At 59.6% G+C, this 70242-nt stretch overlaps 3 protein-coding genes across 3 annotated transcripts; all 3 read left to right on the top strand.

Annotated features, from left to right (window-relative positions):
* The first annotated feature begins 4911 nt into the window (after positions 1-4911).
* Positions 4912-9890, top strand: LOC124545555 (nucleolar protein dao-5-like). The gene is made up of 3 exons (XM_047124503.1): positions 4912-6050; positions 6576-6959; positions 9686-9890. The coding sequence occupies exons 1-3, from the start codon at positions 4912-4914 to the stop codon at positions 9888-9890; spliced, it is 1728 nt and encodes a 575-aa protein (XP_046980459.1).
* Positions 9891-50466: 40576 nt separating this feature from the next.
* LOC124545554 (nucleolar protein dao-5-like) lies at positions 50467-55445 on the top strand. Its single transcript, XM_047124502.1, has 3 exons — positions 50467-51605; positions 52131-52514; positions 55241-55445. Exons 1-3 carry the CDS (start codon positions 50467-50469, stop codon positions 55443-55445), a joined length of 1728 nt encoding a protein of 575 aa, XP_046980458.1.
* Positions 55446-55511: 66 nt separating this feature from the next.
* On the top strand, positions 55512-60490 carry LOC124545553 (nucleolar protein dao-5-like). The gene is made up of 3 exons (XM_047124501.1): positions 55512-56650; positions 57176-57559; positions 60286-60490. Exons 1-3 carry the CDS (start codon positions 55512-55514, stop codon positions 60488-60490), a joined length of 1728 nt encoding a protein of 575 aa, XP_046980457.1.
* Positions 60491-70242: the final 9752 nt, after the last annotated feature.

Below are 70242 nucleotides of genomic sequence, written 5' to 3'. Positions count from 1 at the left end.
AACCGCCACACCACACCGCCAGCCACTCGCAAATTGTGCACTGCCACCAGCCACACGTCCAACACGCCGCGCCGCCTCCGGCCACCCGCCAGGGGGCGCTCACGTCCGCGACAACAGCGCGGCCCGCCGGGCCGGGCCGAACCGAACCGAGCCGCCGCCGCCGCCGCTGCTCTGCACTCGGCACGGCCACACCCTGCTGCAGACCGGGCTCGTCTCTCTGTACGCGTCTGCCTGCGCATCAACACAACACGACCCTTTTTTTTTTTTCTCTCTCTCTACCGCCATCCCTTCTTCTCGCGTTTTACTCGTTGTTGCAGCAGCGGCGCACACCTACACATCCACAGCCCCAGCCCCAGCCGAGCCGGCCTCACCTCAGGGCCCGCCGCCAGCGTCTCCTCCTCGGGCACAGGTGCGGTGCTGTGGCCGCCCATCCAACCGCATTGCTGGCCGTCCAGCCGCCAGGCGTTCCCACTGCCGCGAGCCACGCCGCGCACCGACCCTGCTGCAGAAAACGAAGCATAGCCAGAGACCGACCGATACACAAAGCCAGCCGTCGCCTCGCCTCTTGTCCTTCCTGCCTTCCTTCCGCCCCCGCCCTTCTCACACCACCGCCTCTCCACTTTCGCCCGCCCCCCCCCCTCCTCCTTTTTTTTTTTTCTTCTTTCTTTCTTTCTTTCTTTCTTTCTTTCTTTCTTTCTTTCTTTCTTTCTTTCTTTCTTTCTTTCTTTGGCCCTCTCTCCTTCCCGCCATGGCGGTTACGGCACCGCCTGCAGCGGCAGATTTTTTGCGCCCACACGCCTACTCCTACCACCATTAACCTTGCCCTGCCCTGCCCTGCCCATCAACGTCGCGGTCGAACCGACGCTTGCCAACAACACACTGCCCACGTTCCTTTCTCTTTTCGGCCTACGCCCATTACGCGCCGCCGCCACAGCACCTTCCCTTCCCACAACACACCGACGTCATCACACGCACCCAAAACAGGGGCCACGACCGTGTTCCTCGCCCACTCCCATCCCGCACGGTACGCACGCACATTCCCAACTACTACCGCGCACCCTCCCTTTCCAATCTGTGTGTCTCTGTGTCTGTGTCCTGTCCGCGCGTGACGCCTCTCAACATCCGCCGTCCCCCGTCCCGTTTTCGCCCCCATGCCGTCGTCGCGCCGCCTCCTCCTCCCCGTCCACCGCCGCCCCTGTCCGCCCCGCACCACACCATACACCGCTGCTTGTCCCGGCCGTTGCCACCAAAGGCGCCAACCGCAAACGCGCCACGCCGCAGCCCCCGTGCGTCTCGCTCGCTTGCATCTCCGTGCCGACGCTGCCTCTCTTCCCGCACGCACTCGACCTCGACAACACAGTCTTTGGCTCCGCCACTGCGTGTTCCGGTGGTACGCACGCTGCAACACGTATGTACTCATTACCAGAGCGATGGCGAGGCATGACAGCATCTCTGTCTGACCAGAGAGTTATTTATCGTTGCTAGTCGGCGCTTGGACCGCGCCAGACGACAGTAGTGGCACGCAGCGAGTCGCCAGGAACAGTTGTTATATATATTGTAGCGCGAGTCGGGAGAGGTAGTAGTCGTCAGTCGACAGTCGACAGTCGTAGCGGGTGGACGGTTGTACTGAGCGGGCGTCGGCGGCGTGCTCTGCTCGTCTCGCGACTCTGGTCACGGTTCGGGACGATGTACAGTATATTGTGTTACAATAACAAGGTAGTGTGAAGCTGCATTGCGCAAATCTGATAACGTATGTTAATTGTACTTATTTTGTTCAACAACAAATGCCCCAATATTACTTTTTTTCTAAAGTAACTTTTTTTTTTTAAAGAAAAACATTCACTTTTTAAAGACTACTTCCTATGGCATTTCCCTCCAAGGAGTGCAAATTAATTACCAGCCAGCACTCATTCATTGCACACAGCTGTGTAAGGGGTATGTACAATTGAGGAGCAGATATAAATGCACTTTTTTTTTTTGTTTTTTTTGTGTGTGTGTGTGTGTGTGTCTCTTTTTCATTGGGGTAACGATCTTTGGCTCTTTTTATTCTGAATACAGGGCCAAAGGTCAACGCTGCTGCCCTCATACAATGTATCAGGTTTCATTATGTCTGTTGCACTGTTACTTATCGTTGGGTTTGTTTTGTAGGGACGTTAACATTCTGGCACATTTTTATTATCATCGGACTCTCTGCTATTTGTGCGGGGAGGTTATACCTGGGTCCATTTCCATTTACATTTTAATCTTGATAGACTTTTTGTTTTCTTTTTTGTTTCTTGTTGTTTTCCCTTCTTTTTTTTGTTGTTTTTTTTTGTTTTGTTTTTCCCGCTCTCACCACCACCGCCGCATCACGCCATGGCCTCCCCCTTACGTTTTTGGTTTCTTTTTCTGTTCTTCAACTGCTTCACCATCACCGCGCCCCATTTCCACACCACAGCCATCAGCCTCCAAGACGGGCAGGCGCAGTGTGCCATTTCCGGCGCACAAGCACACCCGTACGGTACTCTCCTCGCCCCCACGCCACCAACAACACAGCGACCACGCGGCTTTCAGGCATGGCACGGCACCGGCGAAATGCGCCGCCCCCGCCCCTCCGCGCATCCGTCCGTCTCGCCACGTTCACTGACAGCCGCGTCTGCGGCTACACCACGACAACCACAACACAACAACGCTCCCCTCCCTGGCACCTCATTGTTTTTCTCCTCCTCTTTTGCACAAACCACAACGCCGAGCACAGGCGCAAGCCACCCACACCGCGCCCCTCCCCGTCCCGTCTCTGGCCGCCGCTCCTCGTTTGCCCCCTCCCATCTCCCGAATGCCATGCCAGCAGCGTTACGCATGCCCCTCCCCTGTCCACACAACACTACCGCCAAACGAACAGCCTTCCGGGCCACATGCAGGGCACGCCCACCTCCAAACACTGCCAATTCACGGACGCAATTCGCTAAACACACACACACACTTTCTCGACACCTTTCTGTAGGGAGGGTGCGTCATCTCGACCGTGACAGAGTGACGCCAACTATCGACGATCCATTTCCCCCCACTGGTAAAACATGTCCACTAAACACCTACATACATCATTCAAGTACACAGACAATAGCATACACAACAATGGGAGGGCACACGAACATGGACGGCACGGCACTGTCATACACTCTTCCTCAGAACCATATCAACAAACGTTACGTACATCCGGGAAAGCGAAAGCAAAAAGCACAAGCAAAGGCAAAGCCCAATGCAGCCGTCAAAGGTAAGGTAACGTTCACCACGGCAGACACTTGCAGCCGCGCCGCCGTTAAACGCATTTCAGTGCGGCTCCAATACGCCTCCGACACGGGAACGTTCCGTTGCTCTACGAATGCGTTTCTCCCTTCCTCTCTCTTTTGCCCCCCCCCCCCCCCCCTCTGTCCTTTCCTCCTGCACTCTTGCCTCATTCCTCACGTTCTGCCCAGACATTCGACCGATCAAAGTCAACCTTTCGTTACCGTTCTCAGCGCGACGGTGTACAACAGTATGACGGGTGTGCCCAAAGACTTCGGTTCAGTTGCGTGACGCCGGTCTATCGCGCCGATCGACAGTTACACAAAACTATGTCAAACAAACAAATACATACCGGATGGACACAGACAAACACGTGTACAGACATTCGCCAAAAACGACCGCCGCCGCCGCCGCCGCCGCCGCCGCCGCCGTCGTCGTCGTCTAGCGTCGCGCTTACTGTACTGCACTGGACACGCGTGCATCTCGAATGACGACATCGGTGTGCGTGCGTCCTACGCAATCAGTCAGACACGGCTATCAAAAATCAGAGTCGAATGGTACATCATCGTGCGTGTCGCCGTACACGTACAGTACAATACAAAACAACAATGCGTCTCTTAATGGCACGTTCATTTCAACGTCACTCCACACACCTCCACGCTGCAGTTACGTCGCACCATTGTCAACTCGGCGTACTGCAAAGGGAATAGTGGGCGGCAAAACATTGCACATTTCACCCTCGCCATGTGTGATGTGCAAACCAAACCCGCAGACGGCCGTCGTTACGGTGACACACAACGCCAACGAGGCGTGCCACCATTCCACGCCACGGCGACCAACCTCGTGGCCGTACCCCGCAACAACGCTTTGACGCGGACCCCCACCCACCCACAATCAAAACGCACACATCACAGCCGTCCACAAAACAACAATTCCGCCCTTCCCGCAAAAGGCAAGTTGGTGGCCCTGAAAAGGGCCGTTTTGCCGCTCTCGCAACGGAGGAGCCTTCTCCATCCTTCCTTCCATTCCAGAGCCACCTCCTTACTTGGAGCTCGTGTACTTGGTCACCGCCTTCGTGCCCTCGCTCACGGCGTGCTTGGCCAGCTCGCCAGGCAGCAACAGCCGCACAGCGGTCTGGATCTCGCGGGACGTGATGGTCGAGCGCTTGTTGTAGTGCGCCAGGCGAGAAGCCTCGGCCGCAATGCGCTCGAAAATGTCGTTCACGAAGCTGTTCATGATGCTCATCGCCTTCGACGAGATGCCCGTGTCAGGGTGCACCTGCTTCAGCACCTTGTAGATGTAGATGGCATAGCTCTCCTTCCTCTTGCGCTTCTTCTTCTTGTCGCCCTTCGAAATGTTCTTCTGCGCCTTGCCAGCCTTCTTGGCGGCCTTCCCGCTAGTCTTGGGCGGCATCTCGAACCAACGTACGGCAGCAGCAACACCAGTAGCAAGCGCTCCGCTCTAGTCAGCGTCTCCCCACACAGTGGCACCCGCCGCCAGCCGCCGCCGCACCTTTACCAGCTCGCCCTGTTGCGGCCGCCGACCAATGGGGCGCGCGCGCAACCGGCCGCCGCACCCGAGCCCATAAAGCACCCCCACCCCGGCTGCGCCGGCACGCACGCGACGCACGCACGATTGCGGTTCGAGATGTCGATGAGAGAGGATGCTTTACTTGCGAAGGGTGTGGCGGATCGCCGTCCGTCGGGGCCAGCTCAGGCGACTGAGTTGATCCCGGTGGCGGCCCCATCCGGCCCCCCACTTATGACGAACCGGCTTTCGACAACTGACGCTGACGGGTTTGACTCATCGGATTTTGACGCGCACCCTCGTGATCGAGTGTTCATTCTCATGAACAAACTCGCCCACGGGGGCCCCTACCCTGGTCGAGAGGACGACGAGGCGGCTATTCTCGCCTTCTGCAACATTCAGAAGGCTGCCGCTCTACCGCACACGAGGCAGCATGTGTCGGGTGTGCCACCGAGAGCCCCGCCGGTCGCATCGCACGATTTTGCGGTCCCGGCGGTGGCGGCCTCGGCGGGAGTTGCGCCGCTGGCCTCGACCACTGAAGAGGTCGATGTGCCCCCGGTTGCCCCCCTGGCCCCGGAGACACGAGAAGAGCCCGTGGCTGCGCTAGCTGCAGCTACCGAGATGGCGGACATGGACCTGCCCGACGCAAATCTGGCTGAGGCGATTGCCGAGTCGGAGCGCCGTGACACCGACCTTGACGCTCCCCGCGCGCCCAGAAAGCGCCGGGCTGTGACGCATGACGACTCTGACACTCCCTCTCAGACATCTGAAGGAGCGAGGCCGCGGAAGAAGGCCACCAGGGCCTCCCGCACCTCCACCACCGAGTCTGGGCTGACTCTCGCGGGCTCCTCCCGGAGCACCGCCGCGCAGAAATCGACGAAGACCACGCGGCGGCCCACTCGTTCACCTGCTGCTTCCCGACAGCCGGACGAGGATGGTTTTGTCGCCCCGCCCCGGCGGCACACTGCCAGGGCCGCTGCGCTGCAGCTACCGACCCCGCTGCCGACCGCCAACACGTTTGCGGGCGTCAGCGACGATGCGATGGAGGATGGCGCCGCGCCTCCGGCGCCGGCCCAAAAGAAGCCGCCGCCTATAGTCATCCAGTGGGCTGGCGAATACAAGGAGTTCCAGCAAAAACTGGACAGGGTGGCCACGTCCGCCACTGTCAAGAACGCTGGCCGTGACCTTTACAAGGTCACAGTGTCGACCAACGAGGAGTACCGCGCGGTGATGGACGCCATCTGCAAAGATGGCCTCCCGTGCTACACGCACCCCTCCGAGCCGCTCAAACTTCTGAAGGTGGTATTCCGCCACCTTCCCCTCAAGTTTGGTGCGGACTACCTTCGCGAGGAGCTCGAGGACCTAGGCTTCGGCGTCCGGTCCACCGGACTAATGAAGTCTCCACGTACGCATCGCGACATGCCACTGTACCAGGTTGTCCTCGTTGACAACCTGGAAAATCGGAAGATTTTCCAGGTGCAGCGGGTCGGCCGTGTCAAGGTCGCAGTGGAACCTCTCCGGGCCAAAGGCAAGAGGGCCCAGTGCTTTTCCTGCCAAAGGCTCGACCATGTCTCCCGCTACTGCTCCATGTCGCCCCGCTGCGTTAAGTGCGCGGGCGGGCACGAGAGCAAGTCTTGCGGGCTTGCCAGGGAAGACAAACCGACGTGCTGCAATTGCGGCGGCACGCACGTTGCCAGCTATCGAGGCTGCTCGGCCTTCAAACGGGGCCGAAATCAACCGAGGGGAGGGACCGCTCCTTCTCGTAAGGTGCACCCGTCCACCAGCTTTGCTGCCGCCACCAAGGGAGGACCAGCTTCCGCCACCCGAAGTTCGGCGCAGGTGGAGCGTGAGCCGCGGCCACCGACCGCGCCGTCCACGGCTTCGCCCGTGGGGGTGGCAGCCCCCGCGACCACGCAGGGCGCGCGGGCTGCCGCCCCGCGCAGGCGTCGCCGGCGTGCGGGCCGGGCCACCCCTGCCGCTGCACGACGGACTGTCGAAGACACTCTGCCGCCGCAGAGGACGACGCCTCGTGCTGCGCCGCGACCGGCTGCCGATGCTCCGCGGCAGTCGCCTAGTACGGAGCAGCCGCCACCGGCCGCCCCAGTGGCGGAGGCCGCCCCAGCGGCCCCCACCGCCCCCATGGCCACCGACGCAGCTGAGCTCCGATCGCTCTTGCGGTCGTTGAGCCAGCTGCTCGAGCAGCTCCCGGTGCTCGTCACCGCGGTCACGTCGGCCCTTCAGGCCGGCGTTGCAACTCCGCCGTGCCATGGATAATCGCCATATCCATGGCCTCACCGTTTGCGCCTTCAACGCAAACAGCTTGGTCCCCCAACAAGGGGAATTCAGGGAGTTCTTGCGCGACGAGGCAATTGACATCTGCCTCGTGTGCGAGACCTTCCTGAAGCCGGGAATACACGTGAGGGTGGCCAACTATCGGTGCTACCGCACCGACAGGCTGACCCACGGCGGAGGGACGGCCATCTACATCAAGGCGTCCCTCAAACATCACGAAGTCCAGCTTCCGCCCCTCGCTGCAATGGAGGCCACTGGGGTGGCTGTCACCACGACGGCAGGGGTCATCACCTTCGTTGCGGCCTACAGGCCGCCGAGGGGACTGCTTCAGGAGGCTGACGTCGACGCCCTGCTGGCACTGCACGGGAAAGTCTTCATTGCGGGTGACTTGAACGCCAAGCACCCTCAGTGGAACTCCCGCATCACTAACGCCAGCGGCCGCCGCCTCCTTCGCGTCACGCAACGGCATGGTGCGATAGTACTGGGGCCTTATGAGCACACCGTCTTCCCCCATCGCGGCCAGTCTGACGTGCTCGACATCGCCGTGCTCAAAGGTGTTGGGCACTTCACGTCCGCCACCGTTAGATGTGCCATGTCGTCCGATCACCTCCCGGTGGTCTTCGACATGGACGTCATCGGTGCATCTATGCCGTCCGACCGACACAACTTCCGAGGCATAGATGAGGCGCGCTTTCGTGTCGAGGTCCTCGACCGCCTCGAGGGCGCGCCCGATCCCGCTGTGCAAGGGGCTGACGAAGCGTTGGCCTTCTTCACGCGGCACACACTGGCTGCAGCGGAGGCGGCCACCCCCAGGCGGCCAGGACGGCCGCGAGAGATGTCGCGCCAACTCCCGCCACACATCCTCGAGGCGATCACAAACAAGAATCGCCTCTTTCGGGAGTGGCAGCTCACACGGCTGCCTGACACGAAGCGCCGCCTCAACAGGGCGCGGCGCGAGATTCGGGCCGCCATCGACGACCATCGTCATCGGGACTGGGCGGGTCTTGTGGCCACTCTTACAACGACGGACGGCAGCGCTTGGCGGACCGCTAAGCGTTTCCTTCGTCGTCGTCAGCGAGTCCCACCTCTCCATGTGGGTGCGGACGTTGTCTGCGAACCAGATGCGAAAGCAGGCATCCTCGCGGACACGTTCGCAGAAAACTTTCAACCTGCTGATGGCGTGGTCGATCCCGATCACGTCCGTCTGGTGGCAGAGCGCCTGCCGGTTTTTCTCGCTGCGCGACAGGAAGACGACGTGATCGAGCAAATCACAGCCGAGGAAGTGGACCTGCAGCTCCGTCGTCTCAACCCGAAGAAGGCGGGTGGCACGGATGGTGTCACCAACTGCCTGTTGCGGATGCTTCCGCCGGAGGTACACCAATCTCTGGCGGACATCTTTAACAGTATCCTCCGCTCTGGGACCTTCCCTTCCGCGTGGAAACACGCGGAAGTGGTTGCCATCCCCAAGAGCGGCAAGGATCCACGTCAGGCCGCGAACTACCGGCCGATCAGTCTGCTCCCGTCCCTCTCAAAAGTGTTTGAGAGGTTGTACGCGGAGCGGCTGCTGCGCCACGTGACGGAACAGCAACTCATTCCCGAGGAGCAGTTTGGTTTCCGGTGCGGCCACTCTACCACGCAGCAGTTGCTGCGTCTCGTGGAGCAGGCGATGCGAGCGCTGGAGACGCGGGAGTACCTAGGGGCGGTGCTTCTCGACGTCTCCAAGGCCTTCGACTGCGTGTGGCACGACGGCCTCGTGTACAAACTTTTTGCGCACGGGGTACCGACGTCGCACGTAGTCCTGCTGCGCTCGTATCTCTCGGGACGCACTTTCCACGTCCGAGCAGATGGAGGCACTTCCACCGACCGGCGGATTCGAGCGGGGGTGCCGCAGGGGTCGGTCCTCGGCCCCCTGCTGTACTCCCTGTACACCGCCGACGCCCCGCGGGTGGCACGCGTGGAGTTGGCACTTTATGCCGACGACACGGCGTTGTTCACCCGCAGCATGAATGCGGCCGAGATGCGCCGTCGCCTCCAGCTCGGATGTGACGTCCTGGGCGCCTGGTCCACGAAATGGCGCTTGAAGTTCAACGCTGCGAAGAGTCAGGCTGTCATCTTCAGCAGAAAGAGGCTGCCACCGGACCTACCGCCGGTCACGATCATGGGGGGCCCCATCCCCTGGTCGCGGACCGGCAACTACCTCGGGGTGACGTTGGACAGACACCTGACGTGGCTGCCACACATCCGTGACGTCCGAGGGCGGGCAGTGGGGCGCCTTCGTGCGCTTTACCCACTGCTCAACCCGTCATCGACTCTCCCTCCACGCCATGGCCTCACCATGTACCTGTCCCTTGTTCGGCCGGTACTGGAATACGCGGCTGTGGTGTGGGGTAACGCGGCCGCGACGCACATTGCGACGCTCCAACGACTGCAAAACAGGGCGCTGCGACTAGCGCTACACAAGCCACCTCGCTATCCGACGAGGCTGCTCCATGAAGAAGCTGGGATCCCCTTCCTCCGGGATCGCTTCCGGCAAATCGCCCGGCAGTTCTACAGCAATGCAGAACGGTCTGGCAGCCGCTTGATTCGTGGTCTGGGCCGCCAGGTCCACCACAGGCCAACGACTCGTTGGCCAGATCTACTGCGAGAGTAATTATCTCTCGCCGCCCGATGTCGAAACAGAGGGCGTCACAATGAACGACGCCCAGCGAGGACAGCTCACCCTGTTAGGTCCACTGCACCCACTAACGAGGTCCCCGCAGGAACAGCAGCTCCGCTGCTTAGACTGCCTTTACACCTGGCTTATGTAGCCAGCGTTTTAATGCGAGTGCGAGTGCGCCGGCACGCACTCCGCTGCTCGACTCGCTGCCGCTCGCACCGGTCGTTTTCGTTTCCGTTTCGTGTGCACCGTCGCTAGCCCATCGCCATGTCCGGACGCGGAAAGGGAGGCAAAGTCAAGGGCAAGTCAAAGTCCCGCTCAAGCAGGGCTGGGCTCCAGTTCCCGGTCGGCAGAATCCACCGCCTCCTGCGCAAGGGAAACTACGCAGAGCGCGTCGGCGCCGGGGCGCCCGTCTACCTCGCCGCCGTCATGGAGTACCTCGCGGCTGAGGTGCTCGAGCTGGCCGGAAACGCGGCCCGCGACAACAAGAAGACGCGCATCATCCCGCGCCACCTGCAGCTTGCCATCCGCAACGACGAGGAGCTCAACAAGCTCCTGTCGGGCGTCACCATCGCACAGGGTGGTGTCCTGCCCAACATCCAGGCCGTCCTGCTGCCAAAGAAGACCGAGAAGAAGGCCTAAAGGAGGCCAGGCAGTCGCAGCGCCGCGTGCTCCCCTGCACGCAACGCGCTTTGCCGGCTCGGCCCACAACAATCGGCCCTTTTCAGGGCCACCACACAAACCTACGTCCAAAGCAAAATTTCAGTCGTCCTCGCCGCACCTTGCTTTGTTTTTTAACTTTGCACTTTCACAGCACAGCCGCCGCCGGCGCACGTCCGCCATCTTGTCGTCCACACAGCCCGTGTGGCCCAACACACACACACACACACACACACACACACACACACACACACACATTTTGCACGGTCGCAGTCGCCTTCCAAACGACAACGGCAGCAATAATGACCATTGTTAAAGGGAGGCGTGTCGACACACCGCCCTCCACTCCCGCGCGCAACGGCCGTCGACACGAACGAAACAAACAGCTGATCCGGCCGCCTATGCCCACACGCCTTGCCTCGGAAACCCCAACGCCGCCGCAAACACACAGAGCCAAACCACGCAAGCAAATAATCACCGCCTCTCGCACAACAACACACAGCCCGCCATCTCCATCGCGATCGATACAAAGACACACAATAACAAACACAAACGAAGCAGCTCCACACACAGCCAGCCACATGACACGTTTCCTTTCCTTCTCCCCTCCCAGTCACATCACGTCGCTCAAACGGAAAGAAAGAAACAAACAAACAACACAGCGCGCACACACGCAGCAACAACACAGACTCTTTCGCACTTTTCAACTTCCGAACAGTGTGGTGGCCCTGAAAAGGGCCGTTTTCTAGTCTCTCCCACCCACAAGCACGGCCGCGGGAAGGCCAGCGCCCGCTGCGACGCAGCCTAACCGCCGAAACCGTACAGGGTGCGCCCCTGCCTCTTCAGGGCGTACACCACGTCCATGGCCGTCACAGTCTTGCGCTTGGCGTGCTCAGTGTACGTCACCGCGTCGCGGATCACGTTCTCCAGGAACACCTTCAGCACCCCGCGGGTCTCCTCGTAGATCAGACCAGAGATGCGCTTCACGCCGCCCCTGCGAGCCAGGCGGCGGATGGCGGGCTTCGTGATGCCCTGGATGTTGTCGCGCAACACCTTGCGGTGCCGCTTGGCGCCACCCTTGCCGAGCCCCTTTCCTCCCTTGCCGCGGCCTGTCATCCTTCCTTCCTCGGGCAAAGCAAAACGTGCACAAACAGCAGCTGCAGCGGCTGGCGAGTCGGCTACGGTCTGCGCCCAGCGCGCCCGCCGCCCCCCTATATAGACTCTGGCCCGCCCTCCCCCCACCACGCGCAACCGAGGGCATATAAGCGCAGCACGGAGGCAGCACCGGACGCCGCGCCGCACCTAACCTCCACGCACGCCGCTCCGCTACCGCTACCGCCATGGCCCGCACAAAGCAAACGGCCCGCAAGTCCACCGGCGGAAAGGCGCCGCGCAAACAGCTCGCCACCAAGGCGGCGAGGAAGAGCGCGCCCGCCACCGGAGGCGTCAAGAAGCCCCACCGCTACAGGCCGGGCACCGCCGCCCTGCGAGAAATCAGGCGCTACCAGAAGAGCACAGAGCTGCTCATCCGCAAGCTGCCATTCCAGCGCCTAGTGCGCGAGATCGCCCAGGACTTCAAGACCGACCTGCGCTTCCAGAGCTCCGCAGTCATGGCCCTGCAGGAGGCCAGCGAGGCCTACCTCGTCGGCCTCTTCGAAGACACCAACCTGTGCGCAATCCACGCCAAGCGCGTCACCATCATGCCCAAGGACATCCAGCTCGCGCGCCGCATCCGCGGCGAGCGCGCCTAAACCGCGCCGCGGCACCGCACCGCACAAACAAAAACGGCCCTTTTCAGGGCCACTAACATCTCTCCGTCGCGAGCAAACTTTGTCGGTCGCCTGCCTCTCGCCCCACAACCACACAAACAAACAAAAAACAAACCACCACTTCCCGTCCGTCCGCCACACCCGCTCACTCTGCCTGCCTGCTAGCAGCGCGCAACAATCGCACATCATCCCTCCCCGGCCGCTCAAGGCGCACAATACCCAACGGCCGACGTCACACCGCACGGGTGGCTGGCCGGCCGCCGCTTTCGTTTCGAAAACAAAACCCGCACCGACGGCCAACGGCCAGGCACGCGCGCTCTACACGCCACCGAAATCCCCGCCGACTCCTTCCACATCTCAACGTGCCCCCCGTTGCAAAACATAACACACACAAAGAAACAAACAAAGACCGGACACGACGAGACAAGACATCCGAGAAGAACTGAACGCAGGCAAGCCAACCAACGTATTCAAAAACAACGTGACAGAAAACCAACCGTCGGCCGCCGCCAAAAAGCACGGCGACACTCAACCACGACAACAACACCACCGCTACCGCTACCGCTACCGCCGCCCACACCCGCCACCGACCCCCGCAATCCAACCACCACGGCACGCAAACAGCATCCCCACGGGCATACAGACAGACACCCACACCAAACGCAACACGACAATCAAAACCTTCCCCGACGTGCTTTGATGGCCCTGAGAAGGGCCGTTTTGGGCCGCGCGTCTCTTGCGCGCCACTAGACGACGACGGGGGGTGGGGACGACGGAGCCAAGCGCCAAACCCTTCCTTTCCCATCTCTTTCTCCTCTACTCTACTTCTTCTTCTTGGGCGAAGCCTTCGCCTTAGACGGCGTCGTCGCCTTCTTCGGGCGCGGCGCCTTCGGCTTCTTCGTCGGAACCTTGGCGGCCTTCTTCGCCTTCGACGGCGACTTGGCCTTGGCCGGCTTGGCCGCAGCCGCCTTCTTCGCACCCGCGGGAGCGGCCGACGCCGCAGACGCCTTCTTGGCGGCGCCCGCCTTCCGACCGGTCGCCGCCTTCACGCCACCAGCCTTCTTTGCGCCGGCCGCACGGGCGCCCTTCTTCTCCTTGCTGGCCGGAGCGGCGCGCTTCTTCTTGGCACCGCCAGCACGAGCCTTGCCGCCCTCGGCCGCCCCCCCGCCGCCGGCGCCGGCAAGCTTGAACGAGCCGGACGCGCCCTTCCCCTTCGTCTGCACCAGCTCGCCCGCCACGACGGCCGACTTGAGGTACTTCTTGATAAACGGCGCCAGCTTCTCCGCGTCCAGCTTGTAGTGCGCGGCAATGTACTTCTTGATCGCCTGCAGCGACGACCCGCCGCGCTCCTTCAGACTCTTGATGGCCGCCGTCACCATCTCAGAGGTGCGCGGGTGCGCAGGCTTGGCGCGCGGCTTCTTCGCAGACGACGCAGACTTGGCCTTCTTCGTAGTGCCGGTGGCGGCGGGTGCCGCAGCAGTCTCGTTCGTAGCCGCCTGATCTGCCATTTCGACGACGCGCGTAACACACAGCGAGAGCGAGAGCGAGAGCGAGCGGGACGGCAGGCACGCAAGCACAGCACAGCAGAGCAGAGAATCACAAGGGCCCAGCCAGTGTCGCGGGCGGGCGCGGACGGCCGAGAGAGCGGCCGCCACTCTGCGCGCCGCCGCGCCGCGCCTCCCGCGCTTGCTACCGCCCAACGTCCGACAGCCTGTGCGGAGCAGCCCCAAACCTGCGCCACAACCGCCCGCGCCTTTCAAACCACCGAGGATGGGGCTACACACAGCCACACCACAGTCGCCAACCAGTCGCCACGGCAGCGCCGCAAACCACGGCCAAACTGCAGCTACCGCGCGCTACAGCCTGGGTCGGCCCGCCGAGAATTGCCGCCCCCGCCCAAATGCCGCCCCCACAGCCCCAGCCGACGACCCGCCACAATGGCCAAACCTTCGGCAAAACTCCCACACCGTCGCCGCGGCAGCCCGGCCAGCGCGGCCGGCGCCACAGCCACACAAGCCGAGGCGTGCGGCGATGACGGCCGTGCAAACGCGCCTCCGCCGCCCCATCGCCTTCCGTCGCCCTCCCGCCGTTTCCCGATCGGCCCGCAGCCGTCGGGCCACATCGCGCGCCGTCCTCCTCCTCTCGCCCGCCAACATTCACAGCCGTTTCTCAACAATTGCCCGCCGCAAACGGACGCCGCCTGCGCAACAGGCGCCGCCGCCCCTCGCCGCTTCCGACCCAACCCCTCGACCGAGGCAAACCGCAATCCGAATCTACAGACCAACCCAATCTGCCGTCAGCACACACGACAGCCGACCTTACACGTTACGTGTTACACATTACGTTTACACGTCTAGGTTAGGTTAGGTTAGGTTAGGTGGACGTGGGTTACGTTAAGGGGACTTGGGTTAGGTTAAGCGTCAAACTTAGGTTAAGCATTCAAACACGTCAGGCGTCAGAGCTTAGGTTAGGTTAGGTTAGGTTAGGTTAGGTTAGGTTAGGTTACACGTTAGGTTAGGTTAAGGGGTCAGTGCTAGGTTAAGAAGCGTCAAACGTAGGTTAAAAAGCGTTCAAAAACGTGAGGCGTGAGCCGGACAGCTTACCTTACGTAGACGTTAGGGGCTCAGGCTGAGCTCACCTCACCACAGGTTAGGTTCGGTTCGGTTCGCTCAGCTCACCTCAGCTCAGCGTAAAGCGCCGAGGTCAGGCTACGTTCGTTCACCTTCGGGCGCCACACTTTCGGTTGAAAGGTCGCGACGGGACGACGTCGGCAGGCACGCCGCAAACAAACAAACAAACAAAACGTACAGACGACGTCGAAAAACCGCCGACAGACGGGGAGCAGCACGACCACGACCAGATACCGAGCGCGAACGAGACACACGCGAACCACCCCCACCGGCCAAAGGGCACCACACAACAACCCAGAGCACCACGTGTCGACACCAGAGCAACCCGCCGCTCACGCGACATGGCTGGCACCGAAGGGCAACCGCCCGCAACTGCGCTTTCCGCGCCGGCCCGGATGCACGTCGTGCTACAACTACACCACTACCGTACACAGCCGCTGTTCACAACATCACTATCATGCGCGCCCGCGGCTCGCCGCCGTCGCAGTCGCACCCCCAACGCCAGCACTTTTGCACCACCATTCACACGCACCGCAACACAGCTCGCCGACACAGCCGAACAAAACAAACACCACACAACAACAACAACAACAACAACGCCGCCGCCGCCGCCGCCGCCGCCTCTACTTGTGCCGGCGACCCACCCCGCCGATGGCGCACCTTTCGCCAGCCGGCAATCGACACGCACCCACCCACCCCCAGGGCCCAGTGCAAAAAAAACACACAAAAAAAAAAAAAACACACACACACAAACGACACGGGAGGCGCACGCCACCAACCAGTCGTCGTCTCAAAATAACAAACAAAAACCAAAAAACAAACAAAATAAACTAACAACTAGGGCAACACAAATCAAAACAAAAAACGCCTCGCACGAACCGCCGCCCACAAAACGAACAAGCACACGCACAGGCACAGCCTCTGCTGGCGACCACGACGCAGCGGCACGCTGCTCCTGTCCCGCGCCCCGCGCCCCACTCGATTCACAACTCACGCGACACCGTCAACGACGGGCTCGCTTCCCGCAACCTACCACCTTTCCGCCACCACGACGCACAGCCCCAGCCCCACCCGACGACGCCCGTGGCAACGACTGCACTTTCACCACCGCCTCCCCCTTCCCCCCCAACACACACACAGCCAGCCAAAAACGCACTCGCGACCCACACATGCACGTGCATCGGCACACGCCAACCAGTCAACGTCGACAACCACACGCAAGGCTCGAAACGAAACCGGCGTCCTTCCACGTTGCCATCAAGCTACACGACACAAGACACAAGGAACCAACACAACAGCCGGCCCCACTAATTCCCACTCTCACGCCGCAAAAAGCACACCGAAACCGCCAAACGCACGCACATTCCCCTTCGCACTGACACCGACCGGCTCGCTACCACACCTCCCGGCAGCCGTTTCACAAACATGACACGGCGTGACGCGACATCACGGGCCTACGCACACCGGACCCACTCACACTCTCTCCTTTCCTTCTGTTTTTCCCGACGCCTTCGGCCGGGCACACGCGGCACAACGCCGCCAATTCACCACACCGCCCACACAGTCGACAAGCGCCCGCCCTGTACGGCACACGCAACGACGCAGCGCAGCAAAGGGCGCCCGCAACACATACCTCTCCTCTCTCTCTCTCCGCCGCCCGACGCGCCAACCGCCACACCACACCGCCAGCCACTCGCAAATTGTGCACTGCCACCAGCCACACGTCCAACACGCCGCGCCGCCTCCGGCCACCCGCCAGGGGGCGCTCACGTCCGCGACAACAGCGCGGCCCGCCGGGCCGGGCCGAACCGAACCGAGCCGCCGCCGCCGCCGCTGCTCTGCACTCGGCACGGCCACACCCTGCTGCAGACCGGGCTCGTCTCTCTGCACGCGTCTGCCTGCGCATCAACACAACACGACCCTTTTTTTTTTTTTCTCTCTCTACCGCCATCCCTTCTTCTCGCGTTTTACTCGTTGTTGCAGCAGCGGCGCACACCTACACATCCACAGCCCCAGCCCCAGCCGAGCCGGCCTCACCTCAGGGCCCGCCGCCAGCGTCTCCTCCTCGGGCACAGGTGCGGTGCTGTGGCCGCCCATCCAACCGCATTGCTGGCCGTCCAGCCGCCAGGCGTTCCCACTGCCGCGAGCCACGCCGCGCACCGACCCTGCTGCAGAAAACGAAGCATAGCCAGAGACCGACCGATACACAAAGCCAGCCGTCGCCTCGCCTCTTGTCCTTCCTGCCTTCCTTCCGCCCCCGCCCTTCTCACACCACCGCCTCTCCACTTTCGCCCGCCCCCCCCCCCCTCCTCCTTTTTTTTTCTTCTTTCTTTCTTTCTTTCTTTCTTTCTTTCTTTCTTTGGCCCTCTCTCCTTCCCGCCATGGCGGTTACGGCACCGCCTGCAGCGGCAGATTTTTTGCGCCCACACGCCTACTCCTACCACCATTAACCTTGCCCTGCCCTGCCCTGCCCATCAACGTCGCGGTCGAACCGACGCTTGCCAACAACACACTGCCCACGTTCCTTTCTCTTTTCGGCCTACGCCCATTACGCGCCGCCGCCACAGCACCTTCCCTTCCCACAACACACCGACGTCATCACACGCACCCAAAACAGGGGCCACGACCGTGTTCCTCGCCCACTCCCATCCCGCACGGTACGCACGCACATTCCCAACTACTACCGCGCACCCTCCCTTTCCAATCTGTGTGTCTCTGTGTCTGTGTCCTGTCCGCGCGTGACGCCTCTCAACATCCGCCGTCCCCCGTCCCGTTTTCGCCCCCATGCCGTCGTCGCGCCGCCTCCTCCTCCCCGTCCACCGCCGCCCCTGTCCGCCCCGCACCACACCATACACCGCTGCTTGTCCCGGCCGTTGCCACCAAAGGCGCCAACCGCAAACGCGCCACGCCGCAGCCCCCGTGCGTCTCGCTCGCTTGCATCTCCGTGCCGACGCTGCCTCTCTTCCCGCACGCACTCGACCTCGACAACACAGTCTTTGGCTCCGCCACTGCGTGTTCCGGTGGTACGCACGCTGCAACACGTATGTACTCATTACCAGAGCGATGGCGAGGCATGACAGCATCTCTGTCTGACCAGAGAGTTATTTATCGTTGCTAGTCGGCGCTTGGACCGCGCCAGACGACAGTAGTGGCACGCAGCGAGTCGCCAGGAACAGTTGTTATATATATTGTAGCGCGAGTCGGGAGAGGTAGTAGTCGTCAGTCGACAGTCGACAGTCGTAGCGGGTGGACGGTTGTACTGAGCGGGCGTCGGCGGCGTGCTCTGCTCGTCTCGCGACTCTGGTCACGGTTCGGGACGATGTACAGTATATTGTGTTACAATAACAAGGTAGTGTGAAGCTGCATTGCGCAAATCTGATAACGTATGTTAATTGTACTTATTTTGTTCAACAACAAATGCCCCAATATTACTTTTTTTCTAAAGTAACTTTTTTTTTTTTAAAGAAAAACATTCACTTTTTAAAGACTACTTCCTATGGCATTTCCCTCCAAGGAGTGCAAATTAATTACCAGCCAGCACTCATTCATTGCACACAGCTGTGTAAGGGGTATCTACAATTGAGGAGCAGATATAAATGCACTTTTTTTTTTGTTTTTTTTGTGTGTGTGTGTGTGTGTCTCTTTTTCATTGGGGTAACGATCTTTGGCTCTTTTTATTCTGAATACAGGGCCAAAGGTCAACGCTGCTGCCCTCATACAATGTATCAGGTTTCATTATGTCTGTTGCACTGTTACTTATCGTTGGGTTTGTTTTGTAGGGACGTTAACATTCTGGCACATTTTTATTATCATCGGACTCTCTGCTATTTGTGCGGGGAGGTTATACCTGGGTCCATTTCCATTTACATTTTAATCTTGATAGACTTTTTGTTTTCTTTTTTGTTTCTTGTTGTTTTCCCTTCTTTTTTTTGTTGTTTTTTTTTGTTTTGTTTTTCCCGCTCTCACCACCACCGCCGCATCACGCCATGGCCTCCCCCTTACGTTTTTGGTTTCTTTTTCTGTTCTTCAACTGCTTCACCATCACCGCGCCCCATTTCCACACCACAGCCATCAGCCTCCAAGACGGGCAGGCGCAGTGTGCCATTTCCGGCGCACAAGCACACCCGTACGGTACTCTCCTCGCCCCCACGCCACCAACAACACAGCGACCACGCGGCTTTCAGGCATGGCACGGCACCGGCGAAATGCGCCGCCCCCGCCCCTCCGCGCATCCGTCCGTCTCGCCACGTTCACTGACAGCCGCGTCTGCGGCTACACCACGACAACCACAACACAACAACGCTCCCCTCCCTGGCACCTCATTGTTTTTCTCCTCCTCTTTTGCACAAACCACAACGCCGAGCACAGGCGCAAGCCACCCACACCGCGCCCCTCCCCGTCCCGTCTCTGGCCGCCGCTCCTCGTTTGCCCCCTCCCATCTCCCGAATGCCATGCCAGCAGCGTTACGCATGCCCCTCCCCTGTCCACACAACACTACCGCCAAACGAACAGCCTTCCGGGCCACATGCAGGGCACGCCCACCTCCAAACACTGCCAATTCACGGACGCAATTCGCTAAACACACACACACACTTTCTCGACACCTTTCTGTAGGGAGGGTGCGTCATCTCGACCGTGACAGAGTGACGCCAACTATCGACGATCCATTTCCCCCCACTGGTAAAACATGTCCACTAAACACCTACATACATCATTCAAGTACACAGACAATAGCATACACAACAATGGGAGGGCACACGAACATGGACGGCACGGCACTGTCATACACTCTTCCTCAGAACCATATCAACAAACGTTACGTACATCCGGGAAAGCGAAAGCAAAAAGCACAAGCAAAGGCAAAGCCCAATGCAGCCGTCAAAGGTAAGGTAACGTTCACCACGGCAGACACTTGCAGCCGCGCCGCCGTTAAACGCATTTCAGTGCGGCTCCAATACGCCTCCGACACGGGAACGTTCCGTTGCTCTACGAATGCGTTTCTCCCTTCCTCTCTCTTTTGCCCCCCCCCCCCCCCTCTGTCCTTTCCTCCTGCACTCTTGCCTCATTCCTCACGTTCTGCCCAGACATTCGACCGATCAAAGTCAACCTTTCGTTACCGTTCTCAGCGCGACGGTGTACAACAGTATGACGGGTGTGCCCAAAGACTTCGGTTCAGTTGCGTGACGCCGGTCTATCGCGCCGATCGACAGTTACACAAAACTATGTCAAACAAACAAATACATACCGGATGGACACAGACAAACACGTGTACAGACATTCGCCAAAAACGACCGCCGCCGCCGCCGCCGCCGCCGCCGCCGCCGCCGCCGCCGCCGCCGCCGCCGTCGTCGTCGTCTAGCGTCGCGCTTACTGTACTGCACTGGACACGCGTGCATCTCGAATGACGACATCGGTGTGCGTGCGTCCTACGCAATCAGTCAGACACGGCTATCAAAAATCAGAGTCGAATGGTACATCATCGTGCGTGTCGCCGTACACGTACAGTACAATACAAAACAACAATGCGTCTCTTAATGGCACGTTCATTTCAACGTCACTCCACACACCTCCACGCTGCAGTTACGTCGCACCATTGTCAACTCGGCGTACTGCAAAGGGAATAGTGGGCGGCAAAACATTGCACATTTCACCCTCGCCATGTGTGATGTGCAAACCAAACCCGCAGACGGCCGTCGTTACGGTGACACACAACGCCAACGAGGCGTGCCACCATTCCACGCCACGGCGACCAACCTCGTGGCCGTACCCCGCAACAACGCTTTGACGCGGACCCCCACCCACCCACAATCAAAACGCACACATCACAGCCGTCCACAAAACAACAACAACAATTCCGCCCTTCCCGCAAAAGGCAAGTTGGTGGCCCTGAAAAGGGCCGTTTTGCCGCTCTCGCAACGGAGGAGCCTTCTCCATCCTTCCTTCCATTCCAGAGCCACCTCCTTACTTGGAGCTCGTGTACTTGGTCACCGCCTTCGTGCCCTCGCTCACGGCGTGCTTGGCCAGCTCGCCAGGCAGCAACAGCCGCACAGCGGTCTGGATCTCGCGGGACGTGATGGTCGAGCGCTTGTTGTAGTGCGCCAGGCGAGAAGCCTCGGCCGCAATGCGCTCGAAAATGTCGTTCACGAAGCTGTTCATGATGCTCATCGCCTTCGACGAGATGCCCGTGTCAGGGTGCACCTGCTTCAGCACCTTGTAGATGTAGATGGCATAGCTCTCCTTCCTCTTGCGCTTCTTCTTCTTGTCGCCCTTCGAAATGTTCTTCTGCGCCTTGCCAGCCTTCTTGGCGGCCTTCCCGCTAGTCTTGGGCGGCATCTCGAACCAACGTACGGCAGCAGCAACACCAGTAGCAAGCGCTCCGCTCTAGTCAGCGTCTCCCCACACAGTGGCACCCGCCGCCAGCCGCCGCCGCACCTTTACCAGCTCGCCCTGTTGCGGCCGCCGACCAATGGGGCGCGCGCGCAACCGGCCGCCGCACCCGAGCCCATAAAGCACCCCCACCCCGGCTGCGCCGGCACGCACTCCGCTGCTCGACTCGCTGCCGCTCGCACCGGTCGTTTTCGTTTCCGTTTCGTGTGCACCGTCGCTAGCCCATCGCCATGTCCGGACGCGGAAAGGGAGGCAAAGTCAAGGGCAAGTCAAAGTCCCGCTCAAGCAGGGCTGGGCTCCAGTTCCCGGTCGGCAGAATCCACCGCCTCCTGCGCAAGGGAAACTACGCAGAGCGCGTCGGCGCCGGGGCGCCCGTCTACCTCGCCGCCGTCATGGAGTACCTCGCGGCTGAGGTGCTCGAGCTGGCCGGAAACGCGGCCCGCGACAACAAGAAGACGCGCATCATCCCGCGCCACCTGCAGCTTGCCATCCGCAACGACGAGGAGCTCAACAAGCTCCTGTCGGGCGTCACCATCGCACAGGGTGGTGTCCTGCCCAACATCCAGGCCGTCCTGCTGCCAAAGAAGACCGAGAAGAAGGCCTAAAGGAGGCCAGGCAGTCGCAGCGCCGCGTGCTCCCCTGCACGCAACGCGCTTTGCCGGCTCGGCCCACAACAATCGGCCCTTTTCAGGGCCACCACACAAACCTACGTCCAAAGCAAAATTTCAGTCGTCCTCGCCGCACCTTGCTTTGTTTTTTAACTTTGCACTTTCACAGCACAGCCGCCGCCGGCGCACGTCCGCCATCTTGTCGTCCACACAGCCCGTGTGGCCCAACACACACACACACACACACACACACACACACACACACACACACACACACATTTTGCACGGTCGCAGTCGCCTTCCAAACGACAACGGCAGCGATAATGACCATTGTTAAAGGGAGGCGTGTCGACACACCGCCCTCCACTCCCGCGCGCAACGGCCGTCGACACGAACGAAACAAACAGCTGATCCGGCCGCCTATGCCCACACGCCTTGCCTCGGAAACCCCAACGCCGCCGCAAACACACAGAGCCAAACCACGCAAGCAAATAATCACCGCCTCTCGCACAACAACACACAGCCCGCCATCTCCATCGCGATCGATACAAAGACACACAATAACAAACACAAACGAAGCAGCTCCACACACAGCCAGCCACATGACACGTTTCCTTTCCTTCTCCCCTCCCAGTCACATCACGTCGCTCAAACGGAAAGAAAGAAACAAACAAACAACACAGCGCGCACACACGCAGCAACAACACAGACTCTTTCGCACTTTTCAACTTCCGAACAGTGTGGTGGCCCTGAAAAGGGCCGTTTTCTAGTCTCTCCCACCCACAAGCACGGCCGCGGGAAGGCCAGCGCCCGCTGCGACGCAGCCTAACCGCCGAAACCGTACAGGGTGCGCCCCTGCCTCTTCAGGGCGTACACCACGTCCATGGCCGTCACAGTCTTGCGCTTGGCGTGCTCAGTGTACGTCACCGCGTCGCGGATCACGTTCTCCAGGAACACCTTCAGCACCCCGCGGGTCTCCTCGTAGATCAGACCAGAGATGCGCTTCACGCCGCCCCTGCGAGCCAGGCGGCGGATGGCGGGCTTCGTGATGCCCTGGATGTTGTCGCGCAACACCTTGCGGTGCCGCTTGGCGCCACCCTTGCCGAGCCCCTTTCCTCCCTTGCCGCGGCCTGTCATCCTTCCTTCCTCGGGCAAAGCAAAACGTGCACAAACAGCAGCTGCAGCGGCTGGCGAGTCGGCTACGGTCTGCGCCCAGCGCTTTTTTTTTTTTTTTTTTTTTTTATTTTTTTTTTTTATTTTTTTTTTTTTTTAGCACTTTTCATTCCTTCTCCTAAGGGGAGAAGGCGGGCTGTTTTAGGGCTTGTCTGTTTGCCCTTTATCAGCCATAGGGTACATTTTTATTTTATTTATTTCCATTTTTCTTGTATATCTGATTACATGCTATTATCTTATATTGAGAATCCTTAATTTTACGTTTTTTTTTTTTTTTTTTTTTAGAATATAGATTGATTTTGTTATGTATTAACTGAACATGTTTAGCAATATGCCTAACTTAATGAACTAATTGTTTACTTAATTTAATTTAGTTTATAATTGGATTAGTTTATATCTGGAAGTGACACATTATTCTAATGGGGGATTTATTTTTAACAGCGTTTACATTGTTTTTCCCTGTGTGATACTTCTTGGTGATGGAGTATGTTGTTTTAGATGATATATTCTAGCTTAGTCTATTCTTAATACTAATGTTTACATGTTCTCCTTTCCTGTTTTGTAGTACTTGGAGCTGGTTGCTACAATGTTTTTTGCCTTATTCTAGTTTTACATATTCTCCTTTCCCTTTGGTGGTACTTGGAGCTGTTTTTTTTTTTTTTTTTTTTTTTTTTTTTGTTAACAATAGTTCTTATCTTGTCTATGGTTTCCTTAATGTTATTGTGTTTTATTCTATGGGGTGTGTTGTGTGTTGAGTGTGAGGGGCTGTCGAGTGTGAGGGGCTGTCGTGGTGCACTGGGTCATTGTCGCTGTGCTATTGTCTTTTGTCTAGGTGGAGTGGGGTTGTTTCGCCTTCTGTCAGTTGTGTCATTGTGGGTGCTAAGTCGGGGAACTCAGTTGTTGTATTTTGTGCTACTGTACGCGCCGGGTAAATGTATTTCTTTTTTGGGCGTCTTGCTGTGCGTGGCTTGGTCGTCAGAATGTCTTCCATGTCGGGTCGTTTGTGTAGGATGTGTGAGCCGTATCTTGCTCTGAGTTTTGTCAGTCTTGTTTGTAGAGGGGTTATTTCTGTCGCCTCGTATACTTCGTCGCTAGGGGTGCGGCATGGTAGCTTTGCTATGCTGCGTAGTAGTCGGCGTTCTGTCGAGTACAGTCTGTTTGCTACTGTCTTTGGTATTCCGCCTAGTGGTGCAGCGGCGTATTCGTATATTGGTCGTATGTATGTCTTGTATGTGTGTATAGCTGTCCTGGTGGAGCAGCCATACAGTCGTCCTTGTACTTGTCGGATTAACTGTTGTCGTTTCCTCGTTTTGTTGAGCAGGTATTGCAGGTGGGCTTGGTAGTTGAGGTGTTTGTCTAGGTAGACACCGAGGTATCTCGCCTTGTCGGTCAGTTGTAGGGGTTCGTTCCATAGTCGGAGTGTTATGTCTTCTCGTTTTTGCTGTCGTTTTTTTGTCAGGTTGCGGTGTTGGAATAGGACTAGTTGTGTTTTAGTCGGGTTGGGTCGGATTCGCCATTTAGTCATCCATGTCTCTAGTTTGGTCAGGTATTTTGCTGCTTTTTTTTGTATTATGTCTGTCCTGAGTCCTGTGCACCAATATGCAGTGTCATCTGCATATAGGGCGATCTTTTCGTGTTGGTCTGTTGGGGTCGGTATGTCGTGTGTGTATAGCGCGTACAGTAGTGGGGACGATATTGCACCTTGTGGGACTCCCGCCTCTGGGGTGAATGGTTCAGAGGTGGCGTCTTGCACATGTACTCTGCTGTGTCGTCCGGTTATTTGAGTTTTTACTAGGCGTACGAATTTCGGTGGGATGCCGAGTTTGAGCAGTTTGAACAGGAGCCCATTGTGCCATAGACGGTCGAAGGCGCGCTCGATGTCGAGAAATATGGCTAGCGTACAGTGCGATCTGTTGAAGCCCTGGGTGATGTCGCATGTCAGTTTCAGAAGTGGGTCTGTGGTGGAGTGGTTGGGGCGGAAGCCGGCTTGGAGTAGGGGGAGTAGTTGTATGTTGTCCACATATTTTCTTAGTCTGTCGGTCAGTATACGTTCATAAGTTTTTCCTATAACGTCCAGTAGTGAGATAGGTCGGTAGGAGAGGGGGTCCGTTCGTGGCTTGTCGGGTTTGGGGATCATTATGGTCTTACTTGTCTTCCATGCAGTCGGGATTGTTTCTGTCGTTAGGCAGTAGTTGAACATCAGTGAGAGGATTGGGATTAAGGCAGGGAGGGGGGCGTTCTGCAGGTGGATACGTTTAATGTTGTTTTGTCCTGGGGCTGAGTTTCGTCCAGTCCGTATTGCGTTGGTGATTTCAGCGTCTGTTATAGGTTTGGTCAGTTCGGAGGTGTCTTCTGTTTCCGCTGTAGGACTTGTTAGTAGGTCGGGGAGTTGGTTCTCTACGTGTCGGTAGAAGTCGTTGTCGAACTTGGCGTCTGTTGGGAAGGAGTGGATGGTTCGGAGGGCGTTCTGGAATGTGTCTGCTTGTGTTTTAGGGTCTGTGATTGGTTCGTCGTCTACTATTAGTGTCTGGTTGGGGGGTTTCTTTTGTCCAGTCAGCGTCTTGAATTTGTTCCAGAATTTTCTGCCTTCTTTGTAGTTGAGTTGGCGGCAGGTGTCGTCCCACTCTTTTTGTTTGTGCTGGGAGATTATGCGTTTCGCTTGCGCGTTTAGTCGGTTCCACTGTCGTCTTAGGTCTGGGTTATTCGTGCGTCTAATTTCGCGCTGTAGTTGCCTTTTCCGCCTTAGGATCGCTAGCGCCTCCGCCGGAATGGTGGGCCTCCAGTTCTCTATTGTCTTTTGTGGGATTGCCTCGTCTATTGCTGTTGCGAAGGTGGTTTCTAGTCGTTCGTTTAGGTGTTCCAGGTCGGTGTTGTCTGTCAGGGTAGTTGGCAGTGCTAGTTCGTCTTGTATAATGGTTTGGAATTTCCTCCAGTCGGCTTTTGCGTATAGGCGGATGTTGCGTTGTGTGGGGTGAGGCGGTGGTGGGTTTATAGCAGTTGTGGCGAATATGATGGGGAGATGGTCGCTGGTTATGGGGTCACCTAGGAAGGGATTAGATAGGTTATTGGTTAGGATCGGGCTATGGAGGATATGGTCTGGGGTGGAGGAGCCGCGATGTCCGATGAAGGTTGGTTGGTCGAGTGCAAGTCTGGATATCGGGTCGGTTGTTAGTATGTCAAAGAGTGCTCGTCCATTGTCGTTCGTTGCTGTGCAGCCTAGCTGTGTGTGGCGTGCATTCAGGTCGGTCAGCAGGATGAATTTGTTGTAGGTCGTCATCAAGTACTGCAAGAAGTCTAGTGGGATGGGGTGTCCGGGTGGGTTGTACAAACATGCGACTGTCAGCTTGCATCTTTGTTGTGTCCTGATTTGCACCACGACAGCTTCTGTATCCTGTAATTGTTGCGGGAGGGGCATCTCTTTAACTGGGATGTTGCTTTCTGTGTATATTGCTACGCCCCCCCTGCCGTCGGGTCTGTTTTTGGAATGGCAGGTGTATCTGCTTAGTTTGCAGTGTTGTTGTGGGCGTAGCCATGTTTCGGCCACGCCAAGGATGTGTATGTTATGTTGATGCATGCTGTGCATAAGTGCATGTTTCCTATTGCGCAGCCCTTGGACATTCACAAACATGATGTTTGCGCTGTCATTCTCTGTCAGTCCCGCCATCGCGCTTTTGCTGTTGTAGCTGGGGGGGGGGGCAGTTGTTTACGTCGTGTCTGTAATATCTGTAATTGTGACGTGGACCCTGTTGTTGCTTTGTGTCACTTCCAGATCTTTGTTTAGAAGTTGTCTGATGGTCTGTCGCAAGACAGTCTTAATCTCGTGTTTTCTGTCTTGGAAGACGTTGAGCAGGACGGTAGTGAGTGTGCGGATGAAGTCTTCCTTCATGACCGCCTCTTCTTTCAGTTCTGCTGTTGTTTGAGGGCGTGGGGCAGGTTCGTCAATCGTTTTAATGACGGCTTGTGCATAAGTGTTGACTGCTTCTTTCGGTCGGCTCTGGCATTTTAGTGATAGTGCCGAGTGGCTCTCTCCGCAGTTCGCGCATTTTGTGTTGTGTGGAGGCGCGTTACACCTTGAGAGCGTGTGTTCGCCGCTGCACTGTGGGCATTTGGGCTTGGCCACGCAGCCGTGCGTTTTGTGGTCGAATGACAAACATCGACCGCATTGCGCTGGCTGGGGGGGCAGTAGGTTTGATGGTTCTACCGCTCGTACCTTGTAATCAATCCTAACACCATCGTTTAACATTCTGTCGATGGTGTCAGGATCGTGAGTCAGTACTCGAAACTTCATCGTTGGCCCACCAGTTTCGCGGGAGGTAATTCTCCAGGTTTTGTGGACCTTCAGTCCCTGCTCGATAAGCTGTTGTTTAACTTCTTCCTCATCCACCTCTTGCTCTACACCCTTGATTACTGCGCTAAGGGAGGGTTTGTTCAATTGCCTTCGTTGTAGTGGTTCCCTGGGTGGGAGCAGTTGCACTTTAACTGCTGGGGAGAGGTGGTTGCGGAAGAAGGTTTGCAGGGTTGGCGCCGCTTCCTCGGACGCGTATTTTATTATTGTGGAGAGGCCTCTCCTGACGTTGATATTTACAATGCTTGCCTTCATATTTGTGCTAGCGAACTGTTTGAAGGTAGTTGCGATTGTGTTCTGTGTGGTTTCTCGTGGTAAGCTGGATATTTCATAGGTGGACACTCTAGGTCTTCGTGGCGGCGTGCTGCAGTAAGAGCTCGGTGAGGTACCTCTCGATGATGGGGACCGGCTCCTCTGGTCCCGCTGGGCACATGGTATGTCGTCTGGGGATGCTGGGCTGATGGTAGCGGGGTTGGGGGGGGTCACCAGTCGGTCTTCCAGTCATCTCGGATCGGTTTGGATTTTGATGTTGCGCTGGCGTGCTGTCAGTTCGGTAGTCCAAGTACTTGGGCATGTGTGTGGCCGCACTTGGGGCGCTGAGTTCCCGCTTGGTTGGCACCTTGCTTTGACGCCTGAAGGTATCCACGGGAGTGGTCGCCCGCCGCCCCCCTATATAGACTCTGGCCCGCCCTCCCCCCACCACGCGCAACCGAGGGCATATAAGCGCAGCACGGAGGCAGCACCGGACGCCGCGCCGCACCTAACCTCCACGCACGCCGCTCCGCTACCGCTACCGCCATGGCCCGCACAAAGCAAACGGCCCGCAAGTCCACCGGCGGAAAGGCGCCGCGCAAACAGCTCGCCACCAAGGCGGCGAGGAAGAGCGCGCCCGCCACCGGAGGCGTCAAGAAGCCCCACCGCTACAGGCCGGGCACCGTCGCCCTGCGAGAAATCAGGCGCTACCAGAAGAGCACAGAGCTGCTCATCCGCAAGCTGCCATTCCAGCGCCTAGTGCGCGAGATCGCCCAGGACTTCAAGACCGACCTGCGCTTCCAGAGCTCCGCAGTCATGGCCCTGCAGGAGGCCAGCGAGGCCTACCTCGTCGGCCTCTTCGAAGACACCAACCTGTGCGCAATCCACGCCAAGCGCGTCACCATCATGCCCAAGGACATCCAGCTCGCGCGCCGCATCCGCGGCGAGCGCGCCTAAACCGCGCCGCGGCACCGCACCGCACAAACAAAAACGGCCCTTTTCAGGGCCACTAACATCTCTCCGTCGCGAGCAAACTTTGTCGGTCGCCTGCCTCTCGCCCCACAACCACACAAACAAACAAAAAACAAACCACCACTTCCCGTCCGTCCGCCACACCCGCTCACTCTGCCTGCCTGCTAGCAGCGCGCAACAATCGCACATCATCCCTCCCCGGCCGCTCAAGGCGCACAATACCCAACGGCCGACGTCACACCGCACGGGTGGCTGGCCGGCCGCCGCTTTCGTTTCGAAAACAAAACCCGCACCGACGGCCAACGGCCAGGCACGCGCGCTCTACACGCCACCGAAATCCCCGCCGACTCCTTCCACATCTCAACGTGCCCCCCGTTGCAAAACATAACACACACAAAGAAACAAACAAAGACCGGACACGACGAGACAAGACATCCGAGAAGAACTGAACGCAGGCAAGCCAACCAACGTATTCAAAAACAACGTGACAGAAAACCAACCGTCGGCCGCCGCCAAAAAGCACGGCGACACTCAACCACGACAACAACACCACCGCTACCGCTACCGCTACCGCCGCCCACACCCGCCACCGACCCCCGCAATCCAACCACCACGGCACGCAAACAGCATCCCCACGGGCATACAGACAGACACCCACACCAAACGCAACACGACAATCAAAACCTTCCCCGACGTGCTTTGATGGCCCTGAGAAGGGCCGTTTTGGGCCGCGCGTCTCTTGCGCGCCACTAGACGACGACGGGGGGTGGGGACGACGGAGCCAAGCGCCAAACCCTTCCTTTCCCATCTCTTTCTCCTCTACTCTACTTCTTCTTCTTGGGCGAAGCCTTCGCCTTAGACGGCGTCGTCGAATTCTTCGGGCGCGGCGCCTTCGGCTTCTTCGTCGGAACCTTGGCGGCCTTCTTCGCCTTCGACGGCGACTTGGCCTTGGCCGGCTTGGCCGCAGCCGCCTTCTTCGCACCCGCGGGAGCGGCCGACGCCGCAGACGCCTTCTTGGCGGCGCCCGCCTTCCGACCGGTCGCCGCCTTCACGCCACCAGCCTTCTTTGCGCCGGCCGCACGGGCGCCCTTCTTCTCCTTGCTGGCCGGAGCGGCGCGCTTCTTCTTGGCACCGCCAGCACGAGCCTTGCCGCCCTCGGCCGCCCCCCCGCCGCCGGCGCCGGCAAGCTTGAACGAGCCGGACGCGCCCTTCCCCTTCGTCTGCACCAGCTCGCCCGCCACGACGGCCGACTTGAGGTACTTCTTGATAAACGGCGCCAGCTTCTCCGCGTCCAGCTTGTAGTGCGCGGCAATGTACTTCTTGATCGCCTGCAGCGACGACCCGCCGCGCTCCTTCAGACTCTTGATGGCCGCCGTCACCATCTCAGAGGTGCGCGGGTGCGCAGGCTTGGCGCGCGGCTTCTTCGCAGACGACGCAGACTTGGCCTTCTTCGTAGTGCCGGTGGCGGCGGGTGCCGCAGCAGTCTCGTTCGTAGCCGCCTGATCTGCCATTTCGACGACGCGCGTAACACACAGCGAGAGCGAGAGCGAGCGGGACGGCAGGCACGCAAGCACAGCACAGCAGAGCAGAGAATCACAAGGGCCCAGCCAGTGTCGCGGGCGGGCGCGGACGGCCGAGAGAGCGGCCGCCACTCTGCGCGCCGCCGCGCCGCGCCTCCCGCGCTTGCTACCGCCCAACGTCCGACAGCCTGTGCGGAGCAGCCCCAAACCTGCGCCACAACCGCCCGCGCCTTTCAAACCACCGAGGATGGGGCTACACACAGCCACACCACAGTCGCCAACCAGTCGCCACGGCAGCGCCGCAAACCACGGCCAAACTGCAGCTACCGCGCGCTACAGCCTGGGTCGGCCCGCCGAGAATCGCCGCCCCCGCCCAAATGCCGCCCCCACAGCCCCAGCCGACGACCCGCCACAATGGCCAAACCTTCGGCAAAACTCCCACACCGTCGCCGCGGCAGCCCGGCCAGCGCGGCCGGCGCCACAGCCACACAAGCCGAGGCGTGCGGCGATGACGGCCGTGCAAACGCGCCTCCGCCGCCCCATCGCCTTCCGTCGCCCTCCCGCCGTTTCCCGATCGGCCCGCAGCCGTCGGGCCACATCGCGCGCCGTCCTCCTCCTCTCGCCCGCCAACATTCACAGCCGTTTCTCAACAATTGCCCGCCGCAAACGGACGCCGCCTGCGCAACAGGCGCCGCCGCCCCTCGCCGCTTCCGACCCAACCCCTCGACCGAGGCAAACCGCAATCCGAATCTACAGACCAACCCAATCTGCCGTCAGCACACACGACAGCCGACCTTACACGTTACGCGTTACACATTACGTTTACACGTCTAGGTTAGGTTAGGTTAGGTTAGGTGGACGTGGGTTACGTTAAGGGGACTTGGGTTAGGTTAAGCGTCAAACTTAGGTTAAGCATTCAAACACGTCAGGCGTCAGAGCTTAGGTTAGGTTAGGTTAGGTTAGGTTAGGTTACACGTTAGGTTAGGTTAAGGGGTCAGTGCTAGGTTAAGAAGCGTCAAACGTAGGTTAAAAAGCGTTCAAAAACGTGAGGCGTGAGCCGGACAGCTTACCTTACGTAGACGTTAGGGGCTCAGGCTGAGCTCACCTCACCACAGGTTAGGTTCGGTTCGGTTCGCTCAGCTCACCTCAGCTCAGCGTAAAGCGCCGAGGTCAGGCTACGTTCGTTCACCTTCGGGCGCCACACTTTCGGTTGAAAGGTCGCGACGGGACGACGTCGGCAGGCACGCCGCAAACAAACAAACAAACAAAACGTACAGACGACGTCGAAAAACCGCCGACAGACGGGGAGCAGCACGACCACGACCAGATACCGAGCGCGAACGAGACACACGCGAACCACCCCCACCGGCCAAAGGGCACCACACAACAACCCAGAGCACCACGTGTCGACACCAGAGCAACCCGCCGCTCACGCGACATGGCTGGCACCGAAGGGCAACCGCCCGCAACTGCGCTTTCCGCGCCGGCCCGGATGCACGTCGTGCTACAACTACACCACTACCGTACACAGCCGCTGTTCACAACATCACTATCATGCGCGCCCGCGGCTCGCCGCCGTCGCAGTCGCACCCCCAACGCCAGCACTTTTGCACCACCATTCACACGCACCGCAACACAGCTCGCCGACACAGCCGAACAAAACAAACACCACACAACAACAACAACAACAACAACGCCGCCGCCGCCGCCGCCGCCGCCTCTACTTGTGCCGGCGACCCACCCCGCCGATGGCGCACCTTTCGCCAGCCGGCAATCGACACGCACCCACCCACCCCCAGGGCCCAGTGCAAAAAAAACACACAAAAAAAAAAAAACACACACACACAAACGACACGGGAGGCGCACGCCACCAACCAGTCGTCGTCTCAAAATAACAAACAAAAACCAAAAAACAAACAAAATAAACTAACAACTAGGGCAACACAAATCAAAACAAAAAACGCCTCGCACGAACCGCCGCCCACAAAACGAACAAGCACACGCACAGGCACAGCCTCTGCTGGCGACCACGACGCAGCGGCACGCTGCTCCTGTCCCGCGCCCCGCGCCCCACTCGATTCACAACTCACGCGACACCGTCAACGACGGGCTCGCTTCCCGCAACCTACCACCTTTCCGCCACCACGACGCACAGCCCCAGCCCCACCCGACGACGCCCGTGGCAACGACTGCACTTTCACCACCGCCTCCCCCTTCCCCCCCAACACACACACAGCCAGCCAAAAACGCACTCGCGACCCACACATGCACGTGCATCGGCACACGCCAACCAGTCAACGTCGACAACCACACGCAAGGCTCGAAACGAAACCGGCGTCCTTCCACGTTGCCATCAAGCTACACGACACAAGACACAAGGAACCAACACAACAGCCGGCCCCACTAATTCCCACTCTCACGCCGCAAAAAGCACACCGAAACCGCCAAACGCACGCACATTCCCCTTCGCACTGACACCGACCGGCTCGCTACCACACCTCCCGGCAGCCGTTTCACAAACATGACACGGCGTGACGCGACATCACGGGCCTACGCACACCGGACCCACTCACACTCTCTCCTTTCCTTCTGTTTTTCCCGACGCCTTCGGCCGGGCACACGCGGCACAACGCCGCCAATTCACCACACCGCCCACACAGTCGACAAGCGCCCGCCCTGTACGGCACACGCAACGACGCAGCGCAGCAAAGGGCGCCCGCAACACATACCTCTCCTCTCTCTCTCTCCGCCGCCCGACGCGCCAACCGCCACACCACACCGCCAGCCACTCGCAAATTGTGCACTGCCACCAGCCACACGTCCAACACGCCGCGCCGCCTCCGGCCACCCGCCAGGGGGCGCTCACGTCCGCGACAACAGCGCGGCCCGCCGGGCCGGGCCGAACCGAACCGAGCCGCCGCCGCCGCCGCTGCTCTGCACTCGGCACGGCCACACCCTGCTGCAGACCGGGCTCGTCTCTCTGTACGCGTCTGCCTGCGCATCAACACAACACGACCCTTTTTTTTTTTTTTCTCTCTCTACCGCCATCCCTTCTTCTCGCGTTTTACTCGTTGTTGCAGCAGCGGCGCACACCTACACATCCACAGCCCCAGCCCCAGCCGAGCCGGCCTCACCTCAGGGCCCGCCGCCAGCGTCTCCTCCTCGGGCACAGGTGCGGTGCTGTGGCCGCCCATCCAACCGCATTGCTGGCCGTCCAGCCGCCAGGCGTTCCCACTGCCGCGAGCCACGCCGCGCACCGACCCTGCTGCAGAAAACGAAGCATAGCCAGAGACCGACCGATACACAAAGCCAGCCGTCGCCTCGCCTCTTGTCCTTCCTGCCTTCCTTCCGCCCCCGCCCTTCTCACACCACCGCCTCTCCACTTTCGCCCGCCCCCCCCCTCCTCCTTTTTTTTTTTTCTTCTTTCTTTCTTTCTTTCTTTCTTTCTTTCTTTCTTTCTTTCTTTCTTTCTTTCTTTCTTTCTTTCTTTGGCCCTCTCTCCTTCCCGCCATGGCGGTTACGGCACCGCCTGCAGCGGCAGATTTTTTGCGCCCACACGCCTACTCCTACCACCATTAACCTTGCCCTGCCCTGCCCTGCCCATCAACGTCGCGGTCGAACCGACGCTTGCCAACAACACACTGCCCACGTTCCTTTCTCTTTTCGGCCTACGCCCATTACGCGCCGCCGCCACAGCACCTTCCCTTCCCACAACACACCGACGTCATCACACGCACCCAAAACAGGGGCCACGACCGTGTTCCTCGCCCACTCCCATCCCGCACGGTACGCACGCACATTCCCAACTACTACCGCGCACCCTCCCTTTCCAATCTGTGTGTCTCTGTGTCTGTGTCCTGTCCGCGCGTGACGCCTCTCAACATCCGCCGTCCCCCGTCCCGTTTTCGCCCCCATGCCGTCGTCGCGCCGCCTCCTCCTCCCCGTCCACCGCCGCCCCTGTCCGCCCCGCACCACACCATACACCGCTGCTTGTCCCGGCCGTTGCCACCAAAGGCGCCAACCGCAAACGCGCCACGCCGCAGCCCCCGTGCGTCTCGCTCGCTTGCATCTCCGTGCCGACGCTGCCTCTCTTCCCGCACGCACTCGACCTCGACAACACAGTCTTTGGCTCCGCCACTGCGTGTTCCGGTGGTACGCACGCTGCAACACGTATGTACTCATTACCAGAGCGATGGCGAGGCATGACAGCATCTCTGTCTGACCAGAGAGTTATTTATCGTTGCTAGTCGGCGCTTGGACCGCGCCAGACGACAGTAGTGGCACGCAGCGAGTCGCCAGGAACAGTTGTTATATATATTGTAGCGCGAGTCGGGAGAGGTAGTAGTCGTCAGTCGACAGTCGACAGTCGTAGCGGGTGGACGGTTGTACTGAGCGGGCGTCGGCGGCGTGCTCTGCTCGTCTCGCGACTCTGGTCACGGTTCGGGACGATGTACAGTATATTGTGTTACAATAACAAGGTAGTGTGAAGCTGCATTGCGCAAATCTGATAACGTATGTTAATTGTACTTATTTTGTTCAACAACAAATGCCCCAATATTACTTTTTTTCTAAAGTAACTTTTTTTTTTTTAAAGAAAAACATTCACTTTTTAAAGACTACTTCCTATGGCATTTCCCTCCAAGGAGTGCAAATTAATTACCAGCCAGCACTCATTCATTGCACACAGCTGTGTAAGGGGTATCTACAATTGAGGAGCAGATATAAATGCACTTTTTTTTTTTTGTTTTTTTGTGTGTGTGTGTGTGTGTGTGTGTGTCTCTTTTTCATTGGGGTAACGATCTTTGGCTCTTTTTATTCTGAATACAGGGCCAAAGGTCAACGCTGCTGCCCTCATACAATGTATCAGGTTTCATTATGTCTGTTGCACTGTTACTTATCGTTGGGTTTGTTTTGTAGGGACGTTAACATTCTGGCACATTTTTATTATCATCGGACTCTCTGCTATTTGTGCGGGGAGGTTATACCTGGGTCCATTTCCATTTACATTTTAATCTTGATAGACTTTTTGTTTTCTTTTTTGTTTCTTGTTGTTTTCCCTTCTTTTTTTTGTTGTTTTTTTTTGTTTTGTTTTTCCCGCTCTCACCACCACCGCCGCATCACGCCATGGCCTCCCCCTTACGTTTTTGGTTTCTTTTTCTGTTCTTCAACTGCTTCACCATCACCGCGCCCCATTTCCACACCACAGCCATCAGCCTCCAAGACGGGCAGGCGCAGTGTGCCATTTCCGGCGCACAAGCACACCCGTACGGTACTCTCCTCGCCCCCACGCCACCAACAACACAGCGACCACGCGGCTTTCAGGCATGGCACGGCACCGGCGAAATGCGCCGCCCCCGCCCCTCCGCGCATCCGTCCGTCTCGCCACGTTCACTGACAGCCGCGTCTGCGGCTACACCACGACAACCACAACACAACAACGCTCCCCTCCCTGGCACCTCATTGTTTTTCTCCTCCTCTTTTGCACAAACCACAACGCCGAGCACAGGCGCAAGCCACCCACACCGCGCCCCTCCCCGTCCCGTCTCTGGCCGCCGCTCCTCGTTTGCCCCCTCCCATCTCCCGAATGCCATGCCAGCAGCGTTACGCATGCCCCTCCCCTGTCCACACAACACTACCGCCAAACGAACAGCCTTCCGGGCCACATGCAGGGCACGCCCACCTCCAAACACTGCCAATTCACGGACGCAATTCGCTAAACACACACACACACTTTCTCGACACCTTTCTGTAGGGAGGGTGCGTCATCTCGACCGTGACAGAGTGACGCCAACTATCGACGATCCATTTCCCCCCACTGGTAAAACATGTCCACTAAACACCTACATACATCATTCAAGTACACAGACAATAGCATACACAACAATGGGAGGGCACACGAACATGGACGGCACGGCACTGTCATACACTCTTCCTCAGAACCATATCAACAAACGTTACGTACATCCGGGAAAGCGAAAGCAAAAAGCACAAGCAAAGGCAAAGCCCAATGCAGCCGTCAAAGGTAAGGTAACGTTCACCACGGCAGACACTTGCAGCCGCGCCGCCGTTAAACGCATTTCAGTGCGGCTCCAATACGCCTCCGACACGGGAACGTTCCGTTGCTCTACGAATGCGTTTCTCCCTTCCTCTCTCTTTTGCCCCCCCCCCCCTCTGTCCTTTCCTCCTGCACTCTTGCCTCATTCCTCACGTTCTGCCCAGACATTCGACCGATCAAAGTCAACCTTTCGTTACCGTTCTCAGCGCGACGGTGTACAACAGTATGACGGGTGTGCCCAAAGACTTCGGTTCAGTTGCGTGACGCCGGTCTATCGCGCCGATCGACAGTTACACAAAACTATGTCAAACAAACAAATACATACCGGATGGACACAGACAAACACGTGTACAGACATTCGCCAAAAACGACCGCCGCCGCCGCCGCCGCCGCCGCCGCCGCCGCCGCCGTCGTCGTCGTCTAGCGTCGCGCTTACTGTACTGCACTGGACACGCGTGCATCTCGAATGACGACATCGGTGTGCGTGCGTCCTACGCAATCAGTCAGACACGGCTATCAAAAATCAGAGTCGAATGGTACATCATCGTGCGTGTCGCCGTACACGTACAGTACAATACAAAACAACAATGCGTCTCTTAATGGCACGTTCATTTCAACGTCACTCCACACACCTCCACGCTGCAGTTACGTCGCACCATTGTCAACTCGGCGTACTGCAAAGGGAATAGTGGGCGGCAAAACATTGCACATTTCACCCTCGCCATGTGTGATGTGCAAACCAAACCCGCAGACGGCCGTCGTTACGGTGACACACAACGCCAACGAGGCGTGCCACCATTCCACGCCACGGCGACCAACCTCGTGGCCGTACCCCGCAACAACGCTTTGACGCGGACCCCCACCCACCCACAATCAAAACGCACACATCACAGCCGTCCACAAAACAACAACAACAATTCCGCCCTTCCCGCAAAAGGCAAGTTGGTGGCCCTGAAAAGGGCCGTTTTGCCGCTCTCGCAACGGAGGAGCCTTCTCCATCCTTCCTTCCATTCCAGAGCCACCTCCTTACTTGGAGCTCGTGTACTTGGTCACCGCCTTCGTGCCCTCGCTCACGGCGTGCTTGGCCAGCTCGCCAGGCAGCAACAGCCGCACAGCGGTCTGGATCTCGCGGGACGTGATGGTCGAGCGCTTGTTGTAGTGCGCCAGGCGAGAAGCCTCGGCCGCAATGCGCTCGAAAATGTCGTTCACGAAGCTGTTCATGATGCTCATCGCCTTCGACGAGATGCCCGTGTCAGGGTGCACCTGCTTCAGCACCTTGTAGATGTAGATGGCATAGCTCTCCTTCCTCTTGCGCTTCTTCTTCTTGTCGCCCTTCGAAATGTTCTTCTGCGCCTTGCCAGCCTTCTTGGCGGCCTTCCCGCTAGTCTTGGGCGGCATCTCGAACCAACGTACGGCAGCAGCAACACCAGTAGCAAGCGCTCCGCTCTAGTCAGCGTCTCCCCACACAGTGGCACCCGCCGCCAGCCGCCGCCGCACCTTTACCAGCTCGCCCTGTTGCGGCCGCCGACCAATGGGGCGCGCGCGCAACCGGCCGCCGCACCCGAGCCCATAAAGCACCCCCACCCCGGCTGCGGAACGCCTGCTACTCATCCCCATTCTCGACCACGTCAGCACACAACAAATCCTGCCGGACTTTCAGTTCGGTTTCCGGCAGGAACACTCCGCGCCCCAGCAACTAATGAGGGTCGTCGAAGCAGCTACCGAAAGCTTCAATCGTAAAAGTTACTGCGGGGTAGTGCTACTTGACGTAGCCGCTGCCTTTGACTCTGTCTGGCACACCGGGCTTCTCTACAAACTATACTCCCAAGGCTTCCCAGGTCCGATAGTGAAGCTACTCGCGAGCTATCTCTCCAAAAGGACCTTCTCCGTTAGGATCGAGTCGTCGCTCTCCACAAAGCGGCGCATCAGGGCAGGTGTGCCCCAGGGGTCGGTACTGGGCCCGGTACTGTACAACCTGTACACTGCCGACCTCCCGACCGTACCGCTGGTGCACACTGCTCAGTATGCCGACGACACAGCGTTCTTCACGCGTAACCCGAACAGAGACAGGGTTACGCGTAGATTGCAAACAGCGCTGGACGAGACCGGCCGCTGGGCTAAAAAGTGGCGCATCACCCTCAACGAACAGAAAACCCAAGCCATCATGATCACCCGCAAACTGGGCAAGCGGGCTCCCGCCCGTCGGCCGCTACTGCTCAAGCTGAACGGCCAAGAGCTTCCATGGCGACCTACCGCCAGGTATCTTGGAGTCACTCTCGACACCAGGCTCACCTGGAGGGCTCACATCGGGGACTTGCGCCGGAAAGCTAGTGGTAGGATGCAAATGTTGTATCCTATCCTTAACACCCACAGCACCCTAGCGGCTGACATAGGAGTTAGAACGTACTGTTCCTTAATAAGACCAATAATGGAGTACGCTTGCCCAGTCTGGGGATACGCGGCGGATTGGCACCTCCGCAAACTTCAGGCAGTGCAAAACCGTGCACTTAAAAGGGCATTACACCTTCCCTTCCGCTTCCCCACTGCTGACCTGCACGAAGCAGCGGGAATTCCAACGCTCCATGAGCGATTCAAAGAACTGGCCGAAAGCTTCTACGAGAACTCGGCCAGATCAGACAATAGACTTATCAAAAACCTGGGACTGTATGACACATCACTGGACAGACACAGACGACCTAAATTCATGATTACAAATTAAAACAGCCGAAAAGGCAGCACAGAAACACTAAACACACTGCACCATAAAATGACGTACCAAAAAACATCGACCATCTACCCACTCAACATAGAGGAGGAAATGTCCAGAAGGACAACACCCTCCATTACATACGCTCTCCTCGAAAGTGAGGAAGCTCAAATGCAGTAACGGCGGCTGCGCCGGCACGCACTCCGCTGCTCGACTCGCTGCCGCTCGCACCGGTCGTTTTCGTTTCCGTTTCGTGTGCACCGTCGCTAGCCCATCGCCATGTCCGGACGCGGAAAGGGAGGCAAAGTCAAGGGCAAGTCAAAGTCCCGCTCAAGCAGGGCTGGGCTCCAGTTCCCGGTCGGCAGAATCCACCGCCTCCTGCGCAAGGGAAACTACGCAGAGCGCGTCGGCGCCGGGGCGCCCGTCTACCTCGCCGCCGTCATGGAGTACCTCGCGGCTGAGGTGCTCGAGCTGGCCGGAAACGCGGCCCGCGACAACAAGAAGACGCGCATCATCCCGCGCCACCTGCAGCTTGCCATCCGCAACGACGAGGAGCTCAACAAGCTCCTGTCGGGCGTCACCATCGCACAGGGTGGTGTCCTGCCCAACATCCAGGCCGTCCTGCTGCCAAAGAAGACCGAGAAGAAGGCCTAAAGGAGGCCAGGCAATCGCAGCGCCGCGTGCTCCCCTGCACGCAACGCGCTTTGCCGGCTCGGCCCACAACAATCGGCCCTTTTCAGGGCCACCACACAAACCTACGTCCAAAGCAAAATTTCAGTCGTCCTCGCCGCACCTTGCTTTGTTTTTTAACTTTGCACTTTCACAGCACAGCCGCCGCCGGCGCACGTCCGCCATCTTGTCGTCCACACAGCCCGTGTGGCCCAACACACACACACACACACACACACACACACACACACACATTTTGCACGGTCGCAGTCGCCTTCCAAACGACAACGGCAGCAATAATGACCATTGTTAAAGGGAGGCGTGTCGACACACCGCCCTCCACTCCCGCGCGCAACGGCCGTCGACACGAACGAAACAAACAGCTGATCCGGCCGCCTATGCCCACACGCCTTGCCTCGGAAACCCCAACGCCGCCGCAAACACACAGAGCCAAACCACGCAAGCAAATAATCACCGCCTCTCGCACAACAACACACAGCCCGCCATCTCCATCGCGATCGATACAAAGACACACAATAACAAACACAAACGAAGCAGCTCCACACACAGCCAGCCACATGACACGTTTCCTTTCCTTCTCCCCTCCCAGTCACATCACGTCGCTCAAACGGAAAGAAAGAAACAAACAAACAACACAGCGCGCACACACGCAGCAACAACACAGACTCTTTCGCACTTTTCAACTTCCGAACAGTGTGGTGGCCCTGAAAAGGGCCGTTTTCTAGTCTCTCCCACCCACAAGCACGGCCGCGGGAAGGCCAGCGCCCGCTGCGACGCAGCCTAACCGCCGAAACCGTACATGGTGCGCCCCTGCCTCTTCAGGGCGTACACCACGTCCATGGCCGTCACAGTCTTGCGCTTGGCGTGCTCAGTGTACGTCACCGCGTCGCGGATCACGTTCTCCAGGAACACCTTCAGCACCCCGCGGGTCTCCTCGTAGATCAGACCAGAGATGCGCTTCACGCCGCCCCTGCGAGCCAGGCGGCGGATGGCGGGCTTCGTGATGCCCTGGATGTTGTCGCGCAACACCTTGCGGTGCCGCTTGGCGCCACCCTTGCCGAGCCCCTTTCCTCCCTTGCCGCGGCCTGTCATCCTTCCTTCCTCGGGCAAAGCAAAACGTGCACAAACAGCAGCTGCAGCGGCTGGCGAGTCGGCTACGGTCTGCGCCCAGCGCGCCCGCCGCCCCCCTATATAGACTCTGGCCCGCCCTCCCCCCACCACGCGCAACCGAGGGCATATAAGCGCAGCACGGAGGCAGCACCGGACGCCGCGCCGCACCTAACCTCCACGCACGCCGCTCCGCTACCGCTACCGCCATGGCCCGCACAAAGCAAACGGCCCGCAAGTCCACCGGCGGAAAGGCGCCGCGCAAACAGCTCGCCACCAAGGCGGCGAGGAAGAGCGCGCCCGCCACCGGAGGCGTCAAGAAGCCCCACCGCTACAGGCCGGGCACCGCCGCCCTGCGAGAAATCAGGCGCTACCAGAAGAGCACAGAGCTGCTCATCCGCAAGCTGCCATTCCAGCGCCTAGTGCGCGAGATCGCCCAGGACTTCAAGACCGACCTGCGCTTCCAGAGCTCCGCAGTCATGGCCCTGCAGGAGGCCAGCGAGGCCTACCTCGTCGGCCTCTTCGAAGACACCAACCTGTGCGCAATCCACGCCAAGCGCGTCACCATCATGCCCAAGGACATCCAGCTCGCGCGCCGCATCCGCGGCGAGCGCGCCTAAACCGCGCCGCGGCACCGCACCGCACAAACAAAAACGGCCCTTTTCAGGGCCACTAACATCTCTCCGTCGCGAGCAAACTTTGTCGGTCGCCTGCCTCTCGCCCCACAACCACACAAACAAACAAAAAACAAACCACCACTTCCCGTCCGTCCGCCACACCCGCTCACTCTGCCTGCCTGCTAGCAGCGCGCAACAATCGCACATCATCCCTCCCCGGCCGCTCAAGGCGCACAATACCCAACGGCCGACGTCACACCGCACGGGTGGCTGGCCGGCCGCCGCTTTCGTTTCGAAAACAAAACCCGCACCGACGGCCAACGGCCAGGCACGCGCGCTCTACACGCCACCGAAATCCCCGCCGACTCCTTCCACATCTCAACGTGCCCCCCGTTGCAAAACATAACACACACAAAGAAACAAACAAAGACCGGACACGACGAGACAAGACATCCGAGAAGAACTGAACGCAGGCAAGCCAACCAACGTATTCAAAAACAACGTGACAGAAAACCAACCGTCGGCCGCCGCCAAAAAGCACGGCGACACTCAACCACGACAACAACACCACCGCTACCGCTACCGCTACCGCCGCCTACACCCGCCACCGACCCCCGCAATCCAACCACCACGGCACGCAAACAGCATCCCCACGGGCATACAGACAGACACCCACACCAAACGCAACACGACAATCAAAACCTTCCCCGACGTGCTTTGATGGCCCTGAGAAGGGCCGTTTTGGGCCGCGCGTCTCTTGCGCGCCACTAGACGACGACGGGGGGTGGGGACGACGGAGCCAAGCGCCAAACCCTTCCTTTCCCATCTCTTTCTCCTCTACTCTACTTCTTCTTCTTGGGCGAAGCCTTCGCCTTAGACGGCGTCGTCGCCTTCTTCGGGCGCGGTGCCTTCGGCTTCTTCGTCGGAACCTTGGCGGCCTTCTTCGCCTTCGACGGCGACTTGGCCTTGGCCGGCTTGGCCGCAGCCGCCTTCTTCGCACCCGCGGGAGCGGCCGACGCCGCAGACGCCTTCTTGGCGGCGCCCGCCTTCCGACCGGTCGCCGCCTTCACGCCACCAGCCTTCTTTGCGCCGGCCGCACGGGCGCCCTTCTTCTCCTTGCTGGCCGGAGCGGCGCGCTTCTTCTTGGCACCGCCAGCACGAGCCTTGCCGCCCGCGGCCGCCCCCCCGCCGCCGGCGCCGGCAAGCTTGAACGAGCCGGACGCGCACTTCCCCTTCGTCTGCACCAGCTCGCCCGCCACGACGGCCGACTTGAGGTACTTCTTGATAAACGGCGCCAGCTTCTCCGCGTCCAGCTTGTAGTGCGCGGCAATGTACTTCTTGATCGCCTGCAGCGACGACCCGCCGCGCTCCTTCAGACTCTTGATGGCCGCCGTCACCATCTCAGAGGTGCGCGGGTGCGCAGGCTTGGCGCGCGGCTTCTTCGCAGACGACGCAGGCTTGGCCTTCTTCGTAGTGCCGGTGGCGGCGGGTGCCGCAGCAGTCTCGTTCGTAGCCGCCTGATCTGCCATTTCGACGACGCGCGTAACACACAGCGAGAGCGAGAGCGAGAGCGAGCGGGACGGCAGGCACGCAAGCACAGCACAGCAGAGCAGAGAATCACAAGGGCCCAGCCAGTGTCGCGGGCGGGCGCGGACGGCCGAGAGAGCGGCCGCCACTCTGCGCGCCGCCGCGCCGCGCCTCCCGCGCTTGCTACCGCCCAACGTCCGACAGCCTGTGCGGAGCAGCCCCAAACCTGCGCCACAACCGCCCGCGCCTTTCAAACCACCGAGGATGGGGCTACACACAGCCACACCACAGTCGCCAACCAGTCGCCACGGCAGCGCCGCAAACCACGGCCAAACTGCAGCTACCGCGCGCTACAGCCTGGGTCGGCCCGCCGAGAATCGCCGCCCCCGCCCAAATGCCGCCCCCACAGCCCCAGCCGACGACCCGCCACAGTGGCCAAACCTTCGGCAAAACTCCCACACCGTCGCCGCGGCAGCCCGGCCAGCGCGGCCGGCGCCACAGCCACACAAGCCGAGGCGTGCGGCGATGACGGCCGTGCAAACGCGCCTCCGCCGCCCCATCGCCTTCCGTCGCCCTCCCGCCGTTTCCCGATCGGCCCGCAGCCGTCGGGCCACATCGCGCGCCGTCCTCCTCCTCTCGCCCGCCAACATTCACAGCCGTTTCTCAACAATTGCCCGCCGCAAACGGACGCCGCCTGCGCAACAGGCGCCGCCGCCCCTCGCCGCTTCCGACCCAACCCCTCGACCGAGGCAAACCGCAATCCGAATCTACAGACCAACCCAATCTGCCGTCAGCACACACGACAGCCGACCTTACACGTTACGCGTTACACATTACGTTTACACGTCTAGGTTAGGTTAGGTTAGGTTAGGTGGACGTGGGTTACGTTAAGGGGACTTGGGTTAGGTTAAGCGTCAAACTTAGGTTAAGCATTCAAACACGTCAGGCGTCAGAGCTTAGGTTAGGTTAGGTTAGGTTAGGTTAGGTTAGGTTAGGTTACACGTTAGGTTAGGTTAAGGGGTCAGTGCTAGGTTAAGAAGCGTCAAACGTAGGTTAAAAAGCGTTCAAAAACGTGAGGCGTGAGCCGGACAGCTTACCTTACGTAGACGTTAGGGGCTCAGGCTGAGCTCACCTCACCACAGGTTAGGTTCGGTTCGGTTCGCTCAGCTCACCTCAGCTCAGCGTAAAGCGCCGAGGTCAGGCTACGTTCGTTCACCTTCGGGCGCCACACTTTCGGTTGAAAGGTCGCGACGGGACGACGTCGGCAGGCACGCCGCAAACAAACAAACAAACAAAACGTACAGACGACGTCGAAAAACCGCCGACAGACGGGGAGCAGCACGACCACGACCAGATACCGAGCGCGAACGAGACACACGCGAACCACCCCCACCGGCCAAAGGGCACCACACAACAACCCAGAGCACCACGTGTCGACACCAGAGCAACCCGCCGCTCACGCGACATGGCTGGCACCGAAGGGCAACCGCCCGCAACTGCGCTTTCCGCGCCGGCCCGGATGCACGTCGTGCTACAACTACACCACTACCGTACACAGCCGCTGTTCACAACATCACTATCATGCGCGCCCGCGGCTCGCCGCCGTCGCAGTCGCACCCCCAACGCCAGCACTTTTGCACCACCATTCACACGCACCGCAACACAGCTCGCCGACACAGCCGAACAAAACAAACACCACACAACAACAACAACAACAACAACGCCGCCGCCGCCGCCGCCGCCGCCTCTACTTGTGCCGGCGACCCACCCCGCCGATGGCGCACCTTTCGCCAGCCGGCAATCGACACGCACCCACCCACCCCCAGGGCCCAGTGCAAAAAAAACACACAAAAAAAAAAAAAAACACACACACACAAACGACACGGGAGGCGCACGCCACCAACCAGTCGTCGTCTCAAAATAACAAACAAAAACCAAAAAACAAACAAAATAAACTAACAACTAGGGCAACACAAATCAAAACAAAAAACGCCTCGCACGAACCGCCGCCCACAAAACGAACAAGCACACGCACAGGCACAGCCTCTGCTGGCGACCACGACGCAGCGGCACGCTGCTCCTGTCCCGCGCCCCGCGCCCCACTCGATTCACAACTCACGCGACACCGTCAACGACGGGCTCGCTTCCCGCAACCTACCACCTTTCCGCCACCACGACGCACAGCCCCAGCCCCACCCGACGACGCCCGTGGCAACGACTGCACTTTCACCACCGCCTCCCCCTTCCACCCCAACACACACACAGCCAGCCAAAAACGCACTCGCGACCCACACATGCACGTGCATCGGCACACGCCAACCAGTCAACGTCGACAACCACACGCAAGGCTCGAAACGAAACCGGCGTCCTTCCACGTTGCCATCAAGCTACACGACACAAGACACAAGGAACCAACACAACAGCCGGCCCCACTAATTCCCACTCTCACGCCGCAAAAAGCACACCGAAACCGCCAAACGCACGCACATTCCCCTTCGCACTGACACCGACCGGCTCGCTACCACACCTCCCGGCAGCCGTTTCACAAACATGACACGGCGTGACGCGACATCACGGGCCTACGCACACCGGACCCACTCACACTCTCTCCTTTCCTTCTGTTTTTCCCGACGCCTTCGGCCGGGCACACGCGGCACAACGCTGCCAATTCACCACACCGCCCACACAGTCGACAAGCGCCCGCCCTGTACGGCACACGCAACGACGCAGCGCAGCAAAGGGCGCCCGCAACACATACCTCTCCTCTCTCTCTCTCCGCCGCCCGACGCGCCAACCGCCACACCACACCGCCAGCCACTCGCAAATTGTGCACTGCCACCAGCCACACGTCCAACACGCCGCGCCGCCTCCGGCCACCCGCCAGGGGGCGCTCACGTCCGCGACAACAGCGCGGCCCGCCGGGCCGGGCCGAACCGAACCGAGCCGCCGCCGCCGCCGCTGCTCTGCACTCGGCACGGCCACACCCTGCTGCAGAACGGGCTCGTCTCTCTGTACGCGTCTGCCTGCGCATCAACACAACACGACCCTTTTTTTTTTTTTCTCTCTCTACCGCCATCCCTTCTTCTCGCGTTTTACTCGTTGTTGCAGCAGCGGCGCACACCTACACATCCACAGCCCCAGCCCCAGCCGAGCCGGCCTCACCTCAGGGCCCGCCGCCAGCGTCTCCTCCTCGGGCACAGGTGCGGTGCTGTGGCCGCCCATCCAACCGCATTGCTGGCCGTCCAGCCGCCAGGCGTTCCCACTGCCGCGAGCCACGCCGCGCACCGACCCTGCTGCAGAAAACGAAGCATAGCCAGAGACCGACCGATACACAAAGCCAGCCGTCGCCTCGCCTCTTGTCCTTCCTGCCTTCCTTCCGCCCCCGCCCTTCTCACACCACCGCCTCTCCACTTTCGCCCGCCCCCCCCCCTCCTCCTTTTTTTTTTTCTTCTTTCTTTCTTTCTTTCTTTCTTTCTTTCTTTCTTTCTTTCTTTCTTTCTTTCTTTCTTTGGCCCTCTCTCCTTCCCGCCATGGCGGTTACGGCACCGCCTGCAGCGGCAGATTTTTTGCGCCCACACGCCTACTCCTACCACCATTAACCTTGCCCTGCCCTGCCCTGCCCATCAACGTCGCGGTCGAACCGACGCTTGCCAACAACACACTGCCCACGTTCCTTTCTCTTTTCGGCCTACGCCCATTACGCGCCGCCGCCACAGCACCTTCCCTTCCCACAACACACCGACGTCATCACACGCACCCAAAACAGGGGCCACGACCGTGTTCCTCGCCCACTCCCATCCCGCACGGTACGCACGCACATTCCCAACTACTACCGCGCACCCTCCCTTTCCAATCTGTGTGTCTCTGTGTCTGTGTCCTGTCCGCGCGTGACGCCTCTCAACATCCGCCGTCCCCCGTCCCGTTTTCGCCCCCATGAAGTCATCGCGCCGCCTCCTCCTCCCCGTCCACCGCCGCCCCTGTCCGCCCCGCACCACACCATACACCGCTGCTTGTCCCGGCCGTTGCCACCAAAGGCGCCAACCGCAAACGCGCCACGCCGCAGCCCCCGTGCGTCTCGCTCGCTTGCATCTCCGTGCCGACGCTGCCTCTCTTCCCGCACGCACTCGACCTCGACAACACAGTCTTTGGCTCCGCCACTGCGTGTTCCGGTGGTACGCACGCTGCAACACGTATGTACTCATTACCAGAGCGATGGCGAGGCATGACAGCATCTCTGTCTGACCAGAGAGTTATTTATCGTTGCTAGTCGGCGCTTGGACCGCGCCAGACGACAGTAGTGGCACGCAGCGAGTCGCCAGGAACAGTTGTTATATATATTGTAGCGCGAGTCGGGAGAGGTAGTAGTCGTCAGTCGACAGTCGACAGTCGTAGCGGGTGGACGGTTGTACTGAGCGGGCGTCGGCGGCGTGCTCTGCTCGTCTCGCGACTCTGGTCACGGTTCGGGACGATGTACAGTATATTGTGTTACAATAACAAGGTAGTGTGAAGCTGCATTGCGCAAATCTGATAACGTATGTTAATTGTACTTATTTTGTTCAACAACAAATGCCCCAATATTACTTTTTTTCTAAAGTAACTTTTTTTTTTTTAAAGAAAAACATTCACTTTTTAAAGACTACTTCCTATGGCATTTCCCTCCAAGGAGTGCAAATTAATTACCAGCCAGCACTCATTCATTGCACACTGCTGTGTAAGGGGTATCTACAATTGAGGAGCAGATATAAATGCACTTTTTTTTTTGTTTTTTTTGTGTGTGTGTGTGTGTGTGTCTCTTTTTCATTGGGGTAACGATCTTTGGCTCTTTTTATTCTGAATACAGGGCCAAAGGTCAACGCTGCTGCCCTCATACAATGTATCAGGTTTCATTATGTCTGTTGCACTGTTACTTATCGTTGGGTTTGTTTTGTAGGGACGTTAACATTCTGGCACATTTTTATTATCATCGGACTCTCTGCTATTTGTGCGGGGAGGTTATACCTGGGTCCATTTCCATTTACATTTTAATCTTGATAGACTTTTTGTTTTCTTTTTTGTTTCTTGTTGTTTTCCCTTCTTTTTTTGTTGTTTTTTTTTGTTTTGTTTTTCCCGCTCTCACCACCACCGCCGCATCACGCCATGGCCTCCCCCTTACGTTTTTGGTTTCTTTTTCTGTTCTTCAACTGCTTCACCATCACCGCGCCCCATTTCCACACCACAGCCATCAGCCTCCAAGACGGGCAGGCGCAGTGTGCCATTTCCGGCGCACAAGCACACCCGTACGGTACTCTCCTCGCCCCCACGCCACCAACAACACAGCGACCACGCGGCTTTCAGGCATGGCACGGCACCGGCGAAATGCGCCGCCCCCGCCCCTCAGCGCATCCGTCCGTCTCGCCACGTTCACTGACAGCCGCGTCTGCGGCTACACCACGACAACCACAACACAACAACGCTCCCCTCCCTGGCACCTCATTGTTTTTCTCCTCCTCTTTTGCACAAACCACAACACCGAGCACAGGCGCAAGCCACCCACACCGCGCCCCTCCCCGTCCCGTCTCTGGCCGCCGCTCCTCGTTTGCCCCCTCCCATCTCCCGAATGCCATGCCAGCAGCGTTACGCATGCCCCTCCCCTGTCCACACAACACTACCGCCAAACGAACAGCCTTCCGGGCCACATGCAGGGCACGCCCACCTCCAAACACTGCCAATTCACGGACGCAATTCGCTAAACACACACACACACTTTCTCGACACCTTTCTGTAGGGAGGGTGCGTCATCTCGACCGTGACAGAGTGACGCCAACTATCGACGATCCATTTCCCCCCACTGGTAAAACATGTCCACTAAACACCTACATACATCATTCAAGTACACAGACAATAGCATACACAACAATGGGAGGGCACACGAACATGGACGGCACGGCACTGTCATACACTCTTCCTCAGAACCATATCAACAAACGTTACGTACATCCGGGAAAGCGAAAGCAAAAAGCACAAGCAAAGGCAAAGCCCAATGCAGCCGTCAAAGGTAAGGTAACGTTCACCACGGCAGACACTTGCAGCCGCGCCGCCGTTAAACGCATTTCAGTGCGGCTCCAATACGCCTCCGACACGGGAACGTTCCGTTGCTCTACGAATGCGTTTCTCCCTTCCTCTCTCTTTTGCCCCCCCCCCCCCCCCCTCTGTCCTTTCCTCCTGCACTCTTGCCTCATTCCTCACGTTCTGCCCAGACATTCGACCGATCAAAGTCAACCTTTCGTTACCGTTCTCAGCGCGACGGTGTACAACAGTATGACGGGTGTGCCCAAAGACTTCGGTTCAGTTGCGTGACGCCGGTCTATCGCGCCGATCGACAGTTACACAAAACTATGTCAAACAAACAAATACATACCGGATGGACACAGACAAACACGTGTACAGACATTCGCCAAAAACGACCGCCGCCGCCGCCGCCGCCGCCGCCGCCGCCGCCGCCGTCGTCGTCGTCTAGCGTCGCGCTTACTGTACTGCACTGGACACGCGTGCATCTCGAATGACGACATCGGTGTGCGTGCGTCCTACGCAATCAGTCAGACACGGCTATCAAAAATCAGAGTCGAATGGTACATCATCGTGCGTGTCGCCGTACACGTACAGTACAATACAAAACAACAATGCGTCTCTTAATGGCACGTTCATTTCAACGTCACTCCACACACCTCCACGCTGCAGTTACGTCGCACCATTGTCAACTCGGCGTACTGCAAAGGGAATAGTGGGCGGCAAAACATTGCACATTTCACCCTCGCCATGTGTGATGTGCAAACCAAACCCGCAGACGGCCGTCGTTACGGTGACACACAACGCCAACGAGGCGTGCCACCATTCCACGCCACGGCGACCAACCTCGTGGCCGTACCCCGCAACAACGCTTTGACGCGGACCCCCACCCACCCACAATCAAAACGCACACATCACAGCCGTCCACAAAACAACAACAACAATTCCGCCCTTCCCGCAAAAGGCAAGTTGGTGGCCCTGAAAAGGGCCGTTTTGCCGCTCTCGCAACGGAGGAGCCTTCTCCATCCTTCCTTCCATTCCAGAGCCACCTCCTTACTTGGAGCTCGTGTACTTGGTCACCGCCTTCGTGCCCTCGCTCACGGCGTGCTTGGCCAGCTCGCCAGGCAGCAACAGCCGCACAGCGGTCTGGATCTCGCGGGACGTGATGGTCGAGCGCTTGTTGTAGTGCGCCAGGCGAGAAGCCTCGGCCGCAATGCGCTAGAAAATGTCGTTCACGAAGCTGTTCATGATGCTCATCGCCTTCGACGAGATGCCCGTGTCAGGGTGCACCTGCTTCAGCACCTTGTAGATGTAGATGGCATAGCTCTCCTTCCTCTTGCGCTTCTTCTTCTTGTCGCCCTTCGAAATGTTCTTCTGCGCCTTGCCAGCCTTCTTGGCGGCCTTCCCGCTAGTCTTGGGCGGCATCTCGAACCAACGTACGGCAGCAGCAACACCAGTAGCAAGCGCTCCGCTCTAGTCAGCGTCTCCCCACACAGTGGCACCCGCCGCCAGCCGCCGCCGCACCTTTACCAGCTCGCCCTGTTGCGGCCGCCGACCAATGGGGCGCGCGCGCAACCGGCCGCCGCACCCGAGCCCATAAAGCACCCCCACCCCGGCTGCGCCGGCACGCACGCACGCGACGCACGCACGATTGCGGTTCGAGATGTCGATGAGAGAGGATGCTTTACTTGCGAAGGGTGTGGCGGATCGCCGTCCGTCGGGGCCAGCTCAGGCGACTGAGTTGATCCCGGTGGCGGCCCCATCCGGCCCCCCACTTATGACGAACCGGCTTTCGACAACTGACGCTGACGGGTTTGACTCATCGGATTTTGACGCGCACCCTCGTGATCGAGTGTTCATTCTCATGAACAAACTCGCCCACGGGGGCCCCTACCCTGGTCGAGAGGACGACGAGGCGGCTATTCTCGCCTTCTGCAACATTCAGAAGGCTGCCGCTCTACCGCACACGAGGCAGCATGTGTCGGGTGTGCCACCGAGAGCCCCGCCGGTCGCATCGCACGATTTTGCGGTCCCGGCGGTGGCGGCCTCGGCGGGAGTTGCGCCGCTGGCCTCGACCACTGAAGAGGTCGATGTGCCCCCGGTTGCCCCCCTGGCCCCGGAGACACGAGAAGAGCCCGTGGCTGCGCTAGCTGCAGCTACCGAGATGGCGGACATGGACCTGCCCGACGCAAATCTGGCTGAGGCGATTGCCGAGTCGGAGCGCCGTGACACCGACCTTGACGCTCCCCGCGCGCCCAGAAAGCGCCGGGCTGTGACGCATGACGACTCTGACACTCCCTCTCAGACATCTGAAGGAGCGAGGCCGCGGAAGACGGCCGCCAGGGCCTCCCGCACCTCCACCACCGAGTCTGGGCTGACTCTCGCGGGCTCCTCCCGGAGCACCGCCGCGCAGAAATCGACGAAGACCACGCGGCGGCCCACTCGTTCACCTGCTGCTTCCCGACAGCCGGACGAGGATGGTTTTGTCGCCCCGCCCCGGCGGCACACTGCCAGGGCCGCTGCGCTGCAGCTACCGACCCCGCTGCCGACCGCCAACACGTTTGCGGGCGTCAGCGACGATGCGATGGAGGATGGCGCCGCGCCTCCGGCGCCGGCCCAAAAGAAGCCGCCGCCTATAGTCATCCAGTGGGCTGGCGAATACAAGGAGTTCCAGCAAAAACTGGACAGGGTGGCCACGTCCGCCACTGTCAAGAACGCTGGCCGTGACCTTTACAAGGTCACAGTGTCGACCAACGAGGAGTACCGCGCGGTGATGGACGCCATCTGCAAAGATGGCCTCCCGTGCTACACGCACCCCTCCGAGCCGCTCAAACTTCTGAAGGTGGTATTCCGCCACCTTCCCCTCAAGTTTGGTGCGGACTACCTTCGCGAGGAGCTCGAGGACCTAGGCTTCGGCGTCCGGTCCACCGGACTAATGAAGTCTCCACGTACGCATCGCGACATGCCACTGTACCAGGTTGTCCTCGTTGACAACCTGGAAAATCGGAAGATTTTCCAGGTGCAGCGGGTCGGCCGTGTCAAGGTCGCAGTGGAACCTCTCCGGGCCAAAGGCAAGAGGGCCCAGTGCTTTTCCTGCCAAAGGCTCGACCATGTCTCCCGCTACTGCTCCATGTCGCCCCGCTGCGTTAAGTGCGCGGGCGGGCACGAGAGCAAGTCTTGCGGGCTTGCCAGGGAAGACAAACCGACGTGCTGCAATTGCGGCGGCACGCACGTTGCCAGCTATCGAGGCTGCTCGGCCTTCAAACGGGGCCGAAATCAACCGAGGGGAGGGACCGCTCCTTCTCGTAAGGTGCACCCGTCCACCAGCTTTGCTGCCGCCACCAAGGGAGGACCAGCTTCCGCCACCCGAAGTTCGGCGCAGGTGGAGCGTGAGCCGCGGCCACCGACCGCGCCGTCCACGGCTTCGCCCGTGGGGGTGGCAGCCCCCGCGACCACGCAGGGCGCGCGGGCTGCCGCCCCGCGCAGGCGTCGCCGGCGTGCGGGCCGGGCCACCCCTGCCGCTGCACGACGGACTGTCGAAGACACTCTGCCGCCGCAGAGGACGACGCCTCGTGCTGCGCCGCGACCGGCTGCCGATGCTCCGCGGCAGTCGCCTAGTACGGAGCAGCCGCCACCGGCCGCCCCAGTGGCGGAGGCCGCCCCAGCGGCCCCCACCGCCCCCATGGCCACCGACGCAGCTGAGCTCCGATCGCTCTTGCGGTCGTTGAGCCAGCTGCTCGAGCAGCTCCCGGTGCTCGTCACCGCGGTCACGTCGGCCCTTCAGGCCGGCGTTGCAACTCCGCCGTGCCATGGATAATCGCCATATCCATGGCCTCACCGTTTGCGCCTTCAACGCAAACAGCTTGGTCCCCCAACAAGGGGAATTCAGGGAGTTCTTGCGCGACGAGGCAATTGACATCTGCCTCGTGTGCGAGACCTTCCTGAAGCCGGGAATACACGTGAGGGTGGCCAACTATCGGTGCTACCGCACCGACAGGCTGACCCACGGCGGAGGGACGGCCATCTACATCAAGGCGTCCCTCAAACATCACGAAGTCCAGCTTCCGCCCCTCGCTGCAATGGAGGCCACTGGGGTGGCTGTCACCACGACGGCAGGGGTCATCACCTTCGTTGCGGCCTACAGGCCGCCGAGGGGACTGCTTCAGGAGGCTGACGTCGACGCCCTGCTGGCACTGCACGGGAAAGTCTTCATTGCGGGTGACTTGAACGCCAAGCACCCTCAGTGGAACTCCCGCATCACTAACGCCAGCGGCCGCCGCCTCCTTCGCGTCACGCAACGGCATGGTGCGATAGTACTGGGGCCTTATGAGCACACCGTCTTCCCCCATCGCGGCCAGTCTGACGTGCTCGACATCGCCGTGCTCAAAGGTGTTGGGCACTTCACGTCCGCCACCGTTAGATGTGCCATGTCGTCCGATCACCTCCCGGTGGTCTTCGACATGGACGTCATCGGTGCATCTATGCCGTCCGACCGACACAACTTCCGAGGCATAGATGAGGCGCGCTTTCGTGTCGAGGTCCTCGACCGCCTCGAGGGCGCGCCCGATCCCGCTGTGCAAGGGGCTGACGAAGCGTTGGCCTTCTTCACGCGGCACACACTGGCTGCAGCGGAGGCGGCCACCCCCAGGCGGCCAGGACGGCCGCGAGAGATGTCGCGCCAACTCCCGCCACACATCCTCGAGGCGATCACAAACAAGAATCGCCTCTTTCGGGAGTGGCAGCTCACACGGCTGCCTGACACGAAGCGCCGCCTCAACAGGGCGCGGCGCGAGATTCGGGCCGCCATCGACGACCATCGTCATCGGGACTGGGCGGGTCTTGTGGCCACTCTTACAACGACGGACGGCAGCGCTTGGCGGACCGCTAAGCGTTTCCTTCGTCGTCGTCAGCGAGTCCCACCTCTCCATGTGGGTGCGGACGTTGTCTGCGAACCAGATGCGAAAGCAGGCATCCTCGCGGACACGTTCGCAGAAAACTTTCAACCTGCTGATGGCGTGGTCGATCCCGATCACGTCCGTCTGGTGGCAGAGCGCCTGCCGGTTTTTCTCGCTGCGCGACAGGAAGACGACGTGATCGAGCAAATCACAGCCGAGGAAGTGGACCTGCAGCTCCGTCGTCTCAACCCGAAGAAGGCGGGTGGCACGGATGGTGTCACCAACTGCCTGTTGCGGATGCTTCCGCCGGAGGTACACCAATCTCTGGCGGACATCTTTAACAGTATCCTCCGCTCTGGGACCTTCCCTTCCGCGTGGAAACACGCGGAAGTGGTTGCCATCCCCAAGAGCGGCAAGGATCCACGTCAGGCCGCGAACTACCGGCCGATCAGTCTGCTCCCGTCCCTCTCAAAAGTGTTTGAGAGGTTGTACGCGGAGCGGCTGCTGCGCCACGTGACGGAACAGCAACTCATTCCCGAGGAGCAGTTTGGTTTCCGGTGCGGCCACTCTACCACGCAGCAGTTGCTGCGTCTCGTGGAGCAGGCGATGCGAGCGCTGGAGACGCGGGAGTACCTAGGGGCGGTGCTTCTCGACGTCTCCAAGGCCTTCGACTGCGTGTGGCACGACGGCCTCGTGTACAAACTTTTTGCGCACGGGGTACCGACGTCGCACGTAGTCCTGCTGCGCTCGTATCTCTCGGGACGCACTTTCCACGTCCGAGCAGATGGAGGCACTTCCACCGACCGGCGGATTCGAGCGGGGGTGCCGCAGGGGTCGGTCCTCGGCCCCCTGCTGTACTCCCTGTACACCGCCGACGCCCCGCGGGTGGCACGCGTGGAGTTGGCACTTTATGCCGACGACACGGCGTTGTTCACCCGCAGCATGAATGCGGCCGAGATGCGCCGTCGCCTCCAGCTCGGATGTGACGTCCTGGGCGCCTGGTCCACGAAATGGCGCTTGAAGTTCAACGCTGCGAAGAGTCAGGCTGTCATCTTCAGCAGAAAGAGGCTGCCACCGGACCTACCGCCGGTCACGATCATGGGGGGCCCCATCCCCTGGTCGCGGACCGGCAACTACCTCGGGGTGACGTTGGACAGACACCTGACGTGGCTGCCACACATCCGTGACGTCCGAGGGCGGGCAGTGGGGCGCCTTCGTGCGCTTTACCCACTGCTCAACCCGTCATCGACTCTCCCTCCACGCCATGGCCTCACCATGTACCTGTCCCTTGTTCGGCCGGTACTGGAATACACGGCTGTGGTGTGGGGTAACGCGGCCGCGACGCACATTGCGACGCTCCAACGACTGCAAAACAGGGCGCTGCGACTAGCGCTACACAAGCCACCTCGCTATCCGACGAGGCTGCTCCATGAAGAAGCTGGGATCCCCTTCCTCCGGGATCGCTTCCGGCAAATCGCCCGGCAGTTCTACAGCAATGCAGAACGGTCTGGCAGCCGCTTGATTCGTGGTCTGGGCCGCCAGGTCCACCACAGGCCAACGACTCGTTGGCCAGATCTACTGCGAGAGTAATTATCTCTCGCCGCCCGATGTCGAAACAGAGGGCGTCACAATGAACGACGCCCAGCGAGGACAGCTCACCCTGTTAGGTCCACTGCACCCACTAACGAGGTCCCCGCAGGAACAGCAGCTCCGCTGCTTAGACTGCCTTTACACCTGGCTTATGTAGCCAGCGTTTTAATGCGAGTGCGAGTGCGCCGGCACGCACGCGACGCACGCACGATTGCGGTTCGAGATGTCGATGAGAGAGGATGCTTTACTTGCGAAGGGTGTGGCGGATCGCCGTCCGTCGGGGCCAGCTCAGGCGACTGAGTTGATCCCGGTGGCGGCCCCATCCGGCCCCCCACTTATGACGAACCGGCTTTCGACAACTGACGCTGACGGGTTTGACTCATCGGATTTTGACGCGCACCCTCGTGATCGAGTGTTCATTCTCATGAACAAACTCGCCCACGGGGGCCCCTACCCTGGTCGAGAGGACGACGAGGCGGCTATTCTCGCCTTCTGCAACATTCAGAAGGCTGCCGCTCTACCGCACACGAGGCAGCATGTGTCGGGTGTGCCACCGAGAGCCCCGCCGGTCGCATCGCACGATTTTGCGGTCCCGGCGGTGGCGGCCTCGGCGGGAGTTGCGCCGCTGGCCTCGACCACTGAAGAGGTCGATGTGCCCCCGGTTGCCCCCCTGGCCCCGGAGACACGAGAAGAGCCCGTGGCTGCGCTAGCTGCAGCTACCGAGATGGCGGACATGGACCTGCCCGACGCAAATCTGGCTGAGGCGATTGCCGAGTCGGAGCGCCGTGACACCGACCTTGACGCTCCCCGCGCGCCCAGAAAGCGCCGGGCTGTGACGCATGACGACTCTGACACTCCCTCTCAGACATCTGAAGGAGCGAGGCCGCGGAAGAAGGCCACCAGGGCCTCCCGCACCTCCACCACCGAGTCTGGGCTGACTCTCGCGGGCTCCTCCCGGAGCACCGCCGCGCAGAAATCGACGAAGACCACGCGGCGGCCCACTCGTTCACCTGCTGCTTCCCGACAGCCGGACGAGGATGGTTTTGTCGCCCCGCCCCGGCGGCACACTGCCAGGGCCGCTGCGCTGCAGCTACCGACCCCGCTGCCGACCGCCAACACGTTTGCGGGCGTCAGCGACGATGCGATGGAGGATGGCGCCGCGCCTCCGGCGCCGGCCCAAAAGAAGCCGCCGCCTATAGTCATCCAGTGGGCTGGCGAATACAAGGAGTTCCAGCAAAAACTGGACAGGGTGGCCACGTCCGCCACTGTCAAGAACGCTGGCCGTGACCTTTACAAGGTCACAGTGTCGACCAACGAGGAGTACCGCGCGGTGATGGACGCCATCTGCAAAGATGGCCTCCCGTGCTACACGCACCCCTCCGAGCCGCTCAAACTTCTGAAGGTGGTATTCCGCCACCTTCCCCTCAAGTTTGGTGCGGACTACCTTCGCGAGGAGCTCGAGGACCTAGGCTTCGGCGTCCGGTCCACCGGACTAATGAAGTCTCCACGTACGCATCGCGACATGCCACTGTACCAGGTTGTCCTCGTTGACAACCTGGAAAATCGGAAGATTTTCCAGGTGCAGCGGGTCGGCCGTGTCAAGGTCGCAGTGGAACCTCTCCGGGCCAAAGGCAAGAGGGCCCAGTGCTTTTCCTGCCAAAGGCTCGACCATGTCTCCCGCTACTGCTCCATGTCGCCCCGCTGCGTTAAGTGCGCGGGCGGGCACGAGAGCAAGTCTTGCGGGCTTGCCAGGGAAGACAAACCGACGTGCTGCAATTGCGGCGGCACGCACGTTGCCAGCTATCGAGGCTGCTCGGCCTTCAAACGGGGCCGAAATCAACCGAGGGGAGGGACCGCTCCTTCTCGTAAGGTGCACCCGTCCACCAGCTTTGCTGCCGCCACCAAGGGAGGACCAGCTTCCGCCACCCGAAGTTCGGCGCAGGTGGAGCGTGAGCCGCGGCCACCGACCGCGCCGTCCACGGCTTCGCCCGTGGGGGTGGCAGCCCCCGCGACCACGCAGGGCGCGCGGGCTGCCGCCCCGCGCAGGCGTCGCCGGCGTGCGGGCCGGGCCACCCCTGCCGCTGCACGACGGACTGTCGAAGACACTCTGCCGCCGCAGAGGACGACGCCTCGTGCTGCGCCGCGACCGGCTGCCGATGCTCCGCGGCAGTCGCCTAGTACGGAGCAGCCGCCACCGGCCGCCCCAGTGGCGGAGGCCGCCCCAGCGGCCCCCACCGCCCCCATGGCCACCGACGCAGCTGAGCTCCGATCGCTCTTGCGGTCGTTGAGCCAGCTGCTCGAGCAGCTCCCGGTGCTCGTCACCGCGGTCACGTCGGCCCTTCAGGCCGGCGTTGCAACTCCGCCGTGCCATGGATAATCGCCATATCCATGGCCTCACCGTTTGCGCCTTCAACGCAAACAGCTTGGTCCCCCAACAAGGGGAATTCAGGGAGTTCTTGCGCGACGAGGCAATTGACATCTGCCTCGTGTGCGAGACCTTCCTGAAGCCGGGAATACACGTGAGGGTGGCCAACTATCGGTGCTACCGCACCGACAGGCTGACCCACGGCGGAGGGACGGCCATCTACATCAAGGCGTCCCTCAAACATCACGAAGTCCAGCTTCCGCCCCTCGCTGCAATGGAGGCCACTGGGGTGGCTGTCACCACGACGGCAGGGGTCATCACCTTCGTTGCGGCCTACAGGCCGCCGAGGGGACTGCTTCAGGAGGCTGACGTCGACGCCCTGCTGGCACTGCACGGGAAAGTCTTCATTGCGGGTGACTTGAACGCCAAGCACCCTCAGTGGAACTCCCGCATCACTAACGCCAGCGGCCGCCGCCTCCTTCGCGTCACGCAACGGCATGGTGCGATAGTACTGGGGCCTTATGAGCACACCGTCTTCCCCCATCGCGGCCAGTCTGACGTGCTCGACATCGCCGTGCTCAAAGGTGTTGGGCACTTCACGTCCGCCACCGTTAGATGTGCCATGTCGTCCGATCACCTCCCGGTGGTCTTCGACATGGACGTCATCGGTGCATCTATGCCGTCCGACCGACACAACTTCCGAGGCATAGATGAGGCGCGCTTTCGTGTCGAGGTCCTCGACCGCCTCGAGGGCGCGCCCGATCCCGCTGTGCAAGGGGCTGACGAAGCGTTGGCCTTCTTCACGCGGCACACACTGGCTGCAGCGGAGGCGGCCACCCCCAGGCGGCCAGGACGGCCGCGAGAGATGTCGCGCCAACTCCCGCCACACATCCTCGAGGCGATCACAAACAAGAATCGCCTCTTTCGGGAGTGGCAGCTCACACGGCTGCCTGACACGAAGCGCCGCCTCAACAGGGCGCGGCGCGAGATTCGGGCCGCCATCGACGACCATCGTCATCGGGACTGGGCGGGTCTTGTGGCCACTCTTACAACGACGGACGGCAGCGCTTGGCGGACCGCTAAGCGTTTCCTTCGTCGTCGTCAGCGAGTCCCACCTCTCCATGTGGGTGCGGACGTTGTCTGCGAACCAGATGCGAAAGCAGGCATCCTCGCGGACACGTTCGCAGAAAACTTTCAACCTGCTGATGGCGTGGTCGATCCCGATCACGTCCGTCTGGTGGCAGAGCGCCTGCCGGTTTTTCTCGCTGCGCGACAGGAAGACGACGTGATCGAGCAAATCACAGCCGAGGAAGTGGACCTGCAGCTCCGTCGTCTCAACCCGAAGAAGGCGGGTGGCACGGATGGTGTCACCAACTGCCTGTTGCGGATGCTTCCGCCGGAGGTACACCAATCTCTGGCGGACATCTTTAACAGTATCCTCCGCTCTGGGACCTTCCCTTCCGCGTGGAAACACGCGGAAGTGGTTGCCATCCCCAAGAGCGGCAAGGATCCACGTCAGGCCGCGAACTACCGGCCGATCAGTCTGCTCCCGTCCCTCTCAAAAGTGTTTGAGAGGTTGTACGCGGAGCGGCTGCTGCGCCACGTGACGGAACAGCAACTCATTCCCGAGGAGCAGTTTGGTTTCCGGTGCGGCCACTCTACCACGCAGCAGTTGCTGCGTCTCGTGGAGCAGGCGATGCGAGCGCTGGAGACGCGGGAGTACCTAGGGGCGGTGCTTCTCGACGTCTCCAAGGCCTTCGACTGCGTGTGGCACGACGGCCTCGTGTACAAACTTTTTGCGCACGGGGTACCGACGTCGCACGTAGTCCTGCTGCGCTCGTATCTCTCGGGACGCACTTTCCACGTCCGAGCAGATGGAGGCACTTCCACCGACCGGCGGATTCGAGCGGGGGTGCCGCAGGGGTCGGTCCTCGGCCCCCTGCTGTACTCCCTGTACACCGCCGACGCCCCGCGGGTGGCACGCGTGGAGTTGGCACTTTATGCCGACGACACGGCGTTGTTCACCCACAGCATGAATGCGGCCGAGATGCGCCGTCGCCTCCAGCTCGGATGTGACGTCCTGGGCGCCTGGTCCACGAAATGGCGCTTGAAGTTCAACGCTGCGAAGAGTCAGGCTGTCATCTTCAGCAGAAAGAGGCTGCCACCGGACCTACCGCCGGTCACGATCATGGGGGGCCCCATCCCCTGGTCGCGGACCGGCAACTACCTCGGGGTGACGTTGGACAGACACCTGACGTGGCTGCCACACATCCGTGACGTCCGAGGGCGGGCAGTGGGGCGCCTTCGTGCGCTTTACCCACTGCTCAACCCGTCATCGACTCTCCCTCCACGCCATGGCCTCACCATGTACCTGTCCCTTGTTCGGCCGGTACTGGAATACGCGGCTGTGGTGTGGGGTAACGCGGCCGCGACGCACATTGCGACGCTCCAACGACTGCAAAACAGGGCGCTGCGACTAGCGCTACACAAGCCACCTCGCTATCCGACGAGGCTGCTCCATGAAGAAGCTGGGATCCCCTTCCTCCGGGATCGCTTCCGGCAAATCGCCCGGCAGTTCTACAGCAATGCAGAACGGTCTGGCAGCCGCTTGATTCGTGGTCTGGGCCGCCAGGTCCACCACAGGCCAACGACTCGTTGGCCAGATCTACTGCGAGAGTAATTATCTCTCGCCGCCCGATGTCGAAACAGAGGGCGTCACAATGAACGACGCCCAGCGAGGACAGCTCACCCTGTTAGGTCCACTGCACCCACTAACGAGGTCCCCGCAGGAACAGCAGCTCCGCTGCTTAGACTGCCTTTACACCTGGCTTATGTAGCCAGCGTTTTAATGCGAGTGCGAGTGCGCCGGCACGCACTCCGCTGCTCGACTCGCTGCCGCTCGCACCGGTCGTTTTCGTTTCCGTTTCGTGTGCACCGTCGCTAGCCCATCGCCATGTCCGGACGCGGAAAGGGAGGCAAAGTCAAGGGCAAGTCAAAGTCCCGCTCAAGCAGGGCTGGGCTCCAGTTCCCGGTCGGCAGAATCCACCGCCTCCTGCGCAAGGGAAACTACGCAGAGCGCGTCGGCGCCGGGGCGCCCGTCTACCTCGCCGCCGTCATGGAGTACCTCGCGGCTGAGGTGCTCGAGCTGGCCGGAAACGCGGCCCGCGACAACAAGAAGACGCGCATCATCCCGCGCCACCTGCAGCTTGCCATCCGCAACGACGAGGAGCTCAACAAGCTCCTGTCGGGCGTCACCATCGCACAGGGTGGTGTCCTGCCCAACATCCAGGCCGTCCTGCTGCCAAAGAAGACCGAGAAGAAGGCCTAAAGGAGGCCAGGCAGTCGCATCGCCGCGTGCTCCCCTGCACGCAACGCGCTTTGCCGGCTCGGCCCACAACAATCGGCCCTTTTCAGGGCCACCACACAAACCTACGTCCAAAGCAAAATTTCAGTCGTCCTCGCCGCACCTTGCTTTGTTTTTTAACTTTGCACTTTCACAGCACAGCCGCCGCCGGCGCACGTCCGCCATCTTGTCGTCCACACAGCCCGTGTGGCCCAACACACACACACACACACACACACACACACACACATTTTGCACGGTCGCAGTCGCCTTCCAAACGACAACGGCAGCAATAATGACCATTGTTAAAGGGAGGCGTGTCGACACACCGCCCTCCACTCCCGCGCGCAACGGCCGTCGACACGAACGAAACAAACAGCTGATCCGGCCGCCTATGCCCACACGCCTTGCCTCGGAAACCCCAACGCCGCCGCAAACACACAGAGCCAAACCACGCAAGCAAATAATCACCGCCTCTCGCACAACAACACACAGCCCGCCATCTCCATCGCGATCGATACAAAGACACACAATAACAAACACAAACGAAGCAGCTCCACACACAGCCAGCCACATGACACGTTTCCTTTCCTTCTCCCCTCCCAGTCACATCACGTCGCTCAAACGGAAAGAAAGAAACAAACAAACAACACAGCGCGCACACACGCAGCAACAACACAGACTCTTTCGCACTTTTCAACTTCCGAACAGTGTGGTGGCCCTGAAAAGGGCCGTTTTCTAGTCTCTCCCACCCACAAGCACGGCCGCGGGAAGGCCAGCGCCCGCTGCGACGCAGCCTAACCGCCGAAACCGTACAGGGTGCGCCCCTGCCTCTTCAGGGCGTACACCACGTCCATGGCCGTCACAGTCTTGCGCTTGGCGTGCTCAGTGTACGTCACCGCGTCGCGGATCACGTTCTCCAGGAACACCTTCAGCACCCCGCGGGTCTCCTCGTAGATCAGACCAGAGATGCGCTTCACGCCGCCCCTGCGAGCCAGGCGGCGGATGGCGGGCTTCGTGATGCCCTGGATGTTGTCGCGCAACACCTTGCGGTGCCGCTTGGCGCCACCCTTGCCGAGCCCCTTTCCTCCCTTGCCGCGGCCTGTCATCCTTCCTTCCTCGGGCAAAGCAAAACGTTCACAAACAGCAGCTGCAGCGGCTGGCGAGTCGGCTACGGTCTGCGCCCAGCGCGCCCGCCGCCCCCCTATATAGACTCTGGCCCGCCCTCCCCCCACCACGCGCAACCGAGGGCATATAAGCGCAGCACGGAGGCAGCACCGGACGCCGCGCCGCACCTAACCTCCACGCACGCCGCTCCGCTACCGCTACCGCCATGGCCCGCACAAAGCAAACGGCCCGCAAGTCCACCGGCGGAAAGGCGCCGCGCAAACAGCTCGCCACCAAGGCGGCGAGGAAGAGCGCGCCCGCCACCGGAGGCGTCAAGAAGCCCCACCGCTACAGGCCGGGCACCGTCGCCCTGCGAGAAATCAGGCGCTACCAGAAGAGCACAGAGCTGCTCATCCGCAAGCTGCCATTCCAGCGCCTAGTGCGCGAGATCGCCCAGGACTTCAAGACCGACCTGCGCTTCCAGAGCTCCGCAGTCATGGCCCTGCAGGAGGCCAGCGAGGCCTACCTCGTCGGCCTCTTCGAAGACACCAACCTGTGCGCAATCCACGCCAAGCGCGTCACCATCATGCCCAAGGACATCCAGCTCGCGCGCCGCATCCGCGGCGAGCGCGCCTAAACCGCGCCGCGGCACCGCACCGCACAAACAAAAACGGCCCTTTTCAGGGCCACTAACATCTCTCCGTCGCGAGCAAACTTTGTCGGTCGCCTGCCTCTCGCCCCACAACCACACAAACAAACAAAAAACAAACCACCACTTCCCGTCCGTCCGCCACACCCGCTCACTCTGCCTGCCTGCTAGCAGCGCGCAACAATCGCACATCATCCCTCCCCGGCCGCTCAAGGCGCACAATACCCAACGGCCGACGTCACACCGCACGGGTGGCTGGCCGGCCGCCGCTTTCGTTTCGAAAACAAAACCCGCACCGACGGCCAACGGCCAGGCACGCGCGCTCTACACGCCACCGAAATCCCCGCCGACTCCTTCCACATCTCAACGTGCCCCCCGTTGCAAAACATAACACACACAAAGAAACAAACAAAGACCGGACACGACGAGACAAGACATCCGAGAAGAACTGAACGCAGGCAAGCCAACCAACGTATTCAAAAACAACGTGACAGAAAACCAACCGTCGGCCGCCGCCAAAAAGCACGGCGACACTCAACCACGACAACAACACCACCGCTACCGCTACCGCTACCGCCGCCCACACCCGCCACCGACCCCCGCAATCCAACCACCACGGCACGCAAACAGCATCCCCACGGGCATACAGACAGACACCCACACCAAACGCAACACGACAATCAAAACCTTCCCCGACGTGCTTTGATGGCCCTGAGAAGGGCCGTTTTGGGCCGCGCGTCTCTTGCGCGCCACTAGACGACGACGGGGGGTGGGGACGACGGAGCCAAGCGCCAAACCCTTCCTTTCCCATCTCTTTCTCCTCTACTCTACTTCTTCTTCTTGGGCGAAGCCTTCGCCTTAGACGGCGTCGTCGCCTTCTTCGGGCGCGGCGCCTTCGGCTTCTTCGTCGGAACCTTGGCGGCCTTCTTCGCCTTCGACGGCGACTTGGCCTTGGCCGGCTTGGCCGCAGCCGCCTTCTTCGCACCCGCGGGAGCGGCCGACGCCGCAGACGCCTTCTTGGCGGCGCCCGCCTTCCGACCGGTCGCCGCCTTCACGCCACCAGCCTTCTTTGCGCCGGCCGCACGGGCGCCCTTCTTCTCCTTGCTGGCCGGAGCGGCGCGCTTCTTCTTGGCACCGCCAGCACGAGCCTTGCCGCCCTCGGCCGCCCCCCCGCCGCCGGCGCCGGCAAGCTTGAACGAGCCGGACGCGCCCTTCCCCTTCGTCTGCACCAGCTCGCCCGCCACGACGGCCGACTTGAGGTACTTCTTGATAAACGGCGCCAGCTTCTCCGCGTCCAGCTTGTAGTGCGCGGCAATGTACTTCTTGATCGCCTGCAGCGACGACCCGCCGCGCTCCTTCAGACTCTTGATGGCCGCCGTCACCATCTCAGAGGTGCGCGGGTGCGCAGGCTTGGCGCGCGGCTTCTTCGCAGACGACGCAGACTTGGCCTTCTTCGTAGTGCCGGTGGCGGCGGGTGCCGCAGCAGTCTCGTTCGTAGCCGCCTGATCTGCCATTTCGACGACGCGCGTAACACACAGCGAGAGCGAGAGCGAGCGGGACGGCAGGCACGCAAGCACAGCACAGCAGAGCAGAGAATCACTTTTTTTTTTTTTTTTTTTTTTTTTTTTTTTTTTTTTTTTTTTTTTTTGCCTGTGTGGTGTCGTTGCCGAAGTTCTACCGCCTTTGGCGGCTGGACTTCCAAGTTTGAAAGGTAGGTTTTGGATATCTTTATTGTCATCTTTTGTAGGACTTTGGGCTCACAGGGGTCCTTTGTGCCCTACATGCCTTAGCTTCACTTTTTTATTGTGTTGTGAGGGCCCTAGGAACCTTGACTTTATGCCAGGGTTCAGGTTGGATGGTTGCGACTCCTTCGAGTTGCCTTGTCGATAACCTTAAGTCGTCTATTTTGTTGATGAGTCGCTGGACATGTAGTTGGATTACTTGATCTATCGGTGAGACCTGCAGTTCATCATGTAAGGAAATAATTCGGGACCACCTGGGCGCTTTGAGTATGATCCGTAGACACCGGTTTTGTAAGCGTTGTAGTTTGCGGATGTTGGTGGTGGATGTGATTCCCCACGTAGCGCAACCATATAACATCATTGGGAGTATTGTCGCGCGGTAGATGCGGAGCTTCGTTGCTACAGTCATCTCAGTGCTTGCTAAGAAGGGGTAGAGTCCATGGATGGCGCGAATGAGTTTGAGGCGTTTGTCGGTAACGTGGGCTGAAAATGTAAGTTTATGGTCCAGGGTGACCCCTAAATACTTCGTTGTGGTGGACCAATCGATGGCGTGGTTATTGATCTGGAGGCGGCGGTGAAGAATCGGTCTCCGGCGAGTGAAGAGTGTGGCCTTCGTCTTGAGTGCGTTGATCGTGATTTTGTTGTCAGTTGCCCACAAGAGGAGGATATCAATCTGGTGCTGCAAGCGGGTGATGGCTGTATCTAATGAACGGTTACTGGTAAGAAGAGCCGTATCATCAGCGAATTGTGCGAGCATGATGTTCGGCAGTTTGGGCATGTCATTCACGTAAATGGTGAACAGGATGGGCGAGAGTACCGATCCTTGCGGTATGCCGTCTGAGAGAGGTTTGGTGTCTGAGTGTTGTTCGGCCTGTTGGACGTAAAAACGGCGGTCGGTCAGGAAGCTGTCGATGATCTTGATATAGCAGTTTGGGATGTCGGTGGTGTTCCGGAGTTTACTTAAGAGCTTCTCTCGCCACACCTTGTCAAAAGCTTGTTGGACATCCAGGAAAATGGCTGCTGTATAGTGGTTGAGGTTGATTTGGTTTGTAAGGTGTTCCGAGATCCGGAGCAGCTGGATTTCAGCGGAAAGTTTGGGTTGAAAGGCAAATTGGTCAGGTCGAATGACGTCGTTTTCCAAGAGGGTCGGCTTGATGCGGGCCAAGATGACACGTTCGAACGTTTTGCCCATCGTGGAGAGGAGACTGATTGGTCGGTGGTGCTCAGGCTGGAGTAGGTCCTTACCCGGTTTCGGGATGGGTATAATCTTGGCCAGTTTCCATTGTGGTGGGAAATGCTCCTTCAGCAGGCATTCGTTGAATATTCTCGTAAGTAGCACTAGCGGTTTCCGTGGGAGGTGTTTTAGGTGGTCGTTCGATATTCCGTCAGGCCCAGGAGCTGATGTGGAGTGTAAGTGCCTGAGAATGCGACGAATTTCCCTTGGCGACGTCAGTTCTGGCCGGTCTCCGCTGGGGTGTTGTCTTATGTGGTGTGCCTCTGCCCGAGTGCGCGCGTCCTCTTCCTCATCGTTCTCAAAGTCTGCAAAATTCAGGCGTGATTGCGTTTCGTAAGTTTCCGCGAAAAGTTCGGCCTTTTGGAGGTTGTCAAAGATTAGGTTGGTGCCATCCGTGAGCGCCGTTTTTGGTGGCTTGGGTTTCTTGATATTACGGATGAGTGCCCATTCATCGCGCGATAGGTGTTGGATTTGTGCCATCCGGTCCTCCCATAGTTCGGCGCGCCATTCCTTGCAACGCCACGTGAGTTCTCTGGAGAGCTGGTGCATTTCTCGTCTATATGCTGGGTTGCGAGTTTGTTGCCATTTTTTACGGGCTCGATTCTTCAAATATTTCAAGTCTTGCAGTGCCGGCGGCAGTGGGTCGCGATATGGTGTCGAGAAGAGTAACTTCGTGGAGGCCTGGTGAGCGGCCTTCTTGATTTTCGAAGTCAGACGAGTGATGGCGTCGTCGAGTTGCTCCGGTGTTGCTAATGGCTCCGTGGGGCGCACATTGTTGTTTAGCCACCTGGCGAAGGATATCCAGTCTGTGGAGACTTTCGTTTTCGGTGGCAAAATTGGAAGAGCTCCAGACAGTGTTCCGAGAACAGGTTGGTGATCAGAAGTCAAGTCATTGATCGTCTGGAGTGACAGATCGGGATTCACGTTTTTGATTATGGCCACATCTAGGACATCCGGCTGATGGCGTGGAACAGTAGGCAGGTAAGTCGGTTCTTCAGGACCTTGTGTGAATGCTTGGAGCCGAACTTCAAGTTCGTAGAGACGGGTGCCTTTGGCGTTCGTCTGCCGCGAGTTCCATGCTACATGCTTCGCATTAAGATCCCCACAAAGGAGGACTCTGTCGTATCGATCAAAGATGGAGATAAAGTCTTCATCGGTGAAGGCTGCGCCAGGGCTCAAGTAGGCTGCGACGAACGTGAGCTTCCCGTGTATGGTGGCGATCGTGACTGCTGTGGCTTCAAGACTCGTCATGTCAGGCAAGGTTTCGAGAGAGTGAGTGAGGGAAGATCGCAGGTAGATTGCTGTACCTCCACCGCGCCGATTGTGGCGGTCAGTGCGGTATCCCACCATGTTGCGAATGTTGAAGGTTTGGGTGGGTCGCAGATGCGTTTCGGACAATAGTAGCACATCAATTTTGTGGTGTTCGACGAAGTCGGTGAGTTCTACTTTCTTGGGAGCGACGCCGTTGGCGTTGAAAAAGCAGAATGTAAGGTTTCTGTGTTGATGCCGCTCTTGATCCATGTTAGTCGGTGAAAAAGGCCATGATTCCTTCCAGTAGAGTGAGTAGTTTGGATAACAGATCCGGTGCGTCGTTGAATTTGCGAGCTGTATCTGCTAAGATGGCAAAGACGTTCTTGGTTTTTAGTAAGTTGATGATGGAGCCCATGTTAGATAGCGCGGCGATGATATCGGACAGTCCGAGGGCGTTGTCCGTGGATCGTTGCTGCTGTTGTTGCTGGCGAAGATCGTGCAGCCGTTGGCGCGCCGTGTTTTTCGGTCGAGTTGGTTGTTGCTGGGTTGGTGTTTGAAATAACGACGATGCAGCCGTCCAGGGTGTTCGGAGAGACGGGAAGTCCTTCGGAGTCGCCGCAAACGACGGCTGTGGTGGTTGTTGGGGCTCCTTGGATGGTGGAGGTCGCAGCTGGTAGGCGTGTATCGCCTTCTGAAATTCAGGGCAACCACGCCAAGTCCCAGGGTGGCCTTCTTGGCGACAGTTTGCGCAGATGGGTGGTTCTGTTCGTGGCTTGGTACAATCCTTCGCGTGGTGGTGGCCGCCACAGCGTACACACCTGACCGGCATCTGACAGTACCGGCCAGTGTGGTTGAATTTGAGGCATTTCTTGCACTGGGCAGGCCCATCAAGTGGCTTGTAGTCTTCCACCTTAATTCTGGTATGGAAGAGGTATTGTATGTCGTAGATAGTGCGGCTTTTCTGTCCATGTGGCAGAGATACACAGTAAGCCGACTGTGGAATCAGTTTCTTGGAGGTCAGGTCTCGTTTCTTGAACTGGTGTACGTTCGTGACTGTGAATTGCATGTGGCGAAGTTCGGCGGCGAGTTCGTCTTCGGTAATTTCCTCTGGGATATTCTTGAGGACCACTTGGAGTTCTCTGTCTTCTGCTGCTTGGTGGGTGAAATAGGGCATGTTGATGGAATGGAGGTAGTCCAGTGCTGCTCGTTGGTCTGCCAGCGTTTCAAAGTGGTATTTGATCTGATTATTTTTGTAGATCGCCTTGAGTGGTCCGCTGATCTTCTGCTTTAATTGAGCGTTTAGTTCCAGGTATTTTCCGGTGTAGTTGATTGTCACAGGTGGTATTCTCGGTTTCGGCGGCGGCGGAGCTGTGGCGTCCTGAGTATTTGTGTCGTTAGGCTGAGGCTGGTGTTGGTCTTCCATTGCTGGGTCCTGTTGCTGTAGTGGTGCGTAGTAGTTGGTGGTGGGTACAGCTCGTTGTTCCGTCTGCATGGGGGTATTTTCTTCGGCTTTCCTGCGTTTGGTGCCTTTCCGGCGGCGTCTGACTTCCTGGAATGGTGCATCAGAGTCGCTGGATTCGTCCTGATAGTCCATGGCATTGTGTTGTTCCGTCGGATTGTGACTCATCGTTCGGCAGTCGTCAGAAGATGAGTTGGCACTGGTGGTTGGGCCGTCCTGCTCCCGCCGTCTTGCGAGTTCCTTTGCTCGTGCGTCGCGGTCGCGGCGGAGTTGTTCCAGTTTCTCTTGAATCATCGCAGTGCATAAGTCTTCAGGCGTGGGGGCCGGTGGGGCGGGGTGTCGCGGTCGAGCGCCCTGAGTGGTCCTGCTCGCGAGTTCTACCTCAGCCCTGTGTGTCTGTTCTGGCCTAGAGGAACGCGGGCTTGCCACCCGCGGGTGGGGCCCTGGCTCCTCGTCGTCCCCTACTCTGTCCATCCTACAAGTGCGGCTAGTCCGCACTATCTTGCCTGCACTCTATAACGGTCCTGTAACACGACAAATTGCTTAGTACTCGCTAAGAAGCAAGTGAATCGCAGAGTTTTGTAGCTCTCGATAGCGGCGAGTCGCACAAGGCTTCCACACGCACTACGATCGCTAAGGGACTCCAACCCTTCCTTGCAGAGAATCACAAGGGCCCAGCCAGTGTCGCGGGCGGGCGCGGACGGCCGAGAGAGCGGCCGCCACTCTGCGCGCCGCCGCGCCGCGCCTCCCGCGCTTGCTACCGCCCAACGTCCGACAGCCTGTGCGGAGCAGCCCCAAACCTGCGCCACAACCGCCCGCGCCTTTCAAACCACCGAGGATGGGGCTACACACAGCCACACCACAGTCGCCAACCAGTCGCCACGGCAGCGCCGCAAACCACGGCCAAACTGCAGCTACCGCGCGCTACAGCCTGGGTCGGCCCGCCGAGAATCGCCGCCCCCGCCCAAATGCCGCCCCCACAGCCCCAGCCGACGACCCGCCACAATGGCCAAACCTTCGGCAAAACTCCCACACCGTCGCCGCGGCAGCCCGGCCAGCGCGGCCGGCGCCACAGCCACACAAGCCGAGGCGTGCGGCGATGACGGCCGTGCAAACGCGCCTCCGCCGCCCCATCGCCTTCCGTCGCCCTCCCGCCGTTTCCCGATCGGCCCGCAGCCGTCGGGCCACATCGCGCGCCGTCCTCCTCCTCTCGCCCGCCAACATTCACAGCCGTTTCTCAACAATTGCCCGCCGCAAACGGACGCCGCCTGCGCAACAGGCGCCGCCGCCCCTCGCCGCTTCCGACCCAACCCCTCGACCGAGGCAAACCGCAATCCGAATCTACAGACCAACCCAATCTGCCGTCAGCACACACGACAGCCGACCTTACACGTTACGCGTTACACATTACGTTTACACGTCTAGGTTAGGTTAGGTTAGGTTAGGTGGACGTGGGTTACGTTAAGGGGACTTGGGTTAGGTTAAGCGTCAAACTTAGGTTAAGCATTCAAACACGTCAGGCGTCAGAGCTTAGGTTAGGTTAGGTTAGGTTAGGTTAGGTTAGGTTAGGTTACACGTTAGGTTAGGTTAAGGGGTCAGTGCTAGGTTAAGAAGCGTCAAACGTAGGTTAAAAAGCGTTCAAAAACGTGAGGCGTGAGCCGGACAGCTTACCTTACGTAGACGTTAGGGGCTCAGGCTGAGCTCACCTCACCACAGGTTAGGTTCGGTTCGGTTCGCTCAGCTCACCTCAGCTCAGCGTAAAGCGCCGAGGTCAGGCTACGTTCGTTCACCTTCGGGCGCCACA

The sequence above is a fragment of the Schistocerca americana genome, chromosome 8 (assembly GCF_021461395.2).
Source record: "Schistocerca americana isolate TAMUIC-IGC-003095 chromosome 8, iqSchAmer2.1, whole genome shotgun sequence".
In the NCBI taxonomy this organism is placed as follows: Eukaryota; Metazoa; Arthropoda; class Insecta; order Orthoptera; family Acrididae; genus Schistocerca; species Schistocerca americana.
The sequence above is the reverse complement of the archived record's forward strand: the minus strand, read 5'-3'. Positions and strand labels throughout refer to the sequence as shown.

Excerpts from the sequence above, each read along its gene's own strand:
- LOC124545555 (XM_047124503.1), top strand. The coding sequence starts at position 4,912 with ATGTCGATGAGAGAGGATGCTTTACTTGCGAAGGGTGTGGCGGATCGC. Across the intron at positions 6,051-6,575 it reads ATCTGCAAAGATGGCCTCCC|CTTTGCTGCCGCCACCAAGG; the intron begins GTGCTACACGCA and ends CCCGTCCACCAG. Across the intron at positions 6,960-9,685 it reads GACGCAGCTGAGCTCCGATC|GTCCACCACAGGCCAACGAC; the intron begins GCTCTTGCGGTC and ends CTGGGCCGCCAG.
- LOC124545554 (XM_047124502.1), top strand. The coding sequence starts at position 50,467 with ATGTCGATGAGAGAGGATGCTTTACTTGCGAAGGGTGTGGCGGATCGC. Across the intron at positions 51,606-52,130 it reads ATCTGCAAAGATGGCCTCCC|CTTTGCTGCCGCCACCAAGG; the intron begins GTGCTACACGCA and ends CCCGTCCACCAG. Across the intron at positions 52,515-55,240 it reads GACGCAGCTGAGCTCCGATC|GTCCACCACAGGCCAACGAC; the intron begins GCTCTTGCGGTC and ends CTGGGCCGCCAG.
- LOC124545553 (XM_047124501.1), top strand. The coding sequence starts at position 55,512 with ATGTCGATGAGAGAGGATGCTTTACTTGCGAAGGGTGTGGCGGATCGC. Across the intron at positions 56,651-57,175 it reads ATCTGCAAAGATGGCCTCCC|CTTTGCTGCCGCCACCAAGG; the intron begins GTGCTACACGCA and ends CCCGTCCACCAG. Across the intron at positions 57,560-60,285 it reads GACGCAGCTGAGCTCCGATC|GTCCACCACAGGCCAACGAC; the intron begins GCTCTTGCGGTC and ends CTGGGCCGCCAG.